This window comes from Rana temporaria, chromosome 12, assembly GCF_905171775.1.
Source record: "Rana temporaria chromosome 12, aRanTem1.1, whole genome shotgun sequence".
Classification (NCBI taxonomy): Eukaryota; Metazoa; Chordata; class Amphibia; order Anura; family Ranidae; genus Rana; species Rana temporaria.
This window is the reverse complement of record NC_053500.1, coordinates 143,276,128-143,348,216: the sequence shown is the minus strand read 5'-3', so window position 1 is coordinate 143,348,216 and position 72,089 is coordinate 143,276,128. Positions and strand designations below refer to the sequence as shown.

The 72,089-nt window shown below is 46.9% G+C and overlaps 1 protein-coding gene across 2 annotated transcripts; it reads left to right on the top strand.

Annotated features, from left to right (window-relative positions):
- The first annotated feature begins 27,923 nt into the window (after positions 1–27,923).
- Positions 27,924–67,609, top strand: LOC120919077. 2 transcript variants are annotated; one of them, XM_040331058.1, is made up of 7 exons: positions 27,924–28,175; positions 53,367–53,463; positions 56,985–57,275; positions 61,036–61,317; positions 62,201–62,335; positions 66,519–66,548; positions 67,175–67,609. In XM_040331058.1, exons 2-7 carry the CDS (start codon positions 53,400–53,402, stop codon positions 67,243–67,245), a joined length of 873 nt encoding a protein of 290 aa, XP_040186992.1. In that variant the 5' UTR covers positions 27,924–28,175; positions 53,367–53,399; the 3' UTR covers positions 67,246–67,609. The 2 variants fall into 2 exon arrangements, with proteins under 2 accessions (XP_040186992.1, XP_040186993.1); XM_040331059.1 differs by lacking the exon at positions 66,519–66,548.
- Positions 67,610–72,089: the final 4,480 nt, after the last annotated feature.

The following is a 72,089-nucleotide window of genomic DNA, read 5'->3' as shown; positions in this document are numbered from 1 at the left end:
GTGCGTGCGTCTGCGTGCGTTGGTGTGCGTGCGTTTGTCTGCGTGCGTGGGTGTGCATGCATTGGTGTGCGTGCGTTGGTGTGCGTGCGTTTGTCTGCGTGCGTTGGTGTGCGTGCGTTTGTCTGCGTGCGTTGGTGTACGTGCTTGGTGTGGTCAGGGATCAGAAATGCAAATTGCAAAGAGTGCAAGGTTCAGGAAATCATAAGACACTTAACGCTTCATAGTGCATATTGTGCGGGAGTGTTTGTCATGCAGGGCGCAGGATTCAGGAGTGGGCAACAGAGGGTGCATGAGTAACACAGGCTAGTGTATAACAAAACAACTAATACAGACCCCCCCTACACAGTACAAAGCATTCCTTCACCCCCCCCCCCCTAGTATAAAGTACAAAGTATTCCTTCACCCCCCCCCCCCCCCCCCCCCAGTAAAAAGCTCTCCCTCCACCCCAATACAAAGCCCTCCCACAGTACAGAGCTCCCCACCACCACCCCCCCCCTACCACCCAGTACAGAGCTCCCCCCTACAGCACCAAACTCCCCCCCCCCACTTCCCACTACAGAGTTTTTCCCACCCCTCTTTCCCCCAGTACAGAGCTTCCCCCACAATACAAAATTTCCCCCTACCACCCAGTACAAAGCTCTCCCTCCACCCTCCCTTCCACCCCAATACAAAGCCTTCCCACAGTAGCGAGCTCACCACCCTCTACCACCCAGTACAGAGCTCTCCCCAAAACCACCCCAGGACAGAACCCCCCGCCTACAGAACCAAACTCTCTCTCCCCCCCCCCCCACTTCCCACTACAGAGTTTTCCCCAGTACAGAGCTCCCCCTACAGTACAGAGCTCCCCTCACAGTACAGAGCTCCCCCCACAGTACAGAGCTCCCCCCACAGTACAGACCTCCCCCCACAGTACAGAGCTCCCCCCACAGTACAGAGGTCCCCCCACAGTACATAGCTCCCCCACAGTACATAGCTCCCCCACAGTACAGCGGTCCCCCCACAGTACAGAGATCCCCACAGTACAGAGGTCCCCCACAATACAGAGCTCCCCCACAATACAGAGGCCCCCCCCCCCAAAGTACAGAGCTCCCCACAGTACAGCAGTCCCTCCACAGTACAGAGGTCCCCCGCAGTACAGAGCTCCCCTCACAGTACAGAGGTCCCCCACAGTACAGAGCTCCCCTCACAGTACAGAGCTCCCCCACAATACAGAGGCCCCCCACAGTACAGAGCTCCCCCACAGTACAGAGCTTCCCCCACAGTACAGAGGCCCCTCACAGTACAGAGGCCCCCCACAGTACAGAGCTCCCCCCACAGTACAGAGCTCCCCCACAGTACAGAGGTCCCCCCACAGTACAGAGCTCCCCCCCACAGTACAGAGGTCCCCCCACAGTACAGAGCTTCCCCCACAGTACAGAGGCCCCCCCACAGTACAGAGGCCCCCCCACAGTACAGAGCCCAATCCCACAGCGCAGAGGTCCCCCCACAGTACAGAGGTCCCACAGTACAGAGCTCCCCCCCCCCACAGTGCAAAGGTCCCCCAGAGTACAGAGCTCCCCCACAGTACAGAGCTCCCCCCACAGTACAGAGCCCAATCCCAAAGTGCAGAGGTCCCCCCACAGTACAGAGGTCCCCCCACAGTACAGAGGTCCCCCCACAGTACAGAGCTCCCCCCACAGTACAGAGCCCCCCCACAGTACAGAGCTCCCCCCACAGTACAGAGCTCCCCCCACAGTACAGAGGTCCCCCACAGTACAGAGGTCCCCCCCCCCCACAGTACAGATCTCCCCCCACAGTACAGAGGTCCCCCCACAGTACAGATCTCCCCCACAGTACAGAGGTCCCCCCACAGTACAGAGCTCCCCCACAGTACAGAGCTCCCCCCACAGTACAGAGGTCCCCCCACAGTACAGAGCTCCCCCCCAGTACAGAGGTCCCCCCCCCCCACAGTACAGATCTCCCCCCACAGTACAGAGCTCCCCCCCCCCCCCCACAGTACAGAGTAACAGTCTCTTTAGTGTCATTTATGAGAACTGGCTAATTGTATTATTATCTCTATTGCTATGTTGACTGCCTGACCTCCTGAACATTGTATATGGAATATGTAACACTGAGCGGGGTTGTGATATTATCGTCTTTTCAGAGACACGTTGAACCCTCACAATCATTGCATGTAGTAAACTCATTGATGATAACTCGAACGTTAAGGAAGTACATAATAATTATAATAATAATAATAATAATAATAATAATACAAAAAGAATAAAAAAAATAAAAAAAGGAAGTACATAATAGCGTTTGTGGGTTGGAATGACACAGCGGACAGCAACCTCCAGTATGTGTGACGGGACGCAGGCGCTTCCTATACACCTGACACACCCATTCATGGCAGATATACTGTACTATCTGCCCTCTCTCGCTTTTTAAAAATTGTACCTCTTGTATTTAGGCGTATATAAACCCAATGACAAAAATGTAATATATTGCAGATTACTGGACCTTAAATGGGATGACTGCCTTAGTTTTCTTTTTTTTCTGGCTTTTTTTCTTTTTGATTTTCACCCGGCGATCATATCAGTGTAGGCAGGAGCTGGATAATATTGCCTGCATTACCAGAAGACACTTTGTAGCAGTTGCTGCAGCGAGATGTTCCCTCCTAGTCAGGGCCACCATTAGGAATTATGGGGCCCCTTACACAGCTTCAGGCGTGGGCCCCCTTCAGCAGAGAAGCGGGGGGGGTGCTGCCGCCTCAAATTGGAGTGACCCCATCTAGGTCCGGCCTAGCAATGATGTCTGTATACAGTGTCCCCGGAATGGATGGCCTTATCCTTTAGCCCTGTGGCACTACAAGTGACAGCAAGATGACTACCAGCAATGGTGTCTGTATACAGTGTCCCCGGAGTGGATGGCTTTATCCTTTAGCCCTGTGGCACTACAAGTGTCAGCAAGATGACTACCAGCAATGGTGTCTGTATACAGTGTCCCCGGAATGGATGGCCTTATGCTTTAGCCCTGTGGCACTACAAGTGTCAGCAAGATGACTACCAGCAATGGTGTCTGTATACAGTGTCCCCCGGAATGGATGGCCTTATGCTTTAGCCCTGTGGCACTACAAGTGACAGCAAGATGACTACCAGCAATGGTGTCTGTATACAGTGTCCCTGGAATGGGTGGCCTTATCCTTTAGCCCTGTGGCACTACAAGTGTCAGCAAGATGACTACCAGCAATGATGTCTGTATACAGTGTCCATTTAACTCTGTCTGTGTGCAGTGTCCCTGTTTCCTGCAAATGGGCAAAAGCCCTCTCACCCAATGAAGTGTAAACAAAAAAAGTTGCGGTAGGTATCAGTAAGTAATTTATTTTTATTTCTTTACACATTATATTATTTTTTATTACGTTTCTTTCTTTTTATTAAGGCAAAGGGTATTATGTCTTATTTTATTGCCATCTTGCTTGATCACGTGATGCTTAGGGGTTGCAAATCTTTAAAATAGTTCTTCAGAATCGTGATCTTTATTCTAAGCAAACAAATCGTGATTCTCATTTCATGCAGAATCGTGCAGCTCTACTTTCTGACAATGTTATTAGCTTGAAAAATAAAAATGAATGTATCCATCAGCACACAGCATGTGATTGACAGCCTCAGCTCTGTTCCTGTGTGCTGTGTGAAAGAGGGGGGGTGTGTCCCTTCCATCCAATCAGCTCTCACAGAGCTTTCCAGAGTGTACCTCCAGCTCCCCCTCCCACTGCTTTCTGAAAGCCGTATACATTCCGCACTTTGAACAGCTGTAGAGGAGAGAGGGATGCAGATAAACAGGTACAAACTTTGTATAGGAGGATTTGTTTCATCTTCGTGTATCACCTGAGGCCAGTCACGTCACTGGGTTTACAACCTCTGTAACTTGGCCCAAAAAACTATTTAAAGTGATAAAAAAAAAAAAACCTGTAGTCACTCCCTCTCTCTCGCGCCCCAAGTGCTAGGTTTGTCACATGACCGCCGGCGGCTCTGATCGTAGTGATGGAATGTAGCATGGTGTAGACAAGTTTCCCTTATTGTTTTGGTAGAGCGTTTCAGGATAACAATCACATCCCACATCAGGACTTAGATAAAAGAGCGTGGAAACAATGTAACCAATGGCGGATCTTCCCTTACTGTCTGAAGTTCACTTGAGGAATAATAGGAGGAATGTGTACATTAAACAAGCGGCGAGTCCAGAGGCGCCGAAAATATCTGTTCCCTGTCAGATGTCTTACGTCTTGTTATCTTACAGAAAGTGACACTCGGTGAAGAAGGCGGGAAAAGTAAACGTTTAGTACATTTGATGGATAATGTCAAAGTACCGTATTTACCGGGGTATAGCGCGCTCCCGCGTATAGCGCGCACCCCTAAACTTGACCCGGATTCCTGTGAAAAAAAGATTTTTTGTACTTACTGTTTTGGTGTCTTCCGCGGCGTCCATCGGCGGCCTCATCGGGTCCGGCATCCATCTGCGGCTTCGGGTGTCCTCTTCGTCGGGTCCGGCGTCCTTCTGCGGCGTCCTCCCCGCTCGTTTCCCGCGCCGAGTTTGAATACTGCGCCGACATATACCGAGCGCAGTACACTCGTGTATCGTCGGGCAGGCTCGGCTACTCTCGTGGTGATGTCCTGTACGTCCAGGACGTCAACGCGAGAGGCGCCGAAACTGCCCGAAGATACACGAGTGTACTGCGCTCGGTATATGCCGGCGCAGTATTCAAATTCAGCGCGGGAAAGCGGGTATCGGCGTATACCGCGCACCCACGATTTTCACCCACGCCGAAACTGCCCGAAGATACACGAGTGTACTGCGCTCGGTATATGCCGGCGCAGTATTCAAATTCAGCGCGGGAAAGCGGGTATCGGCGTATACCGCGCACCCACGATTTTGCCCTGATTTTCAGGGCAAAATAGTGCGCGGTATACGCCGATAAATACGGTATATACCATATTCTCAAAAGTATTGGGACGCCTGCCTTTACACACACACACACACATTAAATTTAATGGCATCCCAGGCCCGGATTCACAAAGGATTTACGACGGCGTATCTCCAGATATACGCCGTTGTAAGTCCGAATGTGAGGCGTCGTATCTACGCGCCTGATTCAAAGAATCAGATACGCCAGAATTTGTCCAAGATACGGCTGACGTAAGTCTCCTACGCCGTCGTATCTTAGGTGTATATTTACGCTGGCCGCTAGGGGCAATTAATGGGCACAGTGACGACAATTGATGGGCAGAGCGGCTGCGTTTGATGGCATGGCACAGTGGCGGCAATTGATGGGCACAGTGGCGACAATTGATGGCACAGTGGCGACAATTGATGGGCACAGTAGCTGCGTTTGATGGGCACAGTGAGGCTGCAATTGATGTTTTTTCATTTGTTTGTGCATGGCACAGTGGCTGCATTTGATGGCATGGCACAGTGGCGACAATTGATGGGCACAGTGGCTGCGTTTGATGGCAAAGTGGCGACAATTGATGGGCACAGTGGCGACAATTGATGGGCACAGTGGCTACGTTTGATGGCATGGCACAGTGACGACAATTGATGGGCACAGTGGTGACAATTGATGGCACAGTGGCGACAATTGATGGGCACACTGGCTGCGTTTGATGGACACAGTGGCGGCAATCGATGTGCACAGTAGCTGCATTTGATGGGCACAGTGAGGCTGCAATTGATGTTTTTTCGTTTGTTTGTGCCCCCCAAAACGTTTGAGCACCAGCCGCCACTGCATTGTGCCAATTGTTGTGTGCTGGTCGGCAAGGGGTCAAATATATCTAGAAGCAGGAACGTGGGGGAACGCAGTTCCGGCACCTCCCAAACTGAATGTATGTAATGGAAAGAGGTGCTGGAGAGTCTATTGATGCTGGCTGCTGGGGGAAATATTGTTGCTGGAGGGGGTCTATTTTTGCGAAGGAAGGGGGTTTATTGTTGCTGGGGAGTTCTTCTGTTGCTCGTGGGGGATCTATCGTTGCTGGGGGGGGTCAGTCGTTGCTAAGAGGTATGTACTGTTGAGGGAGGGATCTTTGTTGCTGGCTGCTGGAGGGTCTATTGATGCTGGCAACTGGGGAATCTATTATTGCTCGGAGGTGGGTAGGGGGCGGAGTCAAGGATGACTTCGAAGGGAGGAGTTCCTGCACCTAGTCTCTGGAAAAAAAGCCCTGTATATTGATATATATATATATATATATATATATATATATATATATAATGTTACAAAAGTGTCAGAAAAGGGCCTGGAGCTGAAGTGGTAGCTATACGTCGGCTCTCGCACAAGCCACTAGGGGCGTGTGCGCGCTTCCCGCTCGCCCCCGACTCTTTTTATTATAGCAAAAAGTAAAAAATATTCATTTTTTTTAAATTGTCGCTCTATTTTTGTTTATAGCGCAAAAACTAAAAACCGCAGAGGTGATCAAATACCACCGAAAGAAAGCTCTATTTGTGGGGAAAAAAAGGACGCCAATTTTGTTTGGGAGCCACGTCGCGCGACCGCGCAATAGTCAGTTAAAGCGACGCAGTGCCGAATCGCAAAAAGTGGTCTGGTCTTTGACCAGCAATATGGTCCGGGGGTTAAGTGGTTAATGAGCGCAGCGTTCTTCTGGTGACAGATTTGGGGAAAGTTTTGGTTATTCTCTTCTGTCTGTTGTGGAATTTGTGGAATGTTCCGGAGCATTGAAAGTTTTTTTTTTCTTGTTTTCATATTTCTGCAGGTCAGAACTCAGAAACGAGTTTTTATTTATCTTCAGCTTTAAATGTTTACTTTTTTTGGAATGCAAAGCTAAGGCATTAGGGGGTTTCCATTGAAACCAAAACTGCATATTTGCTACAACGTGTAGTAACATTGAGGAGCCTTCACTTCACCCACAGTTCTGAATCCACATAAAACTTTTAGATCGGCAGGGATTTCAGTACAACTCTGCAAAGGCAGCCGGAAAAAAAAATAAAGTGTGAATGGTCATTGTAACGGTCAGGGGTTAACGCCGTTACGATATTTCATTCCACCAACCCAAGACAGCTTCCGACACTCCACAATCCAGCAGACAGAACACATTGGCCCAGATTCAGTAAGAATCTGCGCCTTTCTTACGCAGGCACAGGGCAGCGTTTTTGCCCTGCGCCCGCGCAAATTTTCTGCGCTGCCCGCGATTCACGGAGCAGAAGCTCCGTAAATTGTGGGGGCGCTGTGTTAACTTGCCCTGCGTAAGGGGCGCCTAATGTAAATGATAACGCCGGGGGCGGGAATCATTTAAATTAGGCGCGCTCCCGCGCCGAGCGTAGAGCGCATGCTCCGTTGGGAAACTTTCCCGACGTGCATTGCGGCAAATGACGTCGCAAGGACGTCATTTGCTTCAAAGTGAACGTGAATGACGTCCAGCGCCATTCATGAATCACTTACGCAAACGACGTAAAATTTGAACGTCGCGATGCGGGAACGTGGCTATCCTATAGCATTGGCTGCGCGCGCTATTAGGATGTGTAAACTTACGCGAAACCCGACGTACGCAAATTACGTAATTTCAAGTTTGTGAATCGGTGTTCGTATGCAATTTGCATACTATACGCTGATCACAATGGGCGCGCCCCCTAGCGGCCAACGCAAGAATGCAGCCTAAGATATGAAGGCATAAGGAGGCTTATGCCTGTCATATCTTAGGCTGCAGTCGGCGTAGCGATGTTCCTGAATCAGGAGCATTCGCTACGCCGGAGCAAGTAAGCAATTGCGCCGTGTAACCTATGGTTACACGGCGCAATTGCTTCTTGAATCTGGGCCAATGGATTTTCCCCCAGAATAACGAGACACAGCTCTGTGTGTACGAGGCTTTATAGCGTTTGGGCTAAACAATGTGTTGCTCAACTTAAATAAAATGAACGAATCAAAGTCTCCACCCAACAAAAAAAAATAGTGAGTGAATTTGTGTAAATGCGACAATAAAATTCAAATGCTAAACCAATAAATAAATGGGAAAGTCCAAATTCATTCAAATATATATATAAATTCATAAAAAATCATCAATACAAAAAAAGTTCATATAAATGTAAAAGTTCATCATCAATTAAAAAAAAGTTAATGAAAGTGAAAAATCAGTGTAACAAAATATATTAAAACAGCATAAAGTGCAAATGCTAAAACCAATACATATATGTGAAAATCCATATTTATTAATCAATATATTCACAAATTTATAAAAAAAATTCATTAATATAATAAAAAAAGTTCATAAAAGTGTAAGAATTCATCAATTGAAAAAAGTTAATGAAAGTGAAATATCAGTGTAACAAAATATATAAAAAAAGCATAAAGTGCAAATGCTAAAACCAATAAATATATGTGAAAATCCATATTCATCAATCAATATATTTACAAATTTATAAAAAATTCATCAATATAATAAAAAGCTCATAAAATGTGTAACGTCTCATACACACCATCGGATTGTATGCAAGTTCGTGGCCAACGCCCTTCGGACAAAAGTCCTACGCTTTGTCCGCGGAAAATCCGATCGTGTGTAAAAGGCTTAAGAGATCATCATCAATCAAAAAAAGGTTATGAAAGTGAGAAATCAGTAAAACAAATAATATAAAATAAAGACAGAAAGTGCAAATTCTAAACCAATAAATATATGTGAAAATCCATATTCATCAATCAATATATTTAAAAAAATCATCAATGTAATAAAAAAATGTTCATAAAAATGTGTAAAAGTTCATCATCAATTAAAAAAAAGTTCATCAAAAAGGGAAAAATCATTTTAACAAAATATATATATAAAAAAAAGGCATAAAGTGCAAATGCTAAACCAATAATTATGTGTGAAACTCCATATTCATCAATCAAGATATTTATAAAAAAAATGTATCAATATATAATATCCCCAAAGGGTTTCCATCCCAAAAAGGGTTTCCATCCCCAAAGGGTTTCTATCCCCAAAGGGTTTCCATCCCCAAAGGGTTTCTATCCCCAAAGGGTTTCCATCCCCAAAGGGTTTCTATCCCGAAAGGGTTTCCATCCCCAAAGTGTTTCTATCCCGAAAGGGTTTCCATCCCCAAAGGGTTTCTATCCCCAAAGGGTTTCCATCCCCAAAGGGTTTCTATCCCCAAAGGGTTTCCATCCCCAAAGGGTTTCCATCCCCAAAGGGTTTATCCCCATAGGATACCTATGATGGGGTATTATTCCTCCCCTCCCAATGTTACCAATAAAGGGGCACTGTTCCGTCCAATTAAACCAATGATGGGGCACTGCTTCTCCCCCTCAATACCAATTATGGCAATGTTTACTCCCACCGATGCCAAGAAAATTTCCACTACCAATGGCCATAGTCCGGCCCACCTAAAGTCTGAAGGTCATTAAACTGGCCCTTTGTTTAGAAAGTTTGGAGACCCCTGGTGTGGAGAATCGCCGGCTGAAAATGCTGATATCTGAATGAGGCCTGTAGCTGCACCCATCATTCAGGTATAACACCACAAAGCCAAGGACGTCATATGACGGCCTGGGGACAGCAAGTGGTTAAAATGTGGTTTTAGTAAGAAAGAATTCTTCATAATGTATTATGGTAAAATGTGCTTGTTACTCTGTACATCCACAAGTATCTCCTGAGAAGTCCCCCCCTTTTGTTTTCCTTTATCTTCTGGCTCTTCGCTATGAACTTTTCTTCTCTCTTATCTTCCTGGAAAAGTGATTACTGAAGTTAAATAAACAAATCTGTTGACTTGCATTGCGTCATTAATGTCATCCCTCCCTCCCTACACTCTGGTACCTTGACCTTCAATATATACTGATCAAACTATACAACCTGCCAATGGGAAGGCAAAAGAAAAGCAAACCTAAACCCATAAAACTATCGTGGTCACATTATCACTTCACTCAACAAAGAAGTCATTAACATGTGAACATTTACTATAATATATTTTTTGTTTTTTCTACTATTATATATTTTTACAGCATTGGCGCCTGGTTTGGCTTCATGTTTGTGGCTTCTGCCCCTGCTCCCTGAGCCTCTCTCTCCTACCCCCCCTCTCGCCTTGGTGTGTGTGGGGCACCAGTGTGACCTCTCGTAGGCCTGGAGCCTGTCCGTTCACCTGCAGCCCTGCTATTTCCCATTCCGTCTTCCCCCCGGCTTCCACGTGGGCCATTTGTGGTGCCAGCCACAGCCACAGAGTCCGTGGTTGGTTTTAAACTCAACACATGGGGAAGTTTCTACCCCCAGCCGTTTAATTTGGTAATAATAGTCTTCAATATAAAGATTACACTTACTGCAGATGTTCCATTGTTGATGGGGCTTTTGTCTCCTTAACAAGGTTCACCTACACAATGTTTCTATTTCAGAGCATCTCTATCGGGTCACCTGAGGTCAGGTGACAGATGCACACCGTTGGGGTCAGGAGTGCACCGCTAAGGTAGTGGACCCTACGACTGACTGCTGCAGACGGAACACTGGGTGGCTAAGGAAGGCAGGTCCACTGGAGCACTAACAGGGAGCTAGAGCCTAAGATTCCCCAGGGCGCAGAGTCTAAGAACCAGCAGGTGTTCACCAGAGCCTCTAGTGGTGAGGATGGACTGGGCTGCAACTGGATCCAGGTCGCAGCCCCCAGAGTCCCCCAGCTCACGCTCACAGTAGGCTATAGAGGATAGAGGGGAAGCAGCAGCTCAGGATACAAGAGATAGTGAGGGGATAGGCCAAAGGTCGGGGCGACTAGCAGACAAGGATAAACAAAGGACACGCCAAAGGTCAAGGTCACAAGCAGACAGGGATAGTCAAGAACAAGCCAAGATCGGTAAAACAGAGACAGACATAGCACATGGCAAGCAGGAACGTCCGGCCGGCGCATTTTTTTACGTTGTTTCTGTAAGGCTTTTTATGGACGTCGTTCCCGCGTCGAATTTTGAAAATTTTAAGTCGTTTGCGTAAGTAGGGCTTTGCGTAGAATGACGTTCACGTCGTGAGCATTGGCTTGTTGCGGGTTAATTTCGAGCATGCGCACTGGGATACCCCCACGGAAGGCGCATGCGCCGTTCAGAAAAAACGTCATTTACGTCGGGTCAAGACGTATTACCATAAAACACGCCCCCATCTCATCCATTTGAATTGCGCGCCCTTACGGCGCAAATTCTTTGAGAATACGGGAAATACGCTGTAAGTTACGGCGGCGTAGTGTATCAGAGATACACTGCGCCGGCCGTAAAGGGATCTGGCCCGTAATGTGTAAAAAAAATTAAGCGTTGCATATGGAGATTTTTATGTACTGAGGTTTGCCGCCATTCCATGAGTGTGCCCAATTTTAAAGCGTGACATGTTAGGTATCTAGTTACTCGACGTAACATCATCTTTCACATTATACAAAAAAATTGGAGTAACTTTACTGTTCTGTTATTTTTAAATTCATGAAGACATTTGAAAAATGTTTGCGCAAATACCATGCGAGATTAAAAGTTGCAATGACCCCCATTGTATTCCCTAGGGTGTCTGCTAAAAAAAACATATATAGTGTTTGGTGGGGGTTCTGAGTAATTTTCTAGCAAAAAATGTATGATTTTTGCATGTAGGAGAGGAGTGCCAGAATAGGCCCAGTATGGAAGTGGTTAAGATAAGTGAAAATATATATATACAAACACCTCCAATGCAAAACAGTGTACGGCAACCAAAAACCAGTGACCCACAAATAACACACAAGTATATACAAGAGATGGGGAAATACCAAGATCATAAACGTAGCCAGGCCAGGGTCATACACGGGAGATCAATAGATGGGGCCAGGAACAGGACAGGAGAGGGAGAAGGTAGACGGGATCAGGCTGCAGAGCAGGGATGAATGGGAACAGGAACACAGGAGGGACTGGATCAGGCTGCAGAGCAGGGATGCATGGGAACAGGAACACAGGAAGGACAGGATCAGGCTGCAGAGCAGGGATGCATGAGAACAGGAGGGACAGGATCAGGCTGCAGAGCAGGGATGCATGAGAACAGGAACGCAGGAGGGACAGGATCAGGATGAAGGGAGATTTTTCATTGCATTTGATGGCATGGACAATGACAAAACTGCAGATAAAGATCTCATGGAGAGCTGTGGATTTTGTCTGATCCATTGTGTAGGATTGGAATTTATTTGTGCAATAAAGGGGCGTCTCCCAAAATTTTTATATTTGCTTGTTTTGGAAGGAAGGTGTATACATGTATTCGTGTGTGGGCGATTTGTTCTTCATCTGTGACCTAGTTTTATAATTAGCCTAATTATTTAAACAATTTCTGCTACTGTATATATTTCTGAGTATTTTATATGAATACTTATATCCAATAAAAAAAAAAAAAATGACTATAAACTGGATTATGGGCATTTTTTTTTTTTTTTTATAAATCTCTTTATTATTTTTTTTCTCATATACAAACATACAAATATACATTTCATATTTCCATTAAAATCACATCAATACAGACACATTCCATTACATACTTCACATTTATGTCTTCTTCCTTTTACCTCCCCTTTTTTTCCCCCCTTTCTTCCATTGGTGTAGTTTCATCCACTTCCCTATCCCCCTACCCTGAGGCTGTTGTCACCTTTTCTATCCAATTTGCCCATATTTTTTTATATTTCTCCCCATTTCCTCTATTATAGTATGTCTCTTTATACAATGGTAAATTACTACCGTATTTATCGGCGTATACCGCGCACTATTTTGCCCTGGAAATCAGGGCAAAATCGTGGGTGCGCGATATACGCCGATACCCGCTAAATATCCCAAACAATGTAACAGTTCACCCGAATGTCCAAAAATCTCCGGAAAAAGATGGCAACTCACCAAAACTCAATGCTGTCTCAAAAAAGTAGCACATCAATCGTGCTTATCAGTGACTTGTCCAAAGATATCCTCTTCTAGAATGTGTTCTCTTATCCACGACATACTGTATAATAACTAATAATAATAAAAAAACATTATTTTAGAGGTGAAAATTATTTTATAACTCAACACACACAGCCATTAAAGTCTAAAAGTGAGTACACCCCTAAGTGAAAATGCCCAAACTGGGTCCAATTAGCCATTTTTACTCCCCGGTGTCATGTGACTCGTTAGTGTTACAAGGTCTCAGGTGTGAATGGGGAGCAGGTGTGTTAAATTTGGTGTTATCGCTCTCACTCTCTCATACTGGTCACTGGAAGTACAACATGGCACCTCATGGCAAAGAACTCTCTGAGGATCTGAAAAAAAAAATTGCTGCTCTACATAAAGATGGCCTAGGCTATAAGAAGATTGCCAAGACCCTGAAACTGATCTGCAGCGCGGTGGCCAAGACCATATATAACAGGACGGGTTCCCCTCAGAACAGGCCTTGCCATGATCCACCAAAGAAGTTGAGGTCACGTGCTCAGCGTCATATCCAGAGGTTGTCTTTGGAAAATAGACGTATGAGTGCTGCCAGCATTGCTGCAGAGGTTAAATGGGTGGGGGGGGGGGGGGGGGTCAGCCTGTCAGTGCTCAGACCATACACTGCATCAAATTTGTCTGCATGGCTGTCATCCCAGAAGGAAGTCTCTTCTAAATATGATGCACAAGAAACCCGCAAACGGTCTTCTGAAGACAAGCAGACTAAGGACATGGATTACTGGAACCTGTCCTGTGGTCTGATGAGACAAGATAAAGGTATTTGGTGTCAGCTTTTTTTTGGGGGGGGGGGGGCTGGGAGCATATGTGGAATGTGAGAATTTGAGCTAAGCATGCAGATTAGTGCTCGATCTTTTTTTTTGGGGGGGGGGGCTGCACTAACACTGTGTCCCGGTGTCTTGTCGAGCTAGTTCTCCTATCGATATGGTTCCCTGCTTGACAGACGAAGCCCACGGAAATCCAGGCATCCAGGCTCATTCCTTAAAGCGGGGGTTCACCCTTAGAGGGCACTTTTTCCCCTTAGCTTCCTGCTCGTTTTCTCTAGGGGAATCGGCCATTTGTATTAAAATATGTGCAGTACTTACCCGTTTTCGAGCTGCATCTTCTTCCGTCGCTTCCGGGTATGGGCTTCGGGAATGGGCGTTCCTTCTTGATTGACAGTCTTCCGAGAGGCTTCCGACGGTCGCATCCATCGCGTCACGATTTTCCGAAAGAAGCCGAACGTCGGTGCGCAGGCGCAGTATAGAGCCGCACCGACGTTCGGCTTCTTTCGGCTACGAGTGACGCGATGGATGCGACCGTCGGAAGCCTCTCGGAAGACTGTCAATCAAGAAGGAACGCCCGCTCCCGAAGACCCATACCCGGAAGCGACGGAAGAAGATGCAGCTCGAAAACGGGTAAGTACGGCTCATATTTTAATACAAATAGCCGATTCCCCTAGACCGAACGAGCAGGAATCTAGGGGAAGAAAAAATTTTTTTTTAGAAATGGGTGAACTCCCGCTTTAAGATCCCCGTGGATCTGGAGGATGTTAAAAAAAGAGCCAGGAGGCCGAGCGAGCGGAGCGAGCACGTGAGGCCCACTGGCCACTTACATCGAATTCCACGGCGCCCTGGACCTGTTGCTACAGCTGCTCAGGTTCGGTGATTTCCATAGGCTCCGATTGCGCCTGCGCGGTCAAGGTGGGAACCATACCGATAGGTGGAACCATATCGGAAGATCACCGGCACTGGCTGGACCGGACATTCGGAAAGTCTCGCCGGTCCCGTAGGACCGTGTACTGTAGATCGTCCTCACCCTTTTCCTCCCACTTGCTTTGCTTCGTTTTCCCGTAAAGCTGATAATGACACCGGGCACATAATATGGAAAGTGAAAGCGACCCGAACAAAACAAACATCGACTGAAGATTGTAAAATGTATGTTTCCATAATCAGTGAATTGATCTGCAAACATGATGGGTGTCAACCCGCCCTACAATTGTGTCACTTATTAGTTGTGGAAGAATAAGAGATCATTCACCTGTTACAATGTATACAAAGGGAAAATCACCTGTTACAATGTATACAAAGGGAAAATCACCTGTTACAATGTATACAAAGGGAAAATCACCTGTTACAATGTATACAAAGGGAAATTGTAATTGTAAAAGTGCTGATATACGATATACACCCCGACAAGGAACTTCTTATATTTTCTCGCTTTTCCTCCGATAAATACACCATGGAAAGCCTTCAGTTTTATCTGTTTGAAACGTTCAACAACAACAATTTTTTTGTGATTGTAAAGTTGCTCTACCAGAAATAATATGCAAATCAAAGTTGACTTTTCTCGATCACTTTTCTTAAAAGGTTACTAAAGGAATTTTTTTTTAAATAACAAACATGTTATACTTACCTCCACTGTGCAGTTCTTTTTGCACAGAGTGCCCCCGATCCTCCTCTTCTGGGGTCCCTCGGCGGCTGTCTCTGGTCACCACAGTCATGCGAGAGAGCTCGCATTGTGGTCACTAATTGCGGGCGCGCTTCCTGTGCCATAGCCGCTCACTGTATCACTCGGCCTCGCCCCTCGGCGCGCCGCATCACTGGATGTGATTGATAGCAGAGCCAGCCAATGGCTGCGCTGCTCTCAATCCATCCGCTCTAGCCAATCAGCGGCCAGGCTGAGCGGCAAAGAGGATATAGGGACCTAGTGGGACTTCATTCAATTTGTATCCGGAATTCGTTTTATGACTTTTTTCAAATTTTCTTCGAAATTACAGACTTCTCCAATTCAAACTGAATCGATAAGGTTTGAATGCATGAATCTATCCATTATTTACATAGGGGGTGGTGTGGATAGAGGGGGTGGCACCCGGGCGCCCCTAATGGACGGGCCACCACTGGTCCTGGCCTCAAACTGATAGAACACCTTTGGGAGTGAAGACTGGGAGCCAGGCTTTATCGTCCAACAACAGTGCCTGACCTCTGGAAGAATGGTCAAACATTCCCATAGACACCCTCCAAAACCTTGCATACGGCCTTCCCAGAAGGGTTGAAGCTGTTATAGCTGCAAAGTGCGGGGCCAACTCAATATTGAACCCTACAGACTAAGACTGGGATGCCATTAAAGTTCATGTGCGTGTAAAAGGCAGGCGTCCCAATACTTTTGGCTATATAGTGTATGTCATTTCTATTACACCCTTAGCTCTCCTAATTATCATTCCTGCCTGGTGTACAGGACAGTCTGTCGCCTTCTAACTGGCATGGACCCAAGTCATTGTATCCTACATTCCAACAATGAATGAGAGTTCAAGAAAGGGCGACCATGGAGAGGGATCTATCACATAAACTATCACTCGGATATCTGAATCTGTGGAACATTTTGTTAAAGCGGAGTTCCGCCGAAAAAATAAATAAATAAATAGAAGTCAGCAGCTACAATTACTGCAGCTGCTGACTTTTAATATAAGGACACTTACCTGTCCAGGGTGCCCGCGATGTCCTCACCCAAAGCCAATCTCTCCTTCGGCTCTCGGGTGCTGCCGCCGCCATCTTCGGCAGGGCTGGACTGGGACAAAAATTTGGCCCTGGACTTCATCCATACCGGCCCACTTTAATTCAATAAAATCCTGCCCCCCAAAAATCACGCCCACCAAAAGGCCCCTACATCCATTATTGTATATCATGAGAGGGTGAGGGAGAGGGGAATGAAAGAGAGAGGGAGGGTTGAGGGGAGGGGGTGAGAGAGGGGGTAAGTGTATAACAGAGGAGGGGGCTGAGAGACAGTGGGGGCTGAGAGACAGAGGAGGAGGCTGAGAGACAGAGGAGGGGTCTGGAAGACTGAAGAGGGGTCTGAGAGACAGAGGGGGGTCTGAGAGACAGAGGAGGGGACTGAGAGACAGAGGAGGGGACTGAGAGACAGAGGAGGGGACTGAGAGACAGAAGAGGGGACTGAGAGACAGAAGAGGGGACTGAGAGACAGAAGAGGGGACTGAGAGACAGAAGAGGGGACTGAGAGACAGAAGAGGGGACTGAGAGACAGAAGAGGGGACTGAGAGACAGAAGAGGGGGCTGAGAGACAGAAGAGGGGGCTGAGAGACATAGAAGGGGTCTGAGAGACAGAGGAGGGGGCTGAAAGGGGGGGACTGAGAGACAGAGGGGGGACTGAGAGACAGAGGGGGGGTCTGAGAGACAGAGGAGGGGGCTGAGAGACAGAGGAGGGGACTGAGAGACAGAGGAGGGGACTGAGAGACAGAGGAGGGGACTGAGAGACAGAGGAGGGGGCTGAGAGACAGAGGGGGGGTCTGAGAGACAGAGGAGGGGACTGAGAGACAGAGGAGGGGACTGAGAGACAGAGGAGGGGACTGAGAGACAGAGGAGGGGACTGAGAGACAGAGGAGGGGACTGAGAGACATAGGGGGGTCTGAGAGACAGAGGAGGGGGCTGAAAGAGGGGGGAATGAGAGACACGGGGACTGAGAGACAGAGGGGGGTCTGAGAGACAGAGGGGGGTCTGAGAGACAGAGGGGGGTCTGAGAGACAGAGGGGGGTCTCCGTTTTTTTAAACGGCCCACTGTGCAATCGGCCCACCGGGAAACTCCCGGTAGTCCCGATGGCCAGTCCATCCCTGATCTTCGGTAAGGGAATCGGGAAGTGAAGCCTTGTGGCATCACTTCCTGGTTCCCTACTGCGCATGCGCGACTCGCCCTGCGCGTCCTCACTGGTCCCTGCTGTCTTCTGGGACCCGTTGCGCTACCTGAGTGGACAGGCGATCGCCTGGGACCTGTCACGTGTCCCAGGTGATCGCCTACAGGGAGAAAGGCGATATGGCCTGTCGCCTTAGCGGCCCCTGGGCGGAAGTAGGAAGTGGGACAGGAAGTCCCCACTGCCCCCCTCCCCAAAAAAAATTACATGCCAAATGTGGCATGTAAGGGGGCGAGGAGTGGTTTAAGCGGAAGTTTCACTTTTGGGTGGAACTCCGCTTTAAAGACGGCCCTGGCTAGGAGGAGAAGGCAGGTTTACCGAGAGATGAGCTCATCTGTCTGCTGCTTTTACTGTCCAATCACAGGTTGGGGGAGGGAGGGACAGGACTTACAGAGGCGGCTCTAGGCTTTGTGAGGCCTTAGGCAAAACTTAACATGGGGGCCCCATTCACACCCATGATGGGAAAAATAATTCAAGGACAAGAGCCTCTTCCCCACAACCCTGGCCGGTGGTTATGGGGGTCTGCCGGTAGGGGGCTTATCAGAATCTGGAAGCCCCCTTTAACAAGGTGGCCCCAGGATCCTGCTCTTTGATAACTAAAGGGGCGGGGGTCACCCGGTGATGTCACCCGGTGAACCCGTCCCCTTGTGACGTCATTGACTGAGGGCATGCTGGGTCATTGACGCCACAAGGGGTGGTGTCACAGATATTCACTGGTTGTTAGGGGCGCTGGTGGCTCTGCTCCTGAGTCAGGGCTCTTAACGCTGCCTGAGCACAGCAGCATTAAGGTCCCCTGTCCCTCAAAACTGGGGTAATGCATTGGGTAAGGTAGGCGGCCGCGAGGCCCCTGTGAGTGTGAGGCCTTAGGCGACCGCTTAATTTGCCTAATTAAAGAGCCGCCTCTGAGGACTAATAAGCATTACTAAAGTGAGGCAGAAAAAAAATCAGGTCTCGCCCTCTGACAGACCGGCGCTGTTCTATGTAGCAGAGCTGTGTAAAGCCTCGTACACACGCTCAGTTTTTGCCGAGTAAACCGAGCGTGTGTACGAGGCTTTCAGGTTTCTCCTCAAGAAAACTGCCCAGAATCTCGACTAGAATAATAGAGAACCCGCTCTCTATTTTCTTGTCGTGATTCTCGGTAGTGTTTTCCTGCCGAGAAACCGGAGAGCTCTAATAGCCTTCCTGATTAGAGCCGTGGGCTCTAATAGGCTTCCAAAATGGTAATCAGCGGGCGCAATGCTGTACGTTCGCTGATTACTTAGTGTTGTGTTAGGGAAGCGAATACATTGCTTTCCTAACACTGACCTGCCTCTCAGCCAATCAGGTGCTCGGCCGGGTCTGTTACCCGTTACCTGATTGTCTGAAACGACAGGCGCTGTGATTGGACGCTGCCTATCAGGCATTTAATCGTAGGACAGGGCGGGGGCGGGAGAAGACATCAAGGAGGAGACCGGACATCGCCACCCGCTGCACCCGAAACATGGAGGATACCGGACATCGCCGCCTGCCGCCATCACTCGCTGCCCACCCAAGACAGTGTAAGTGCCGGGGCAGACTGCGGACGTGGGCACAGTGGCAGAATTTGATGGCACAGTGGCAGCATTTGGGGCACAGTGGCTGTGATTAATGGGCACAGTGGCAGAATTTGATGGCACAGTGGCAGCATTTGGGGTACAGTGGCTGTGATTAATGGGCACAGTGGCAGAATTTAAATGGCACAGTGGCAGCAATTGGGGTACAGTGGCTGTGATTAATGGGCACAGTGGCAGAATTTAAATGGCACAGTGGCAGCATTTGGGGTACAGTGGCTGTGATTAATGGGCACAGTGGCAGAATTTAAATGGCACAGTGGCAGCATTTGGGGTACAGTGGCTGTGATTAATGGGCACAGTGGCAGAATTTGATGGCACAGTGGCAGCATTTGGGGTACAGTGGCTGTGATTAATGGGCACAGTGGCAGAATTTAAATGGCACAGTGGCAGCATTTGGGGTACAGTGGCTGTGATTAATGGGCACAGTGGCAGAATTTGATGGCACAGTGGCAGCATTTGGGGTACAGTGGCTGTGATTAATGGGCACAGTGGCAGAATTTAAATGGCACAGTGGCAGCATTTGGGGTACAGTGGCTGTGATTAATGGGCACAGTGGCAGAATTTGATGGCACAGTGGCAGCATTTGGGGTACAGTGGCTGTGATTAATGGGCACAGTGGCAGAATTTAAATGGCACAGTGGCAGCATTTGGGGTACAGTGGCTGTGATTAATGGGCACAGTGGCAGAATTTGATGGCACAGTGGCAGCATTTGGGGTACAGTGGCTGTGATTAATGGGCACAGTGGCAGAATTTGATGGCACAGTGGCAGCATTTGGGGTACAGTGGCTGCGTTTGATGGCACAGTGGCTGCGTTTGGTAGGCACAGTGGCTGCGTTTGGTGGGCACAGTGGCTGAGTTTGGTGGGCACAGTGAGGCTGCAATTTATGTTTTTTTTTTTTTTGTTTGCGCACCAGCCGCCAAAATTTTGAGCACCAGCCGCCACTGCCTAACAAACTAACAGGCGGACCTGGTGGAAAATCCCGTGTGAAAGGTGCCCAATAATTTTTGGAATGATCTTTTGTATTTATTTTAATTAAATTAAAATTACTAGGATGTGGGTAGATAAACATGAAATGCTTCCAGGTGCTCTCCAAAAATATTGGTGCGCCCGCGTAGGTGGCACGGGCGCACTGGTTTGAGTTTGAGGGCAACGTCTGATTAGTCTAAAAACAGACGGGAAATGCAATCGACTGACTTGTATGAAAGAAAAACAAAAACGCGTTGGGAACAATAAATGCAATTGTCCTTCCAAAAAGATCCAAAGTTTGAACTTGTTCTCCAGGTCCTTCATAAATGTTTATGTCAGAAGTAAAACACAAATCTCTGCATACACTTGTCCTTATCATGAACCCATCGAACTGGCGAGCTGGGCATGAATTGAAAACCTTGGGCTCAAGCTACAAACAATTGACCATTCTATGTATTAGGGGTGATGAAGTCCCCACCTATAGGGACGCAACGCGTATGGAAGGAAGCGTTGTGACGTCACCCGCGGCCATCACGCATCTTGTTCTTACACACACGCTGTTTATCTGGCACTGGAACGGCGCCACGTTTGTACGTTTTTTACTTATATTTTATTATTGAAATGTTCATTATTGCGGAGAGCACTATGTTTTGTCCTTTATGATTGCATGGCCCATGTGGCCTTGGAGTTATCAACGCATACTAGTCGCTATCCTCCTCTGAATCCAGATTGGTCGGGATTCGTTTTGTACCATCTACTAGTGCCCGTAAGGGAAGGTGTACCTGACCCTCTATAATCAAAGGGTCCCCTTGGTAAGGTGAGCGGCCATCTTTATCATTGGTGGAGGTTTCATACATACCCACGGAGTCACCGGTATGTTTTATTCATGTATCATCACTGAACACCACACGTATGGTGTTTGCTATTTGATAGGTGGACTGGATTTTAGCGCTGCACTGTCTGTTTTATATGTATTAGGGGTATCTGGGGGGTTTTTTTCGGACCCCTTACGCCGTCGGATCTTAACTGCATATTTACGCTGGCCGCTAGGGGCGTGTACGCTGATTTACGCCTAGAAATATGTAAATCAGCTATATACGCAAATTCACGAACGTACGCCCGGCCGACGCAGTACAGATACGCCGTTTACGTTAGGCTTTTCCCGGCGTAAAGTTACCTCTGCTATATGAGGCGTACATGCGGTGTACCAATGTTAAGTATGGACGTCGTTCCCGCGTCGAATTTTGACAATTTTACATCGTTTGCGTAAGTCGTCCGTGAATGGGGCTGGACGTAATTTACGTTCACGTCGAAACCAATACGTCCTTGCGGCGTACTTCGGAGCAATGCACACTGGGATATGTACACGGACGGCGCATGTGCCGTTCGTAAAAAGCGTCATTTACGTGGGGTCACATAACATTTACATAACACACGCCCACATCTTCCAAATTTGAATTAGGCGCGCTTACGCCGGCCGATTTACGCTACGCCGCCGCAACTTACGGAGCAAGTGCTTTGATAATACTGCACTTGCCCGTCTAAGTTGCGGAGGCGTAACGTAAACCGGATACGTTACGCCCGCTCAAAGATACGCCGCTGTACGAGAATCTGGGCCATAGAGAGATAGAGAGATAGAGAGATAGAGAGATAGAGAGATAGAGAGATAGAGAGATAGGATAGATAAAGATAGATATTCTCCCATCTGAAATGCATGTGATGGGACTGCGGTCTATATACATTTATATGTAAATTGCCTGAAAATGTATATTGCAGAAATGGATTTGAAACTCCCCACCAACAGTTACTCAATTGTCTGAAGCAATTAACTGTCATTTAAGAAGGGAATAACTGACATATAAACATAGGAAATGCCCCAAGAAAATTTCAAAAGATTTGGTCACGATGGCCGGACTATAATGTGTTGAACATTCGGATAAGATGACTGAGGACCAGTTTCCGCGGACATGTCCGACCGTGTGTACCGCCTAGCGGACAGGTTTCCAGCGGAGAAAAGTTTCTTAGCAAGCTAAGAAACTTGTCCGCTGGAAACATGTCCGTCGGACATGTCCGATGGTTAGTACACCTAATCGGACATGTCCGCTGGTTATGACGTGTAACCAGCGTCCCGAAATCCCGCGCATGCGTCGAATTGATTTGACGCATGCGTGGAAGGAACGTCGGTGTCTTCTACGTCACCGCGTTCTCTGTCCGCGGGGATTTTGGTCTGATGGTGTGTACACACATCAGACCAAAAGCTCCCAGGAGACATGTCCGATGAAAACGGTCCGCGGATCGCAGACATGTCTCCTCGTGTGTACAAGGCCTTAGAGTTAGCAGAGGGACGGATCTTAGTTATGCAATGGAAATCTTAAAGTGAGTATAATGATGTATCCTCTATTATGTAGAAGAACCTTCTGTGTGCATTAATCTGTTGCCCGATGTTGGAATGTTGGGTATAGAATCAAACAAAAGGCATATTCTTGTTTTTTTTTTTTGTATTACCTGAAGCATCATTAATTCCGCATGCTGCAGCACGCCATATTGGTTTTAGACATGTACAGATCCAGAATGTGTGACAATTAGAGTTCCTTGTTCTGAGCCTCCTCTAGGGGGAAGCTGTAGAGTAGGATTGATGTATCTTTTTAGGGGCCAAATACCACAAATACCATCTAGTCAATCGTCTCAATCAGTGGCGGCTGGTGGGGGCGCAAAAAAACAAAACAAACAATTGCAGCCTCAGGCCCCGTACACACGACCGGTTTTCTCGGCAGAATCCAGCAAGAAACTCGATGGGAGACGTATTCTGCCGAGAAAACCGGTCGTGTGTACACTTTTCGCTGAGAAACCCGTCGGGAAACTCATCGAGCCAAATAGAGAGCATGTTCTCTATTTCCTCGGCGGGCAATGGGAAAATTTGGCTCGACAAGTTTTTTGACAGTCGAACAAGGAACTCGACGGGGAAAACTATGCGTTTCGCCCGTCGAGTTTCTCGGTCGTGTGTACGCGGCCTGACTGTGCCCATCAAACGCAGCCACTGTACAAGGTGATTATATTACTTACGTTGTATATTGAATGCAACGACCTCAATTGTTGTCTATTGAAAAACCCAAATAAAAAATGTATTGATAAAAAAAGAAATAAAAATAATAAAAGAAAGAAAATAAATTAATGATAAAAAATAATAAAGAACAACAATATTTGAGTGGTTAGAAGAGAGAGATCACATAGACATAATAGTCATTTTATCAACTCCATCACAAATGGCCCGGTCATCGGGCAGCCAATTCTTCCGGGGCTGAAGTGGTTAAGCAATCCAAATCTGCTTCCCAATGTAACATAGGTGCAGATTTCTCTGGTAATGAAAGCCCGTGAATATAACGATACAATTGAGAAATGAATCTTCTATCCCTCGGGGAGGTATTACATAAAAGTGGGTTTGGAGATTGTACTGATAATGCATAATGGTTCCCAAAACATTTTTAATTTGAATATAGCGGGAGTGTTCCGAGCAAAGGAAACCATATTTCGATTGGAGAAATTTTATCTCACAAACTATGGGCCAGATTCACGTAGCCCGGGCGCAGCGTAACGTAACCGATTTAGGTTACACCGCCGCAAATTTTCTGTCTAAGTGCCCGATCCGCAAAGCACTTACCTGGAAATTTGCGGCGGTGTATCCTAAATCCGTCCGGCGCAAGGCGGGCCAATTCAAATGGGGCGGGTACCATTTAAATGAGGCGCGCTCCCGCGCCGGACGTACTGCGCATGCTCCCGACGCAAATTTCCCGACGTACTTTGCGCGAAATTACGACGCGCCGACGTTTTGTGAATCGCGACGTGAAAAAAAATTCAAAAAAAATTCAAAAGCGACGCGGGAAAGACGGGTATACTTTTACACAGTGTAGTAATTTTACACTTTGTAAAAGGTGCCCTATCTTTGCAAAGACAAACTAACACTTGCGGTGACGTAACGACGGGAAAAAGTTTCGTGGATCGCCGTAACTGCTAATTTGCATACCCGACGCTGGTTTACGACACGAACTCCCCCCAGCGGCGGCCGCGGTACTGCATCCTAAGATCCGACAGTGTAAAACTATTACACCTGTCGGATCTTAGGGATATCTATGCGTAACTGATTCTATGAATCAGTCGCATAGATAGAAACAGGGATACGACGGCGTATCCCTTTTGTGAATCTGGCCCTATAGATCTAAGAGCAGTTAGGGTTGTTGTTCTAGAATAGAACAAGATCTTGAACTAAATGTAAGATGAAGAAAAGAAGCGGAACAACAGAGGACAACCCAACTGACATCAATAACAGACATGGAAACAATGTTTTTGCGGCCCTGGAAAACTCTTTAAAATCAGAAATGGCAATAATTCATAAAGTGGAAAAATGGAAACAAACTGCGCTAAAATAACAAATAAAGGATAAAAAGAAGGAGAGAAAAAGACCTGCAACGTAGTCACAGTCTATTCACTCCCGGAGCTGCCATTACCATGTAAACAATAAATACAAGAAAAGAGACGTGAGAAAAACATTAGCGCGATTTATATTTTTCTCACAATAATTCATAAAGACATGGGCCACCTGCTCACAAGAGTTCCCACACAAACAGTATAAAATAATTAAAAGGTGAAATAAAAACTGTAAAAATAGAACAGGAACAGGCGTACAGATTAGAAAACCAAGAAAATTGAGACAGAATGAAAAATCGAAGAATACGAGGTCTTCCCGTATCCACCCAGACAGAAATAATAAGGAAGGTTCTTAATCCAACACTTGGCAAAGAAGAACAAAATCTAATAATAATTGAAAGAGTGCAAAGAATAAGAAGACCGAAAGGAAAGCCCAAGAGACCTACCGTATATACTCGAGTAATAGCCGAGTTTTTCAGCCATTTTTTTAGGCCCCGCGGCTTATACTTGTACCTGTCGGGTCGCGGGCGTCCATTTTTCAAAAGTCGTGGCTTCCTCTGTGATAGGCGTTTGACACTGTGTTCCGCTACCGCCTATCATGGAGGTCCTCTCATTCTCTGATTTTCCCAGCAGACACTGGGCATAAATTCAGGTAGGGGCGCGCACTGTTACGGCAGCGCAGCGTATCGTATTTAGGCTACGCCGCCGTAAGTTACAGAGGCAAGTGCTGTATTCACAAAGCACTTGCCTCCTAAGTTACGGCGGCGTAGCGTAAATGGGGCCGGCGTAAGCGCGCGTAATTCAAATGAGGATGAAGGGCGTGGTTTATGTTAATTCTGTTCATTCTTGGTGACCCGACGTGATTAATGTTTTTCCCGAATGGCGCATGCGCCGTCCTTGGAATTTCCCAGTGTGCATTGCTCCAAAGTACGCCGCAAGGACATCATTGGTTTCAACGTGAATGTAAATTACGTCCAGCCCCATTCACGGACTAGTTACGCAAACAACGTAAAAAAATAGCGCCGGGTTGTACGTACATTTTTGAATCGGCGTATCTAGGTCATTTGCATATTCTACGCCGAAAACGGAAGCGCCACCTAGCGGCCAGCTTAAATATGCACCCTAAGATACGACGGTGTAAGAGACTTACGCCAGTCGGATCTTAGGCTAATGTCGGCGTATCTTGCTTTCTGAATACAGATAAAAGATACGCCGGCGCAGCTTTGAATTTACGCGGTGTATCTAGGGTGAGAGGACCTCCGTGATAGGCGGTAGCGGAACACAATGTCAAACGCCTATCACAGACCAGGAGGAAGCCAACAGTTACACTGACTATCACGGAACGAATGGGACCAGGAGGAAGCCACGACTTTTGAAAAAAGGATGCCAGCAGCCTGTCACGAATACAGGTACACACTGAGACTGCAATGCCTAGTGGTCCTAAAAGTCACCGATAAAGCAATTGTGGTCAAACTCAATATTCAAACCTCGAGGAGCAAATGTATCTAAAATGGAAATCCACTTTGATTCCAACTGGCTGGGTGTTCTTACTTTATGGCTACCCTGCCAGTGTCTAACATAGGATTCTAGCCCCCTCAATTTCTTCTCGTTTGGGTGATTTGTTGCTTCCAGATTCCGATAAGCCCCCCCGCCCGCAGACCCTGACAACCAACGACCAGGGTTGTCGGGAAGAGGCTCTTTTCCTCATCAACATGGGAATAAGGTGCTTTGGGCTAAGGGGGGCGCAGGGCCCCCCCTGCCTCAAAGCACCCACCCCCCCTGTTGAGGGCATGCGGTCTGGTACGTTTCAGGAGGGAGGGCACTCGCTCGTCCCCACCCCCTTTCCTGACCGGCCAGGCTGCGAGCTCGCATAAGGGTCTGGTATGGATTTTGAGGGGATACCCATGCCGTTTTTCGGCATAGGGGTTCCCCTACCAGACTGAAGGTCCTAGTATGCTCTTGGAGGGGGAACCCATGCTGGTTTTTTTTTGGCGTGGAGTTCCTCTTCATGATCATCAGAGCACAAGTCGCATGCCAAAGTCGGATCAGGCAAGAAGGCGATCCAGACTTTGATCCGACTTCAATGATATTCAATGGGCTGAAGTAGGATCAAAGTCGGACCAAAGTAGTACAGGGAGCATTTTCAAAGTCGGACCAATTAAGACGACTCCCGTAGGGAAACATTGATTTTCACACGTCATGCGACATGAGCTCCCGATGTCTGAGCCTTTGTCGTACCCGTGTGAACCCGGCCTTAACCTTAAACTACGTAGAGCAGGGGTGTCAAACTCAATTTCACCTTGGGCCGCATCAGCATTATATAGAAAAATTGATTGTGGGGGAGTCCTTTTGATCTCTTCATATGTACTCACTGTTTAAGTCTTATTGATTTTGTTGAGTTTATTATTGCCTTACAGGGCATTTGTGTTTTTAGTGGCGCCGCATTTTTTTCTATATTTTGTTTTACAGTTTTTCCATGTTATGCTGGCAGCCTTACACATACTTTTTCACCAACACATTGTAACATAGCGCACTATTATATATATATTTTTTACCGCATCAGCATTATGATTGCCCTCAAAAGGGCCGGCAGCGCATCCCCTCCCCTTACAGTTAGATGTCAAAAGCCCCCCCACCATCAGAAGTTGAGTCCCCCCCACTCTCCCTTACATCACAATGCACCCCCTTTCCTTATGCTGCTGCTGGGAAGAAGCTGGATGCATTGATTGAAAGCAGAAAGCAAGGGTCTGGAGGAAGACCATAGGAGGGCTGGAGCTCTCCGGTAGCTGCAGAAGAGGTGCGAGGGCCGCATGAAATGGCCTGGAGGGCCGGATTTGGCCCGTGGGCCTTGTGTTTGACACCTGTGACGTAGAGGGTTCTTTACTGTAAGAGCGGCAAGGATGTGGAATTCCCTTCCACAGGCGGTGGTCTCAGCGGGGGAGGAGCATCAATAGTTTAAACAAACAAACGATTAGATAAGCATCTGAACGACAAAAACATACAGGGATATACAATGTAATACTGACATATAATCACACACATAGGTTGGACTTGTATCTTTTTTCAACCTCACCTACTATGTAACTATGTAACTATGTCTAATGTATATTTCCTAATAAATATTGGGGGATAATGCACTAGGCTGGTGCTCCTTCAGTAAACTGGCCCTTTGTTTAGAATATTTGAAGACCCCCCCCAAACCCCGGGGCTAGAAAAAAAAACACCATGAGAAACTTAATTTAAAAAACTTAATTGGAATTGGCACCGGGGAATTTTTTTTTTTTTTTTCAGATCATTTTTGTGAATGGCTCCGCCCCATGTGCATTTTGTTTCTTTTTCCCCTTGATTATAAATGGAGAAGTAGACCTTGTCCCTTAGCTTAGGACTGTGGCAGCTCCCAGGGCTGGAGGAGAAGGCAGAGCACTAAAAATAGAAAGTGAAAGCAACTTTCTGCAGACAGTTAGGTGTTGTTGCTCTGATCTGGCAGTTGCTGTCGCAAACTTTCAAGGGTTAGGAAGGAGCGAGGAGCAAGAAAGAGAAAAACTGGAGAAGAACGTTCGCCGGGGGTCTTCAGCTGCAGCTGACTCATCGGGAACACGCGAGAGAAGGTGAGATAAATGCAACAATCGCCCTGCAGTGCGACCGCGGGGGGACAGCCAATAATAGCAGCAGATTCTTTATTCTTCCAGCTTTTCTCTTTTGTACTTTACACTTCCAGCCGAAATAACAAAGCTCCGCTAATCCAAACTTACACGCTGGCAGGGTTACCTGCAGCTTAGCGAAGTTGGAGAAAGTCCGAGCAAAACAGACTTCTGAAGTCAGATCCCAAACAACGCACTCGGCTTTTAGTTATAGGGAGTTATTGCGCTTTTTTTTATTATTTTACTTATTTTTTTTACTGCACTCGGCTTTTAGTTATAGGGAGTTATTGTGCTTTTTTATTACTATTATTTTTTATTTTTTTTTACTGCACTCAGCTTTTAGTTATAGGAAGTTATTGCGCTTTTTTATTATTATTTTTATTTTATTTTTTTACTACACGCAGCTTTTAGTTATAGGGAGTTATTGCGCTTTTTTTTATTATTATTTTTTTATTTTATTTTTTACTGCACTCGGCTTTTAGTTATAGGGAGTTATTTCGCTTTTTTAATTATTTTTCCTTTTTCTTTTTTTTTACTGCACTCATCTTTTAGTTATAGGGAGTTATTGCGCTTTTTTATTATTATTTTTCTTATTTTGTTTTTTACTGCACTCGGCTTTTAGTTATAGGAAGTTATTGCGCTTTTTTATTACTATTATTTTTTTATTTTTTTTTACTGCACTCAGCTTTTAGTTATAGGAAGTTATTGCGCTTTTTTATTATTATTATTATTATTATTATTATTATTATTTTTATTTTTTTTACTTCACTCAGCTTTTAGTTATAGGGAGTTATTGTGCTTTTTTTTTATTATTTTTCTTACTGCACTTGGCTTTTAGTTATTATTACCGTATATACTCGAGTATAAGCCGAGTTTTTCAGCACATTTTTTCCTGCTGAAAATGCCCCCCTCGGCTTATACTTGAGTCACCTTTGTGCGCCTGATCTCCTGGAATTTGGGGACGTGGAACTGGCCAGCCGTAGGTCCCCAGGACTCCAAACTTGGCACACATGTAGCCCCACTCTTCCTCCACAAGTGTGCAAAGTTTGTTGTCCGGGGAACCTACGGCCGGGGAGCACCGATTTTTCAAATTCGGGCGCCCCTTCCATAGACTCCCATGTTAAATGATAATTTCTCTGGAAATTTGGGGGCCCGGTAACGGCCGGCCATAGGTCCCCTGGACCCGAAACTTGGCACATTTGTAGCCCAAGTTCTCCTCTACAAGTGTGCAAAGTTTGCTGTCTGGGGGACCTACGGCCGGGGAGCACCTTTTTTGCAAAGCAGGGCACCCCTTCTATATACTCCCATGTTAAACATAAGTCTAGTAATAGGCACAATGAGGCATGGGCGCAGTGAGGCATGGGCACAGTGAGGCATGGGCACCCTAGGCTTATACTCGAGTCACCCTAGGCTTATACTCGAGTCGATACGTTTTCCCATTTTTTTTGGTGGTAAAATTAGGTGCCTCGGCTTATACTCGAGTATATACAGTATTTATTTATTATTATTTAGGTACTTGTATAACGCTGTCAATTTACGCAGAGCTTTACATATACAATGTACATTCACATCGGTCCCTACCCTCAAGTAGCTTACAATCTAAGGTCCCTAACTCACATTCATATAATAGGGCCAAGTTTAAACAGAAGCCAATTAACCTACCAGCATGTCTATGGGGTGTGGGAGGAAACTGGAGTATCCGGAGGAAACCCACGCAGGCACAGGGAGTACATGCAAAGTCCAAGCAGGTAGTGTTGTGGTTGGGATTGGAACCAGCGACCCTTTTTACTGCTAGGCGAGAGTGCTACTCACTACACCACTACTGCCACCCGTTATAGGGAGTTATTGTACTTTTTTTAAATTATTTTTATTTATTTATTTTACTGCACTCAGCTTTTAGTTATAGGGAGTTATTGTGCTTTTTTATATAATTTTTCTTTTTTTTTACTGCACTCGGCTTTTAGTTATAGGAAGTTATTGCGCTTTTTAATTTATTTATTTTTTTACTTTTTTTTGTGCAAGTTCTCCTCCACACAAAAAAAACCCGCTGCTTTTTGGGATTACCCCCCCCCCCCCCCCACAAATAGAGCTTTCTTTGGGTGGTATTTGATCACCTCTGCGGTTTTTATTTTTTTCGCTATAAACAAAAAAAGAGCGTAAATTTTGAGAAAAAAAAACAATATTTTTTACTTTCTTCTATAAAACATAAAAAAAAATATAAAAAAATCTACTTTCTTCATCAATTTAGGCCAATATGTATTCTGCTATAGCAAAATAAACGCGGAAAAAAACGTGCGACTTTGAAACGCTCATGTGTGAATGCAGCCTAAAACTTTACATATTGGGCCAGATTCACAGCGGAGATACTCCGGAGTATCTCTCAGAGTATCTATGCGGCTGATTCATAGAACCAGTTACGCATAGATATCCAGAAGATCCGACAGGTGTAATTGTTTTACACTGTCGGATCTTAGGATGCAATACCGCGGCCGCCGCTGGGGGGAGTTTGCGTCGTAAACCAGCGTCGGGTATGCAAATTAGGAGTTACGGCGATCCATGATGGTTTTTCGCGTTCGCTACGTCGCCGCTAGTCTAGTTTCCCGTCGCAAAGTTAGTCGTCGTTTTTGGTGCCCTAACTTTACACAGCAATCGTATTGCTGTATAAAGTATGGCCGTCGTTCCCACGTCGAAATTTGAAAATGTTTCCTTCTTGCGTAAGACGTCCGGGAATACGGAAGTACGCTACGCATGTCGCCGTTCGAAAAAATGACGTCACTTCGCGCAAAGCACGGCGGGAATTTCAAAACAGAGCATGCGCAGTAGGTCCGGCGTGGGAGCGCGCCTAATTTAAATGGCACACGCCACTTTGAATTACGCAGGCTTACGCCGGAGGCCGCCAGCGTAAGTTTTCATTGCAAGTGCTTTGTGAATCAGGCACTTGCGATGAAAACTTGCGGCGGTGTAACGTATCTACGATATGTTACGCCGCCGCACTTCTACGTGAATCTGGCCCTGTATCACTACAACTACTTTGTGCATGCAAGTGGATTATACTGCATTTTTTTGGGCTTTCATTTGGTGGTAAATAGTCATTTTTTTATTATTATTATCAGAGGAACACTTGCCCAAAATAGTAAAAATATATATATATATATATATATATATATATATATATATATATATATATATATATATATATATATATATATAATTTAGCTCTATATTTTTTTTTTGCTACTTCCTTAACCTACCACCAAAGAACAGCCCAAAAAAAATTCTCCCGCTCCTCCCGATCGCAGCGATACCGCATATGTTAGTTGTTCTTTGTACCCGTAGTACGGGCCAGAAACAATAGTGCGCATTTTTCTTTTTCTTTTTTTTTTATCCTACCTAAAACACACTAATACTAATTTAACCACTTCAGCCCCGAAAGGATTTACTCCACGTCATGACCAGGGCAATATTTTTTATTTATTTTTGCGATGCGGCACTGCGTCTCTTTAACTGACAATTGCGCGGTCGTGCGACGCTGTACCCAAATAATATTTATGTCCTCCCCCCCCCCCCCACAAATAGAGATTTATTTTGGTGGTATTTGGCCACCTCTGTGGTTTTTATTTTTTACGCTTTTAACAAAAAAAGAGCGACAATTTTGAGAAATATTTTTTTTTTAACTTTCTGGCGCAATCCTTGCCGACGGAAATCACCGAACCTCCAGCGCAAAATGGAATTTGAGGTAAGTGGCCAGTCGGCCTCACGTCCTCGCTTCGCTCGCTCGGCCTCTTGGCTCTTTTTTTAACATCCTCCAATCCACGGGGATGTTAAGGAATGAGCCTGGATGCCGGGCGAGGTTCGGGGATTTCCGTCGGGAAGTTTGCGCCTGCGCAGTCCTTACAGGAACCATATCGATAGAGGAACCATACCGACAAGTCACCGGCAACTACATATGAGCATTAAAAAGCAAAGTGCTGCTGCGTTTCGGCGCGAGTCTTGGTCTTAGTTATGACTAAGGCTGAAGTCGAAACACGTCAGGAGTTTGCATTTTAATGCTCATATGTAGCCAATATATGACTAAGGCTCACGTCGAAACACGTCAACTGTTTGCTTTTTAATGCTCATATGTAGCCAATAAATTTTTGCAGCAAGGACTTTGGAGTCGCCGGCTCTTCTTTCTTATATATTGCATTTATTGTGAGAAGACCCTGAACCTTGGCACCTCTGCTGCAATCTGCACACTAGGATTGGATTATTGCTGCTGTTGAGAGCGCTGCAGCTTTTATAACTATGTAACTATATATATATATATATATAGCACTGAATGTATGCAATGGCAAGGGGTGTGGGGTGTGCTGGAGGGTCTATTTCTGTGGGGGGATCTATTGTCACTGGTGGGTATCTGTTTTTGTGTGTGTGTGTGTGTGTGTGTGTGTGAGGGTCTATTGTTGCTGGTGGGGGGTCCTTATGTTGCTGGTTGGGATCTACTTTTGAGGCTGATGTTGCTGGGGTGGATCTTTTGTTCCTGGGTGTGTCTTATGTTGCTGGTAGGGATCTACTGTAGAAGGAGAGGTCTATTGGTTCTTGCTGCTGGAGGGTCTATTGATGCTGGCTGCTGGGAGATCTTTTGTTGCTGCAGGAGGGGGAGAAATCTAATGTTGCTGGGGTGGATCTTTTGTTGCTGGGTGTGGTATTTTTGTTGTGGGTGGTCCATTATTGCAGTGTGTGTGGGGGGGAGGGGACTATTTTTGTGAAGGGCATCTATTGTTGCTGGGATGGGGTCTATTGTTGTGTGGGGTTTATTTGTGCTGGGTTGTGAAATATTGTTGCTGCATGGGGATCGACAAACTGACAAATTGAAGCCAAACTCACGCTTTATAAACATCCCAGCTAGCGAGCAATTGCGCTGCAGGTTTGAAAATGACGCGCTAAGCTATCGCTAGACTTGCCGGGCTTCGCAAGTTTGTTGCACAATCGCAACCAACTTGACTCCAGATCAACTTTCTTCGCAAACATTCTGCAAGTTCTGGTTCAGTTACGTTGTGCGATAGTCATCCCACCACCGGGGGTCACTGTGGCTGAATTTTCCCGGCTGGAGACTTGCAGAGCTCTTGCTGTAGACTCACCGCTGCAACTTTGCTCCTGCTAGAGATTTACCGCTCCACAAAAGTGTCAACTCAATCTTGGGCCAGATTCAGGTAGATCCGCGCAATATTTGCGTGGGCAAAGGGCAACGATTTTTGCTCTGCGCCCACGCAAATATTTTGATTTGCCCGCAATTCACGGAGCAGTAGCTCCGTAAATTGCGCGGGCGCTATGCTAAATAGCCCGGCGTAAGGGCGCCTAATGTAAATGATCCCGCCAGGGGCGGGAATCATTTAAATTAGGCGCGCTCCCGCGCCGAGCGAACAGCGCATGCTCCGTCGGGAAACTTTCCCGACGTGCATTGCGGCAAATGACGTCGCAAGGACGTCATTTGCTTCTAAGTGAACGTGAATGGCGTCCAGCGCCATTCACGAATCACTTACGTAAACGACGTGAAATTTAAATTTCACGAGCGGGAAGGGCGGCTATACTTTAGCATTGGCTGCCCCTGCTATTAGCAGGAGCAACCTTGCGCTAAAGTCGCCGTACGGAAACTCCGTACCTTGCGTGCGCAGGGCCCGCGCAACTTTTGTGAATCGGTGGTAGTATGCAATTTGCATACTACACGCCGATCACAATGGCCGCGCCCCCTAGCGGACAACGCAAGAATGCAGCCTGGGATGTGAAGGCATAAGGAGGCTTATGTCTGTCACATCCTAGGCTGCAGTCGGTGTAACGAGGTTCCTGAATCAGGGGCACTCGCTACGCGGGAGCAAAACAGCTATTGCGCCGCGCAACCTATGGTTGCGCGGGCGCAATAGCCTCTTGAATCTGGGCCCTTGTTTTTTTTTCTCTGTGTTTACCAATCAGACAGGAGATTTATGAACACATCGCATGCAAAGATTTTCCTCCTGGTGTTCAGTTCCCAGCATAGAAACGGTTTGTGTCGGGGGGGGGGGTTTCCCCTCTAAGTTCTAAATACCGGTTATTCAGCTTTTCACCAAATATGCTCAGATACAGATTTGCTTTCATTCTAAAAGATCCTTTCTAGGAATCAGCTAAAAAAACGATCAGGTAAAATATGTAACATGTTCCCGAAGTTGAAGTTATCTATTAACCCTTTTCGCTGCCAGAGACGCTTTTGTGTTTTTATTTTTTTTTTGCACACATTTAACCCCTTCCATACCGGGCACTTATACACCTTCCCGCCCAGACCAATTTTTAGCTTTCAGTGCTGATGCACTTTAAATGACAATTGCGCGGTCGTGCTACGCTGCACCCAAACTAAATTTTTATCAATTTGTACCCACAAATAGAGCTTTCTTTTGGTGGAATTTGATCACCTCTGCGATTTTTATTTTCTGCAAAAAAAAAAAATGACCGAAAATTTAGGAAAAATTTTTTTTTTTTGGTTTCCGTTATAAAACATTGGGCTGGATTCAGGTAGATTTGCGCTTTTTTTACGGAGGCGCAGGGCAACGTTTTTGCCCTGCGCCCCCGCAAATTTACTGCGCTGCCCTTGATTCACGGAGCAGTAGCTCCGTAAATTGCGTGGGCGCGCCGGCAAAATGCCCGGCGTAAGCGCGCGCAATTTAAATGATCCCGTAGGGGGCGGGAATCATTTAAATTAGGCGCGTTCCTGCGCCGATCGTAGAGCGCATGCTCCGTCGGGAAACTTTACCGACGTGCATTGCGGCAAATGACGTCGCAAGGCTGTCATTTGCTTCAAAGTGAACGTGAATGGCGTCCAGCGCCATTCACGAATCACTTACGCAAACTACGTAAATTTGAAATTTCACGACGCGGGAACGACGGGTATACGTAACATTGGCTGCCCCTGCTAATAGCAGGAGCAGCCTTACGCGAAACCCGACGTACGGAAACGACGTAAACTGCGTACGCAGGGCTCGCGTAACATTGTGAATCGGCGTTAGTATGCAATTTGCATACTATACGCTGAGCACAACGGGAACGCCACCTAGCGGCAATCGCAAGAATGCAGCCTAAGATATGCGGGCATAAGAGCCTTATGCCGCGCATATGTTAGGCTGCAGTCGGCGTAACGAGGTTCCTGAATCAGGAGCATTCGTTACGCCGGCGCAAGTAAGCAATTGCGCTGTGTAACTATGGTTACACAGGTGCAATTTGCTTCTTGAATCCAGCCCATTGTAAATAAGTACGTTTTCTCCTTCACTAATGGGCACTGATGGTACTGCACTGACTGGCACTGATAAGGTGGTACTGATGGGCACCGATGAGGTGGCACTGATGTGGTGGCATTGATGATGGGCACCAATATGCGGCACTGATGGGCGGCACGGATGGGCACTGATGGGCAGCACGGATAGGTGGCACAGATAGGCCGCACGGATGGGCAGGGATAGGCGGCACGGATGGGCAGGGATAGGCGGCACGGATGGGCAGGGATAGGTGGCATGGATGGGCACTGATAGGCGGCATGTATGGGCACTGATAGGTGGCATGGATGGGCACTGATAGGCGGCATGAATGGGCATAGATGGGCACTAACTAATGTGTTGTACTAATGGATGCCAATCAGTGCCAAACAATGCCTGCCAATCAGTGATGCCCATTGGGATGAATTAGAGGCGGAGACTGCGAGCCAGGCCTTCTCGTCCAACATCAGTGCCTGACCTCACAAATGCTCTTCTGGAAGAACGGTCAAACATTCCCATAGACACCCTCCTAAACCTTGTGGACGGCCTTCCCAGAAGAGGTGAAGCTGTTATAGCGGCAAAGGGCGGGGCCAACTCAATATTGAACCCTACGGGACTAAGACTGGGGAGGCCATTAAAGCTCATGTGCGTGTAAAGGCAGGCCTCCCAATACTTTTGGTAATCTAGTGTATGGCAGCCCTCAAAATTTCCAGTTGTGGGGTCGCCAGAGGGGGGAGGGCGTCCCAATACTTTTGACAATATAGTGTATATGTAAATAAACAAATAATAAATGTAAAGTATAGCTTGGAGGGGGGGAGGGGCAGTTATTCATATTGAGGAGGAATGTGCGGAACAAGTGCCGCGAAGTGCGATTTCCTAATCGCAGCTCCTCCATGACCTGACGAGGTGAGAACTCGAGCAGGGAAATTCGCTGACTCGGCAGTATTGACCTGATTTATCCTCCTGTTGTGTGCGAGTCACAGACAGGTTTTTTGTTTTTCATTAGTTAGCGAAAACGAAACTCACGAGTTGCGGTCGCTGTGAAAACTGCAAACCAAGGATTATTTTTCAGTTCATCACTTCCCCGTCCGGCAGCCCGGCCTGATATTTCATCACATTAGGTGTAAAGTTTTCTTTTCCTAGAACAGCTCAACGCAGTTCAAGTGGCTCCGACCTCAGGAAGTGATTCGCTGATTTGTCCTAACCAACGTTTGGAAACGTTAAAGTGATATTAACCACTTCAGCCCCCCGGGAACCATTCGGCTGGCCAAAGACCGGGACACTTTTTTGCGATTCGGCGCTGCGTCGCTTAAACTGACAATTGCGCGGTCGTGCAACGTGACTCCCAAACAAAATTGACGTCCTTTTTTTCCCCACAAATAGAGCTTTCTTTTGGTGGTATTTGATCACCTCCGCGTTTTTTGTTTTTTGCGCTATAAACAATAATAGAGCGACAATTTTGAAAAAAAAAAAACAATATTTTGTATTTTTGGCTAAAATAAATATCCCCCAAAAAATTTATAAAAAACACATTTTTTACCCTCAGTTTAGGCACAAAATTCAAAGTGACGTAAATGTACATTACTTTGTGCAGCCGCGCCATTCTGCCCACGTAAATGTACATGGCGCGGTCAGCAAGCGGGTAAAGCAAAAGTTTTGCACAGAGCAACCCCAGATCCTCCTGCCTGCTTCTTCTCAGTCCCCCCCCCTCCCCGCCGCAGCTCCTGGCCCCTCCCTCCTGCCAAGTGCCCCCAGCAGTGCCATCTTAATAGCATCATGGGCCCCTGGGCAAAGGAATGCTCTGGGGCCCCTACAATGGAGACAGTGCAGGTAAACAGAAATCGGGTAGGTAGGAGGCAGGGGATATATGGGGTATAGAGGGGTCAGAGTGCTGGGGGATATCTGGGGTGTAGAGGGGTCAGAGTGCTGGGGGGATATCTGGGGTGTAGAGGGGTCAGAGTGCTGGGGGGATATCTGGGGTGTAGAGGGGTCAGAGTGCTGGGGGGATATCTGGGGTGTAGAGAGGTCAGAGTGCTGGGGGGATATCTGGGGTGTAGAGGGGTCAGAGTGCTGGGGGGGTATCTGGGGTGTAGAGGGGTCAGAGTGCTGGGGGGATATCTGGGGTGTAGAGGGGTCAGAGTGCTGGGGGGGTATCTGGGGTGTAGAGGGGTCAGAGTGCTGGGGGGATATCTGGGGTGTAGAGGGGTCAGAGTGCTGGGGGGGTATCTGGGGTGTAGAGGGGTCAGAGGGCTGGGGGGATATATGGGATGTAGAGAGGTCAGAGTGCTGGGGGGATATCTGGGGTGTAGAGGGGTCAGAGTGCTGGGGGGATATCTGGGGTGTAGAGGGGTCAGAGTGCTGGGGGGATATATGGGATGTAGAGGGGTCAGAGTGCTGGGGGGATATCTGGGGTGTAGAGGGGCCAGAGTGCTGGGGGGATATCTGGAATGTAGAGGGGTCAGAGTGCTGGGGGGATATCTGGGGTGTAGAGGGGTCAGAGTGCTGGGGGGATATCTGGGGTGTAGAGGGGTCAGAGTGCTGGGGGGATATCTGGACTGTAGAGGGGTAACCCGGGCTCAAGGACCAGCTGCTTTGGGGAAAGGGCAGGGACCCCCCATGCAGCTGGGGCCCCTGGGCAGTGCCCAGGTGTGCCCTCTTATTAAGACAGCCCTGGCCCCCAGATCAAGCAGCTTGCATTGGGGGGAGAGGCACCCGAAACAGGCTCCTTCCTGAGCCACGCCTCTGCATGACCCTTCACATCTCAGCCCAGTCCCCTCTCTCTCTTGCTCCTCATTGGCTCACTGGCTGTGATTGACAGCAGCGGGAGCCAATGGCTCTCTAAGGCAATGAGGAGTGAGAGTATCTGGAGAGCCAAGGCTCTCGTGCATGTCGCTGGAGGAAGATTGGGATCAGGTAAGTATTAGGGGGGGGGGGGGGAGTGTTACACAGAGAAGGTTTTTCTACCTTCATGCAGAGGATGTATGAAGGTAAAAAAAACTTCTGCTCACCAATGTAAGGAACATTCTTCTCACTGATCACCAATGTAAGGAACATTCTTCTCACTGATCACCAATGTAAGGGACATTCTTCTCACTGATCACCAATGTAAGGGACATTCTTCCCACTGATCACCAATGTAAGGGACATTCTTCCCACTGATCACCAATGTAAGGGACATTCTTCTCACTGATCACCAATGTAAGGGACATTCTTCCCACTGATCACCAATGTAAGGAACATTCTTCTCACTGATCACCAATGTAAGGGACATTCTTCCCACTGATCACCAATGTAAGGAACATTCTTCTCACTGATCACCAATGTAAGGGACATTCTTCTCACTGATCACCAATGTAAGGAACATTCTTCTCCCTGATCACCAATGTAAGGGACATTCTTCTCACTGATCACCAATGTAAGGAACATTCTTCTCACTGATCACCAATGTAAGGAACATTCTTCTCACTGATCACCAATGTAAGGGACATTCTTCCCACTGATCACCAATGTAAGGGACATTCTTCTCACTGATCACCAATGTAAGGGACATTCTTCTCACTGATCACCAATGTAAGGAACATTCTTCCCACTGATCACCAATGTAAGGGACATTCTTCTCACTGATCACCAATGTAAGGGACATTCTTCTCACTGATCACCAATGTAAGGGACATTCTTCCCGCTGAATGAGAAGCACGCCCTTAGATGCACTCTGAAGCCTCGGGCTCCTCTTTGTAATCAGCCTCTGATAATTGGTCTCCTGTAGAAGCACAGGACTGCTATTAGTGTAAATGATGAAAGATAAAGGAGTGGGAGATGAGAAGATAATGTCGGCATTGGTTGTGTGCCAGACAGACATGGCGGAGAATGTAGATCAGGGATCCTCAAACTACGGCCCTCCAGCTGTTGCGGAACTACACATCCCATGAGGCATTGTAACTCTGACGTTCACAGACATGACTAGGCATGATGGGAATTGTAGTTTCTGAACAACTGGAGGGCCGTAGTTTGAAGACCCCTGATGTAGAGTATGACATCATTCCTGGCTGTGTAGGTTAGAGTGTGAGTTATGATGTGGGAAATGATGGCCATGCAAATGATCAATTACTGACTATAGTCGGCATCTATGAAAATGACACTAATCGTGTCCAAGCTTCACTCACTCTAAAGGAGGCCTCAACCCAAGAATATCTTATACTGTAGCTTTCTAGAGGGAGTGGCTTAGAGGCGGTGTCCGTGTGGCCATTTTTAGTGATACGGCACTGCGTTAATTTAACTGACAACTGCGCGGTCGTGCGATGCTTTACCCAAATAAAATTGGCGTCCGTTTTTTCCCCACAAATAGAGCTTTCTTTTGGTGGTATTTGGTCACCTCTGAATTATTTTTTTGCACTATAAACAAAAAAAAGACAATATTTTCTAGTTTCTGCTATAAAAAATATCCAATAAAAAAAATCGAATTTCTTCATCGGTTTAGGCCAATATGTATTCTGGTAGATATTTTTGGTAAATAGGTGATGAATATATCCCATAGTTTGTAGACTCCTGCATTCCAGTCTCGGGAAAAATTGACGGCTGGATAATGCCGGCTCATTCACTGCGATCTTTGGGATAATACTCAGCCTCTGGGATTGTACTGCCATTTGCAGATCCGTGGACCACTACAATGGCCGACACGGGCAGCAAAATCAATTGTGCAAAATCCTTAGAACGTCCTTCAGCCCAACTTCTACCCTAAACAAAAATGCTCCGACCTCACGACTATTTATGTATGGGGGTAAGTGAGTACAGACCGTCTTGTTGTTGTCTCAACCAACCATGCTAATCCATTGGCGCCAATCATGGGCTGCCGCATTGTAGGGTTATGAACTGACAATTAAAAAACGATAATTCATCTACTTGGTCCCGCACCCTCAAGGGAAACCTTGACACGCTTTTGGCTTCACGAACAAGAAGAATAAAAAATGTTGTCCAGCCAACTTTAACCACTTCAGCCCCGGACCAGGCCACTTTTTGCGATTCGGCACTGCGTCGCTTTAACTGACAATTGCGCGGTCGTGCGACGTGGCTCCCAAACAAAATTGTCCTTTCCCCCCCCCCCCACAAACAGAGCTTTCTTTTGTTGGTATTTGATCACCTCTGCGTTTTTTTTTTTTTGCTATAAACAAAAATAGAGCGACAATTTTGAAAAAAAAAAAATCTATATTTTTTACTTTTTGCTACAATAAATATCCCCCAAAAAATATATTGAAATTTTTTTCCCCCTCAGTTTAGGCCGATACGTATTCTTCTACATATTTTTGGTTAAAAAAAAAACGCAATAAGCGTTTATCGATTGGTTGGCGCAAAAGTTATAGCGTTTACAAAATAGGGGATAGTTTTATGGCATTTTTATTAATAATTTTTGTTTTTACTAGTAATGGCGGTGATTAGCGATTTTTTTTGTTTATCATGACTGCGACATTATGTCGGACACCATTTTGGGACCATTGTAATTTTTACAGTGATCAGTGCTATAAAAATGCACTGTTTACTGTAAAAATTACACTGGCAGTGAAGGGGTTTACCTGTAGGGGGCGCTAAAGGTTAAGTGTGTCCTAGGGAGTGATTCTAACTGTAAGGGGGTGTGGCTACGAGTGTCACGTCACTGATCGCTGCTCCCGATGAGAGGGAACAGACAATCAGTGACATGTCACTAGGAAGGACGGGGAAATGTGTTTACACTGACACCTCCCCGTTCTTCAGCTCAGTGACTCGATCGCGGGACACCGGTGGACACCGGGTCCCGGGGGGCACGGTCACGGAGCTTGCGGCATGGCCGCGAGCGTGCGGCCGGTGGCGCGTGCGTGACCACACAGCAGCAAATTAAAGGGGAAGTACAGTTGAACCTCGGATTACGAGTATAATCCATTCCAGGAGAACGCACGTAATCCAAAGTACTCACAATCAAAGCGAGTGTTCCCATTGAAGTCAATGGAAACAAAAATAATTTGTTCCGCATTGACTTCAATGGGATGCAATACCGAATGCGGCCAGAGGTGGGCGGGGGGGGCACCAGAGATCACTGAAAACGTTCGAAAAGGCCCAAGGACACTTCAGCTCGTTTCCTGCGCTCCCCCGTACCTCAGGCCAAATGAGGTACTGCAGGCCGAAGTTTCGGCTTTTCTCGGCTCCTGTGCCCCCGTACCTCAGGTCAAATGAGGTACTGCAGGTCAAAGTTTCAGCTTTTCTCGGATCCTGTGCCCCCGTACCTCAGGCCAAATTTTCGGCTTTTCTCGGCTCCTGCGCCCCCGTACCTCAGGCCAAATTAGGTACTGCAGGCCAAATTTTCGGCTTTTCTCGGCTCCTGCGCCCCCGTACCTCAGGCCAAATGAGGTACTGCAGGCCTACTAAGCTTGAACTCTGCTCGTCTTGCAAGTCAACACTCGCAAACCAAGTCAGAATAAAAAAAAGTTGCTCCCAAATCAAAACGCTCTCAAACCAAGTTACTCTTAAACCAAGGTTCCACTGTACCTGTACTCCCATTTGCCTGTCCCTGCCATTCTGTTGACATCTGCGTGCGGCTGTCCTTAAAGGGGTTGTAAAGGTAAAAAAAAAAAAAATCCTAAATATCTTCCTTTCCCTTAGTGCAGTCCTCCTTCACTTACCTCATCCTTCCATTTTGCTTTTAAATGTCCTTATTTCCTCTGAGAAATCCTCACTTCCTGTTCTTCTGTCTGTAACTCCACACAGTAATGCGAGGCTTTCTCCCTGGTGTGGAGTGTCGTGCTCGCCCCCCCCCTCCCTTGGACTACAGGAGAGTCAGGACGCTCTCTACGTTGCAGATAGAGAAAGGAGTTGTGTGTTAGTGGGCGTCCTGACTCTCCTGTGGTCCAAGGGAGGGGGCGAGCACCACACTCCACACCAGGGAGAAAGCCTTGCATTATTGTATATATATATTTGTTTTGTTGATCACCTCTCCTCTTGTTTACAATGAGAGGCGCTCAACGGCATTAAGACTGCCTCCCCTGTGTATCTATCACTCTCAGTGCCATCATGGGGCCCCCAATTTCAGGGCAGCGTGGGCTCAAGGACCAGCTTGCTTTGGGGAAAGTGCAGGGGCCCCCCATGCAGCTGGGGCCCCCTGGGCAGTGCCCAGGTGTGCCCTCTCATGAAGACAGCCCTGGTGTAACCTCGGAAAGTCTCGTTCTCAGTGGCTGATCTTTTGTTTTTCTGCTTTTATCAAGGTGGACTTTCATCTCATAAACAGCTGTTGTAGTTTATTAGGTCATAAAATGTCACTTGTGTGATAGAAGGAAGGAAATTACGACCATCTAGTGATATCCTCTTGTTAATTCCACTGGATAAAGAAAACGGGTAAAGTGTAAGAAAAGAGGGGGAGACGGGTCACCGTGTAACGCGGATAGCGTAATGCCCAGATGGTCTGGATCGGGGGTCTCCACACTTTGCAGTAAGAGGGCCACATCGCATATTTTACAAATAATTGTGGGCCGGAAAGAAAAAAAATAAAACAGTTTGTGCCAGATCCACATAGATCTGCACCTGCGCAGCGTATATCAGAGATACGCTACGCCGCCGTACCTTACCTGGCGTTCTTTCAAATCCTCAAAGATTTTGCGCCGTAAGTTACCGCGGCGGAATTCAAATCGGCGATTAGGGGGGCGTGTTTCATTTAAATGAAGCGCGTCCCCGCGCCGAATGAACTGCGCATGCTCCGTTTCGAAATTTCCCGCCGTGCATTGCGCGAAATGACGTCAGCAACGACGTCATTTTTTTAACTTAGACGTGAATTACGTCCATCCCTATTCACGGACGACTTACGCAAAAAAAAAATATTCAAATTTCGACGCGGGAACGACGGCCATACTTAACATGGCAAGTCTATCTATACGCCGCAAAATACCAGCTTTAACTATACGCCGGAAAAAGCCGACTAGAGACGACGTAAGAGAATGCGACGGCCTCGCGTACCTTTGTGGATCGTCGGAAAAAGCGAATTTGCATACCCGACGCGGAAAACAACGCAAACTCCACCCAGCGGACGCCGAAGTATTGCACCTACGATCCGAAGCCGTACGCCTGTCGGATCTTACCCAGATGCCGTCGTATCTTGGTTTGAGGATTCAAACTAAAGATACGACGCGGGAAATTTGAAAGTACGCCGGCGTATCAGTAGATACGCCGGCGTACTCTCACTGTGGATCTGGCCCTTTGTTTATAAATAAATAACATTTATATAAATAAATAAACACCCTCCAAGAAATAACTCTGTATCATAATCCCCCTCCCCCATCAGGGTCATCTTTAAGGCTGCATTCACACTATAGCGTACTGAATCGCTGCGTTTTGTCCCGCGAATTGCGGCGGCAAATAGCGGCGTTTTGTACCACGATTCGCGGCGACAAAACGCCGCGATTGTGAATGCAGCCTGTGACCCCCTCTATGGAGATGGTTCACATCTCCTAGCCGAACGCCGAAAGACGCCTGAAAAAAAGGTCCGGGACCTTTTTTCAGGCGGCAGGCGTACGGCGTTCGGCGTGGAGTTGTGAACCATCTCCATAGAGGGCAATGCTAAAGCATCCCTCTGGCGTGTCGGGGCGGCAGCGGCGTTCACACTACAGGCGTATATACGCCTAGGTGTGAACGGGGCTTAAGGCATGGCAAAAGGGGAAGCTGCCCTGGGCCCTGACATTGTTGTGGGGCCCAAAGCAGCTGCCTCATACTTGCCGACTACAGTATAACCTTGGCTTGCGCACATAATTGGTTCCAGAAACATGCTTGTAATCCAAAGCGCTTGTATATCAAAGCATTTTTTTAACAGCGCCGGCGCACCAACTCCTTGAAACTCCAGCGATGACCCCAACCAAGCGGACCTGCATTGTGTGTAATGGCTAGGTCCGGTCTGGTCTGGTCTGGTCTGGATCTCACACATCTGGGGAGGCTTTGCTTTCTCTTTCGGAGTTCATAGAGTCTGTTCTCACTCAGCAGAGCGTCCGGGAAAAAGGAATTTTTCGCCTGATGTAACCCATCGGAAATACCCACCGAAAATGTGAGACGAGGCGAGGAATGGGGGAGGGGGGCGGAGTCAATATGTTTTCAATTTCAATATCACAAAGTCCAAAAAAATAAAGTTATAAAGTATTTCCAAGACTGTTGTGGATTTGGGAATAAAAGAAGTCGCAAGAGAGCATTTCCCCGAATAAGGAGCGCCGTCCATTCTTCAGCGCGGAGCCCAAATTCCATCCGGTGACCCGATTTATGTGCCAAACACGGCGTCCGCCGTCCCTCATCTTTTACTGATTGCTTATTACTTACAATGGCCTGGATTCAAAGAGATTTGCGCTTTTTTTGCGGAGGCGCAGGGCAACGATTTTGCCCTGCGCCCCCGCAAATTTGCTCCGCTGCCCTCGATTCACGGAGCGGTAGCTCCGTAAATTGCGAGGGCGCGCCGGCAAAATTGCCCGGCGCTAGAGCATGCAATTTAAATGATCCCGTAGGGGGGCGGGAATCATTTAAATTAGGCGCGCTCCCGCGCCGAGCGTAGAGCGCATGCTCCGTCGGGAAACTTTCCCGACGTGCATTGCGGCAAATGACGTCGCAAGGACGTCATTTGCTTCAAAGTGAACGTGAATGGCGTCCAGCACCATTCACGAATCACTTACGCAAACTACGTAAAGTTCAAATTTCGCGACGCGGGAACGACGGGTATACGTAACATTGGCTGCCCCTGCTAATAGCAGGGGCAGCCTTACGCGAAAACCGCCGTCAGCAAACGACGTAAACTGCGTACGCAGGGCTCGCGTAACATTGTGAATCAGCGTTAGTATGCAATTTGCATACTATACGCTGAGCACAACGGGAACGCCACCTAGCGGCCATCGCAAGAATGCAGCCTAAAATATGCGGGCATAAGAGCCTTATGCCACGCAGATTTTAGGCTGCAGTCTGCGTTACGATGTTCCTGAATCGGGAGCAATCGTAACGCCGGAGCAAGTAAGAAATTGCGCTGTGTAACTATGGTTACACAGGCGCAATTGCTTCTTGAATCTGGGCCATTGAAATAAACCGAAAGCTGAGCTTCAGGAAGATACAAAAGACACAGGAATATATTACCAAAAGTATTGGGACGCCGGCCTTTACACGCACAGGAACTTTAATGGCATCCCAGTCTGATAGCTGGATTCAGGTAGAGGGGCGCATCCTTGCGGCGGCGTAGCATATCGTATTTACACTACGCCGCCGTAAGTTAGCTAGGCAAGTACTGTATTCACAAAGTACTTGCCTGCTACGTTACGGCGGCGTAGCGTAAATGGGGCCGGCGTAAGCGCGCCCAATTCAAATGAGGATGTGGGGGGCGTGTTGTATGTAAATTAACTGTGACCTGACGTGATTGACGTTTTTTACGAGCGACGCATGCGCCGTCCGTCCGTGGATGAGAAGGCCTGGCTCGCAGTCTCCGCCTCTAATCCATCCCAAAGGCGTTCTGTCGGGTTGAGGTCAGGACTCGTGGTTTGGTGCAGCACCATTCTAAAAATGATGTTTGATATACTCTTTGTGCATTGCAGAATGTTTTGCAGCCCATGGAAATGAATGAGCTGCCAGAAACGCGTTGCCCCGGAACATGCAAAAAAAAAAGGCAAGCGCAGATGCACTTACATTGCCTTAAAAAAGTATTCATACCCCTTGCGATTCTCCACATGTTGTCATGTTACAGCCAAAAACGTGAATGGATTTTATTGGGATTTTATGTGATAGACCAACACAAAGTGGCACATAATTGTGAACATTGATATAGGCATGGGAATGGACACAGGCAGGGGAATGGACACAGGCAGGGGAATGGACACAGGCAGGGGAATGGACACAGGCAGGGGAATGGACACAGGCAGGGGAATGGACACAGGCAGGGGAATGGACACAGGCAGGGGAATGGACACAGGCAGGGGAATGGACACAGGCAGGGGAATGGACACAGGCAGGGGGAATGGGCACAGGCAGGGGAATGGACACAGGCAGGGGAATGGACACAGGCAGGGGAATGGACACAGGCAGGGGAATGGACACAGGCAGGGGAATGGACACAGGCAGGGGAATGGACACAGGCAGGGGAATGGACACAGGCAGGGGAATAGACACAGGCAGGGGAATGGACACAGGCAGGGGAATGGACACAGGAAGGGGAATGGACACAGGCAGGGGAATGGACACAGGCAGGGGAATGGACACAGGCAGAGGGAATGGACACAGGCAGGGGAATGGACACAGGCAGGGGAATGGACAGAGGCAGGGGAATGGACACAGGCAGGGGAATGGACACAGGCAGGGGAATGGACACAGGCAGGGGAATAGACACAGGCAGGGGAATGGACACAGGCAGGGGAATGGACACAGGAAGGGGAATGGACACAGGCAGGGGAATGGACACAGGCAGGGGAATGGACACAGGCAGGGGAATGGACACAGGCAGGGGAATGGACACAGGCAGAAGAATGGACACAGGCAGAAGAATGGACACAGGCAGGGGAATGGACACAGGCAGGGGAATGGACACAGGCAGGGGGAATGGACACAGGCAGGGGGAATGGACACAGGCAGGGGGAATGGACACAGGCAGGGGGGAATGGACACAGGCAGGGGGAATGGACACAGGCAGGGGGGAATGGACACAGGCAGGGGAATGGACACAGGCAGGGGAATGGACACAAGCAGGGGAATGAATCTGCGGTGCGCTGTGGTTCAGGTGCTACTCCAGTATAAAGTTGGAACGTGAAGAATGAGTGTCATCGGTTACCTCTTCCCATGACTGTTGTCATCCAAAGTTCATTTCTTTTGGTCCGCTAGTAAAAGTTTAATCCTAAATAAGAAAAGACAATGCGTTCCTTTGTATTTGTCTTTTCCTGCCAATACCTCAGGCGGCGCCGTGCTATCGCCGCTCTTAGGAAGAGGAAGGATCCGAATCCGGCTCTAACAATCCTCTTGTAAAAAAATTAATTGTTGGAAAACTTCCTGGACCCCCTGATGAAAGTCCATTCCAAATCCAGCGACCACATGAGGAAGTCCACGGAAAAAGGGAAAATAAATAACAGCGCAATGCCATTTACAATAAAACGAAACGCAGAACTGACCCCTCCCCCGCCGCTTCCAGCAATGTGACATCCTCAGACCAGTGCCAACCTCTTATCGCAATAAGCCTATAGTGATTGGTTTGTGCAAAAGTTATAGGGCCAGATTCACATAGATCGGCACCGGCGCAGCGTATCTAAGATGCGCTACGCCGCCGTAACTTACTTGGCTTTGTTTCAAATCCACAACGAATTTGCGCCGTAAGTTACGGCGGCGTAGTGTATCTTTGGCGGCGGATTTCAAATTGGCGATTAGGGGGCGTGATTCATTTAAATGAAGCGCGTCCCTGCGCCGAATGAACTGCGCATGCTCCGTTTCAAAATTTCCCGCCGTGCTTTGCGCGAAATGATGTCGAAACGACATCATTTTTTTTACTTAGACGTGACTTACGTCCATCCCGATTCACGGACGACTTACGCAAAAAAAAATAAAAAATTCAAATTTCGACGCGGGAACGACGGCCATACTTAACATGGCAAATCTAACTATACGCCGGAAAAAGCCGACTAGAGACGACGTAAGAGAATGCGACGGCCGCGCGTAGGTTCGTGGATCGTCGGAAATAGCTAATTTGCATACCCGACACGGAAAACGACGTGAACGCCACCCAGCGGACGCCGAAGTATTGCATCTTAGATCCGAAAGGCGTACGAGGACGTATACCTGCCGGATCTAACCCAGATGCCGTCGTATCTTGGTTTAAGGATTCAAACCAAAGATACGACGCAGGAAATTTGAAAGTACGCCGGCGTATCAGTAGATACGCCGGCGTACTCTCACTGTGGATCTGGCCCATAGCGCCTACAAAATAGGGGACAGAATTATGGGGGAAAAAAATGTATTATTCTTTTTTTTTTACTAGTAATGGCGGCGATCTGCGATTTTTATTGGGACTGCGACATTATGGCGGACACATATCGGACACTTTTGACACATTTTTGGGACCATTCACATTTATACAGCGATCAGTGCTACAAACATGCCACGGATTACTGTATAAATGTGACTGGCAGGGAAGGGGTTAACACTAGGGGGCGAGGAAGGGGTTAAATGTGTACCCTACTAGTGATTCTTACTGTAGGGGGAAGGGGACTGACTGGGGGAGGTGACCGATCTGTGTCCCTATGTACAAGGGGACACACCATCGGTCTCCTCTCTCCCTGACAGGACACACAGATCCACGTCCTTGTCTGTGTAACGGCCGATCGCGGGTACCTGGCGGGCATCGCTCGTGCGTTGTATGTGCACAATTGTATTTAAAAATAAATTATCATTTTTAGCTTGGCATTGACAGTATAACCACATAGTTTGCAACATTGCAAAATAAAATATAGAATTCGGGACACTTTTTTGCATGTAGGCGGAGCCTTGCTATGAATAGGGGCGGGTGCATTAGTTTGTAGGTGTGGCATAGTCTAACAGAAAAATGGGGGGAAACTCCACAAGCGGCGCTGTGTGTTCAGCGGAGAGGGGCGGGGCCTCCGATTCGTGAAGCCAATCAGTTTAGGTGTACACTGAAAAGTGAAGCCAATTGGCTGCCCCTCCCCACCGAACACACAAGCAAAGGCACCTTGCGGCAGGTGACGGCCAAAACATTCTCAATTTTCCCGGGAGAAAGGCAAAATCCCGGGAAATTAATCGGGACGAGTCTCTCTCTCTGAGTCTCTCTCTCTGAGTCTCTCCCTCTCCATAAATAATAATTGTAAACCATTAATAATATTTTTTTTTTTTATAATAATAAAAACTAATAATGAAAACAAACAAAAATTTTAAAAATAATATTATTATTATTTGTTTTTTAATATTATTATTCATTTTATTATTATAAATGTTTTAATACGTTTTTACTTATGTAATAATGATGTAATATTTATTTATTATATACATACAGTACTGTATGTCCAAACTATCTATCTAAAGTGTCTTAAAAAGGTATTCATACCCCTTGAAATTTTCCACATTTTGTCATGCTACAACCAAAATTGTAAATGTATTTTATTGGGATTTTATGTGATAGACCAACACAAAGTGGCACATAGTTGTGTACATATAGAAATAAAAAATATTAGTGGGGAAAAAAGGATTTCAAAAATAATAATAATAATAATAATAATAATAATAATAATAATAATAATAATAAAGTACATTTTTAAAATCTAACACTGGTCAAAATAATAAATATTTTTTTTGTTTATAGATTCCATTCAAAAGTCAAATCTCTCTCTCTCATAATAAAAAAAATACATATTACATAATAATTACATAAATAATAATTGCAAACCATTAATAATATTAATACACATTATAATAAAAACAAAAGAAATTTTTAAAAATAATAATATTATTAGTTTTTATTATTATTATTAATTTTATTAATAAAAATGTTTTAATAAGTTTTTACTTATGTAATAATTATGTAATATTTATTTATTTGTTATATACATACAGTACTGTATGTCCAAACTATCTATCTATCTAGAGTGTCTTAAAAAAGTATTCATACCCCTTGACATTTTCCACATTTTGTCATGCTACAACCAAAATTGAAAATGTATTTTATTGGGATTTTATGTGATAGACCAGCACAAAGTGGCTCATAATTGTGTACATATAGAAATAAAAAATATATGTGGGGAAAAAAAGGATTTAAAAAAAAAAAAAATTGAAAATTGAGTACTGTCCGTGATACTTTTTTTATTTGCACTAACATACAATTTTTCAGGGGTATTGTCCCCTTCTTCAAGGTCCAAGCAGTACAGATTCACAATTTATTTTAGCAGAAAGTTAAAACAAAACAAGGAAAAAATAAAAAATCTCAGGAGGGAAAGAAAAAAAAAAAATAAGAACAAACGCATACAAATCAATGGTAAAAAAGATAGCAGCAGAGTTAGTGAGATAAGACAGAGGCGGAGCTATAGACTAGGGGGGGGGGGGGAAGCTAGTCACAGAGGGGGGGGGGGTCATAAAACTGTAGTATAATGAGTAAGGAAACCAATATCTAAATTTAGGCCATTTGTTTTTGTGTCAAAAAGAATTAATAAAAATAAATAAATAATTATGGGTGGAAAAATATATAGCTAAGGGGAGAGGGGAAGGAAGGAGTTAATTATGGTTAGGAATATGTTTCCTTTAATTTTTCTTTCTGGGTGCCAACATGGCAGCATACTACCACCACATGTACGCTGCCATGGATAGGTACCAGGTAAGGAAAATTGCAGTAAGTATTCAATACAATGTCCCATTTTTTTTTTTACCTGGAAGTTTTTTTTTTGTTAATTAATACATAAAACTCTTGTTATGTATAAACCTCCCACTTCCTCTCTCTCTCGTGTTCTTAGTAAGATTTCTAGGAAAGTGTGGATAGGATATTAGTGAAATACAGAAGAGGAAAGCGATGACTCGGCGCACATCGCTCTGCTGACTCGCTGTATAAAAACGCTGCGTCTTTCCTTACAAATTGTTTTTTTTTTTCTTTTTTTGCCTCAATTTTTTGCAACACAGAACAACGTTTTTGTTTTGCTTTATACATAGAACACGGAATTGTATGATATGTGAACGTGTCTTCTTATTACACCGCCTGTGACACGTCTTTAACCGCTTCAGCCCCCCAGACCATTTGGCTGCCCAAAGACCAGAGCACTTTTTGCGATTCAGCCCTGCGTCGCTTTAACTGACAATTGCGCGGTCGTGCGACAAGGGCTCCCAAACAAAATTGGCGTCCTTTTTTTACCCACAAATAGAGATTTATTTTGGTGGTATTTCATCACGTCTGCGGGTTTTATTTTTTGCGCTATAAACAAAAATAGAGCGAACATTTTGAAAAAAAATGAATATTTTTTACTTTTTGCTATAATATATATATATATATATATATATATATATATATATATATAAAAAAATCCTCAGTTTATGTCCTTTTTTTACCCACAAATAGAGATTTCTTTTGGCGGTATTTCATCACCAAAGCGATGCATACTAGCTCATTATGGCTTTTGCTTTTCAGAAAAAAAAAAAAAAAAGCAGCAGCGGGTTTACTACCGCTTTCAGAACCTTCATTCAGGATGTACAGAGGAAGTGAGGAGCTCTCTGGATTTCTGGCAGATCGTATTGTGCTGCGGCTCGCAGAGTTTTTTAAAAAGGATAAAACATGGAAAATGTGCGGAACTTAATGTAACAAATATAGATCTTCCATTACAATTTATTCTAACAGATGAGGAAAATCCAGAGCTTCTCATTGGACGATCCCCGTCCTCTGATGACTTTGATATTTTTTTTTATTCACTTAAAAAGAGAGAGCGATGGGCAAAGCCTGCATCACTCTGCGCTAATGTCATTCTATGTGTCAGGAGTACAACAGCGACATCTAGAGTGATTGTGGAGGCACTGCATTCCATCATATAAAATAAATAATTATAATAATAATATTATTTACAGTTTAACCATTTGCTTACTGGGCACAGATACCCCCTTCCTGCCCAGGCGCAATTTCAGCTTTCCGCACTGCGTCGCTTTAACTGACAATTCCGCGGTCTCCCAAACAAAGTTGACGAGTCCCTGCCCTCAAGGAGCTTACAATCCAAGGTCCCTAACTCACATGTATACATATACTAGGGGGCCAATGTAGACAAGAGCCAATTGAACTCCCAGCATGTCTTTGGGGTGTTGGAGGAAACCGGATCACCCGGAGGAAACCCACGCAGGCACCGGGAGAACATGCAAACCCCAGGCAGGTAGTGCCATGATGATGAACTCTGCAGTTTACAGGTCACACCTTTGATCTACAGATGAATGAAATAGTAGATACAATGTAACAACGCATTGTTACACTGTAATACTCCAGGGCATGTGCAAACTATTGCGCTGCCATACATTGCAGCAAATAAAGTGTCATGTTTTTGTTCATGCTTAAAGTGGATGTAAAGCCCCCTCTCATCCTTTCTAAACTACTGTAAGGATATAGATGCCTCCTTCATGTGAGGAATACACAGGAGAAAATGCATGTTGACAAGGGGAGTGTAGAGGTGGGCGGGGAGTCTTCTGACATCACGACTCCACCCACCGAGCTCCAGACATCAGACCCGCCCACAGAGTCTGCAGTTTTTCGGGTCTTATAACAGACAGAGGGGAGACCTGTCAAATGTCTCCCCTCTGTCTGTTATAAGACCCGAAAAACTGCAGACTCTGTGGGCGGGTCTGTTGTCTGGAGCTCGGTGGGTGGAGTCGTGATGTCAGAAGACTCCCCGCCCACCTCTACACTCCCCTTGTCAACATGCATTTTCTCCTGTGTATTCCTTACACTGAATTCTGCTATGATCACTAACATCCAGTCAAAATCCAGGAAAGCAGTGGGGGGGGGGGGAATTAAAAAAATAAGGCTAGTGCATGAGATATGTAAATAACCTGTCACTCACAGCAAGGGGGAAGAACGGACAAAAGTTTTCACCTGTTTGTCCGTTTATCTCAATGAAAAAAGAAAAGAGGATTGCTCAGAGCTAGATAATTTTTTTTGTGGCAAGACTGGGCACAGATGAGAGGGAATCTTGTACTCTACATTGTGACAGAAAAAAAAAATCGGGTTTACATCAACATCGATTTGTAAAAATAAGGGAGCGGCGTGATTCGCTTAATTCGTGCACCACACTGCCCCCTACAGCAGCCAGGAACAGCTGTTGGAGTGGTAAAGAGCTCCGGCAAGTTCTCCTTTTGTGTGAAACTCGGCCTACAGTTCTGCGTTTTCCTCAATCCATGTCACTGACGTCTGCCTTTGTTTTCCCTCCAGGATCGTCAGATATCTGTATGAAAAGCCGGCAGGATGATTTCTGGATCCTCTTTGGTTTTATTTCTTTTCCTCGTGCCAATGGGTGTTCTCAGCGATGGTAAGCTTTCTATGACTTTCAGTGCATTTTTATAGCACTGATCGCTGTATTAATGTGAATGGTCCCAAAATAGCGTCAAAATAATGTCGCAGTCACGATAAAAATCGCTGATCGCTGCCATTACTGGGAGGAATTCTGCCCCATCATTGGGAGGAATTCTGCCCCATCATTGGGAGGAATTCTGCCCCATCATTGGGAGGACTTTTGCCCCATCATTGGGAGGACTTTTGCCCCATCACTGGGAGGAATTCTGCCCCATCATTGGGAGGACTTTTGCCCCATCATTGGGAGGAATTCTGCCCCATCATTGGGAGGACTTTTGCCCCATCATTGGGAGGACTTTTGCCCCATCACTGGGAGGACTTTTGCCCCATCACTGGGAGGAATTCTGCCCCATCATTGGCAGGAATTCTGCCCCATTACTGGGAGGAATTCTGCCCCATCATTGGGAGGAATTTTACCCCATCATTGGGAGGAATTCTGCCCCATCATTGGAAGGACTTTTGCCCCATCACTGGGAGGAATTCTGCCCCATCACTGGGAGGAATTCTGCCCCATCACTGGGAGGAATTCTGCCCCATCATTGGTGTCATTGGGAGGAATTCTGCCCTATCATTGGGAGGAATTCTGACCCATGATTGGGAGGAATTCTGCCCCATCATTAGGAGGAGTTCTGGCCCATCATTGGGAGGACTTTTGCCCCATCATTGGGAGGAATTCTGCCCCATCACTGGGATGAATTCTGCCCCATCATTGGGAGAAATTCTGCCCCATCACTGGGAGGAATTCTGCCCCATTGTTGGGAGGAATTCTGCCCCATCATTGGTGTTATTGGGAGGAATTCTGCCCCATCATTGGGAGGACTTTTGCCCCATCATTGGGAGGACTTATACCCCATCATTGGGAGGACTTTTGCCCCATCACTGGGAGGAATTCTGCCCCATCACTGGGATGAATTCTGCCCCATCACTGGGAGGAATTCTGCCCCATCACTGGGAGGAATTCTGCCCCATCATTGCTGTCATTGGGAGGAATTCTGCCCTATCATTGGGAGGAATTCTGCCCCATCATTGGGAGGAATTCTGCCCCATCATTGGGAGGAATTCTGCTCCATCATTAGGAGGAATTCTGCCCCATCATTGGGAGGACTTTTGCCCCATCATTGGGAGGAATTCTGCCCCATCATTGGGAGGAATTCTGCCCCATCACTGGGAGGAATTCTGCCCCATCATTGGTGTCATTGGGAGGAATTCTGCCCTATCATTGGGAGGAATACTGCCCCATCATTGGGAGGAATTCTGCCCCATCATTAGGAGGAATTCTGCCCCATCATTGGGAGGACTTTTACCCCATCATTGGGAGGACTTTTGCCCCATCACTGGGAGGAATTCTGCCCCATCACTGGGATGAATTCTGCCCCATCATTGGTAGAAATTCTGCCCCATCATTGGGAGGAATTCTTCCCTATCATTGGTGTCATTGGGAGGAATTCTGCCCTATCATTGGTGTCATTGGGAGGAATTCTGACCCATTGTTGGGAGGAATTCTGCCCCATCATTGGTGTTATTGGAAGGAATTCTGCCCCATCATTGGGAGGACTTTTGCCCCATCATTGGGAGGACTTTTACCCCATCATTGGGAGGACTTTTGCCCCATCACTGGGAGGAATTTTGCCCCATCACTGGGATGAATTCTGCCCCATCACTGGGAGGAATTCTGCCCCATCATTGGTGTCATTGGGAGGAATTCTGCCCTATCATTGGGAGGAATTCTGCCCCATCATTGGGAGGACTTTTGCCCCATCATTGGGAGGACTTTTGCCCCATCACTGGGAGGAATTCTGCCCCATCACTGGGAGGAATTCTGCCCCATCATTGGGAGGACTTCTGCCCCATCACTGGGAGGAATTCTGCCCCATCATTGGTGTCATTGGGAGGAATTCTGCCCTATCATTGGGAGGAATTCTGCCCCATCATTGGGAGGAATTCTGCCCCATCATTAGGAGGAATTCTGCCCCATCATTGGGAGGACTTTTGCCCCATCATTGGGAGGAATTCTGCCCCATCATTGGGAGGAATTCTGCCCCATCATTGGGAGGAATTCTTCCCTATCATTGGTGTCATTGGGAGGAATTCTGCCCTATCATTGGGAGGAATACTGCCCCATCATTGGGAGGAATTCTGCCCCATCATTAGGAGGAATTCTGCCCCATCATTGGGAGGACTTTTGCCCCATCATTGGGAGGACTTTTGCCCCATCACTGGGAGGAATTCTGCCCCATCACTGGGATGAATTCTGCCCCATCATTGGTAGAAATTCTGCCCCATCATTGGGAGGAATTCTTCCCTATCATTGGTGTCATTGGGAGGAATTCTGCCCTATCATTGGTGTCATTGGGAGGAATTCTGCCCCATTGTTGGGAGGAATTCTGCCCCATCATTGGTGTTATTGGAAGGAATTCTGCCCCATCATTGGGAGGACTTTTGCCCCATCATTGGGAGGACTTTTACCCCATCATTGGGAGGACTTTTGCCCCATCACTGGGAGGAATTCTGCCCCATCACTGGGATGAATTCTGCCCCATCACTGGGATGAATTCTGCCCCATCACTGGGAGGAATTCTGCCCCATCATTGGTGTCATTGGGAGGAATTCTGCCCTATCATTGGGAGGAATTCTGCCCCATCATTAGGAGGACTTTTGCCCCATCATTGGGAGGACTTTTGCCCCATCACTGGGAGGAATTCTGCCCCATCACTGGGATGAATTCTGCCCCATCACTGGGATGAATTCTGCCCCATCACTGGGAGGAATTCTGCCCCATCATTGGTGTCATTGGGAGGAATTCTGCCCTATCATTGGGAGGAATTCTGCCCCATCATTAGGAGGACTTTTGCCCCATCATTGGGAGGACTTTTGCCCCATCACTGGGAGGAATTCTGCCCCATCACTGGGAGGAATTCTGCCCCATCATTGGGAGGACTTCTGCCCCATCACTGGGAGGAATTCTGCCCCATCATTGGTGTCATTGGGAGGAATTCTGCCCTATCATTGGGAGGAATTCTGCCCCATCATTGGGAGGAATTCTGCCCCATCATTAGGAGGAATTCTGCCCCATCATTGGGAGGAATTCTTCCCTATCATTGGTGTTATTGGAAGGACTTTTGCCCCATCACTGGGAGGAATTCTGCCCCATCACTGGGAGGAATTCTGCCCCATCATTGCTGTCATTGGGAGAAATTCTGCCCCATCATTGGTGTTATTGGGAGGAATTCTGCCCCATCATTGGGAGGACCTTTTCCCCATCATTGGTGCCAATGAATAAAAAAGCACCCCAAGGGCCGGATAAAATCAAGCAAATGGCCACATGTGGCCCCCGGGCCGCAGTTTGGAGACCACTGATCTATATCTTCTATCATGCTTGTAATAAGCGCTAACTTTTTTAATTGTCAGCCTTTTGCTTAAAATGAAATAAAAAAAGAGCTAAAACTTCAGTTAAAACGACTTCTTTTCCCTCTCTAGAAATAACGAAGGAATGTGGAGAAAATCTAGAAATCCCCGCAGGCGGGATAACTTCGAGGACTGCAGGGCTGAAAGCATACGATGGGACGGTATGGAGCGTATTACTGTCCATCAATGAGACTCACGGGTCGCCCTGCACAGAGAATGAAAAGTATTGCATTCAGTTTGCAGAAGGCGGAACACAGATGACCCTGACTGTGCGCAGCGTCACCTTCGAGGATCAGGGGAAATACACCCTTTACCATACATCTACCTTTCTTATCTCTCAAATTTTTTATATAAGAGTGACAGGTAAGGAAAGGCAAAATAAAGTGAGCTGAATGAGATCTTGGTGGCTGAACATCGAGCAATGGGGGCAATAATGTATACTTGAAGCAAAACTTCCAACAAAGCAGGTTTTGGTTGCACTACAGACCAGTGGCGGTGCGTCCATAGAGGGCGCCGCCCCCTCTCGCTCCGCCACCGCCACTGAATACAATACATAGATTCATGCACTGCATGAATCTATGTATTGACACCCGCTGACGCCCACTATTCAGATGGCCGCCCCCCTGGCGAGCGCCGGCCATCTGAATAACGGCAGCTGGTTGGCTTTGGAAGTGCCTATCAGAGCCGGCGGCATCGTGGCGCTCTCATCCGTTTTATCTAGACCTGCCAGTTGCTTTGTGAACCTCCTTGGAACAACGTTTTCAGTAGACATGTGCAATTTTTTATTTCTTTTTTTAGTTTATTTCTTTGGAGATGTGGATGTTTCCCAATGAAAGGGTAACTAATTTTGTTGACATGCGTTTTCGTATGTTCGTTTTCTAACTAATTCCAATTTTTTCAGAGTGATTCAGAACAGTCAAAAAATGATCGGCCAATTCGAATTCCGTGTAAAGAATAGATGGTTGTTGAGGAGCGACTCGGGAAGCCGAGTCCTTAAAGTGGAAGTAAACCTGCCTATCATTTTCAGCCAAGGAAGCTGCCATCTTGGCCTCCGTTTAATCTTCAACTGCAATGATGCTACACATGTGATCGGTTATGACACCAGCCATTGGATGGTGTGACAGTTTGGTTAAGAGCACAACCAATGTGCAGTTACATTCCCTGGCATGCCGGAAATGCTAACTGTTTTTTGAAACTATTAAATTGTTGGGTTTACTTCCACTTTAATAACTGATGACTCATCAGCTGTCAGCGGGCTTCCCCACTGACAGCTGAAATGCAAACAAAAGAAGACCGGCAATAGAAAAGTCTTAAAAAAAAAAACAACAAGCAGGTCAGGAAAGGGACAAGCGAGCGCCTCCCCTCCACATGCACTCAACATGGGGGGGGCTTTTGGGCAGGGGGTCTCTGTTCAGATAAGGGTGTGGTATGGTGATTTCGGTGGGCATTTTATTTTTATTTTGTGGGGGTTCCCCCTAAAAATCCATACCAGACCCTAAGGCAGTGGCGTAGCGTGGGTTGTCAGCGCCTGGGGCGAGGCAAGTAATTTGTGCCCCCCTGACCCATGGACTTACCTATTTTCAGCTAGCTTCAGTTTTGGCTTCAGCGGTGGCTGTAGGGAAGAGGAGAGAGTGCTTGATAATGACTGGTAAAGCCTGGAGTGGTGGCATCATGCATAAGTTCCTATGTCCCATCTGTTGTTGGCGCTCCCTCCTCTCCACACTCGTGACAGTGCCCCTCTAAATTTTGCGCCCGGGGTGGAGGCCCCCCTCACCCCCCCCACGCTACGCCACTGCCCTAAGGGCCTAGTATGGCTTGGGTGGGGGGGGGACATGCTGTATTTTTCTTATTTCTGATAATTATTATGAATTATTTTTTTTGTTTTGTTTTATATTGCCGACACTCTTTTGTTTAAATTTCAGCTGTCAGTGGGGGAGCCCGCTGATGAGCCGTCGGTCGTCGTAGACACGGCGACCAGCTTCCCGCCCCAATCCTTTACAACCAGCTATTCTCACTGAATTCTAATTGATTGATCATTTTCCGACCGGACCGGATTCGAAACGTTCCGTAAAATTGGAATTCGTTAGAAAACGAATACATTTGACGAAACAAAATTTGTAACATAATGAATCTATACAAAATGATTTTTTTTTTCTTGTTTTCAGTGAATATTTTTTGGGAGCTTTACAAATCCTTCCTAATCAGGTCCTGACAAAGGGGGATTCATGAGCCCCTGAAACGCGTTGGGTATATAGTTAAAGTGAATAATAAACATTCACTAGACTAAATCTTGAGTTGTGCCACTTTCATCCACTACATAGACCTCCAAATGCCTTGTGAATCTCTAGGAACAGTTAATATTTCGAGGGGGCTCACAAATCCTCCTTCATTGGGTCCAGTCCTGATGAAGGGATTTGCGAGCCCCCAAAATGTGTTGGATACACTTTATAACCTTTTTGAAGTGAATAATAAACATTCACTGTACTACATTTTGAGTTGTGGCACTCAGTGTTCATTTTGGCAGCAAATGTAGTTTTAGTCTTATGCCCTGTACACACGATCGGAATTTCCGATGGGATAAAATCCGAATTTTCCCTGTCGGAATTCCGATCAAGCTTGTCTTGCATACAGACCGTCAGGCCAAATTCCGACCGTCCAAAACGCGGTGGCGTGAAACACTACGACGAGCCGGGAAAAATGAGGTTCAATGCTTCCGAGCATGCGTCGACTTGATTCTGAGCATGCGTGGGTTTTTCTCCGTCCTCACGATCGGAATTTCCGATAGGATTTTTTTCCATCGTAAAAAAATAAAACATGATCTATTTCTCAACTCCGACTGAAAAAAAAGTCGGATGGGGCCCACACACGGTCCCGAATATCCGATGAAAAAATTCTGTCTGACTTTTTTTATCGGAAATTCCGATCGTGTGTCCAGGGCATTAGTCTTAGGACTAAAATGGCATTTTAGTTTTAGTCCCATTTTAGTCTTCAATTGTTTTAATCGTATTTTAGTCGACTAAAATGTTTTAGTCGACAAAATTAACACTGGTGGCACTCCCATCCTTTTTATATAGACATTCGAAAGACTTTGTGAACCTCTGGGAACAGTTAATATTTTTGGGGGGCTCACAAATCCTCCTTCATTGGGTCCAGTCCTGATGAAGGGATCGGTGAGCCCCTGAAACACGTTGGAGATACTCAGAAGTGGCTCTAGGCTTTGTGAGGCCTGAGGCAAAACTTGACATGGGGCCCCACTCACACCCATGATGGGAAAAATAATTAAAGGACAAGAGCCTCTTCCCCACAACCCTGGCCGGTAGTTGTGGGGGTCTGCGGGCAGGGGGGGGCTTATTGGAATCTGGAAGCCCACTTTAACAAGGCGGCCCCCAGATCCTGCTCTTTAATAACTAAGGGGCGGGGGCCACCTGGTGTTGTCACCTGGTGAACCCGCCCCCTTGTGACGTCATTGACCAAGGGCATGCTGGGTCATTAACTTCACAAGGGGTGGAGTCACCGATATTCACTGGTTGTTAGGGATGCTGGTGGCCCCGCTCCTCAGTCAGGGCTCATAACGCTGCCTGAGCACAGCAACGTTAAGGTACCCTGTCCCTCAAAACTGGAGTGATGCATTGGGTAAGTTAGGCAGCCGCAAGGCCCCTGTGAGTGCGAGGCCTTAGGCGACCGCCTAATCTGCCTAATTAAAGAGCCACCTCTGGAGATACTTTTATGACCTTTTGAAGTGAATAATAAACTTTCACTGGACTAAAAAAAAAAATTGTGGCCCTTTCATCCTTGTTTATAAACATTCAAAAGACTTTGTGAACCTCTGGGAACAGTTAATATTTTTGGGGGGCTCACAAATCCTCCTTCATTGGGTCCACTGACTTTCACTGGACTAAATCTTTTGTTAGGGTGCTGTCATCCTTTTTTATAGAGACTGCTCTGGGGATTTCCAGAAGCACCCCATCTGACGGAGAGCGCCCCCCAAGGGTTAGATGCTCTTGCACATCTGGGTGCAGCACACTACCGACACATTTTGTATCAATGAATGCAAATTTCAGAAGAATGTTAACATATGAACTGTAAACTTTGATGGATTCATTGACTGATTGGTTCTACCTAGGGGCGTGTGAGCCGAATCTCTCAGCAAGTACAGATAACCTGACCTGTGAAGTGGATGTGGAAAGCGCTCACAAGGCAGAAATTGTCTGGATGGACAAGCACAGAAAAATCTATCAAAAAGAAACATTTACAGAAAAAGTGGCAGAAAAATTTACAAAGTTGCAAGACACCTTTAAGCTGACGGATGAGAGCAAGAAAGTGGAAATGTGTTGCACCGTATTTTATAAAAAAGGGGGCAAAAAGGAGGAGAAACAGAATTGCCAAATCCGGCCCAGTCATGTTGGTGAGTTCCGCTGTCCTCTACTGATCATTTGAAGGTGCAACCTAAAAATGGAGGCTCCTCTATTGTTTCCTATGCCAAGCTAGTGGACCAAGGGCGGTGGGTGTGGGCGGTGGGTTGTGGACCAAGGGCGGTGGGCTGTGGGTTGTGGACCAAGGGCTGTGGGCCAAGAGCTGTGGGAGATGGGTTGTAGGTTGTGGACCAAGTGTGGTGGGTTGTGGACCTAGGGCGGTGGGTTGTGGACCGGGGGCGGTGGGCTGTTGACCAAGGGCTGTGGGCCAAGGGCATTGGGCCAAGGGCGGTGGGCTGTGTGCGATGGGTTGTGGACCAAGGGCGGTGGGTGGTGGGTTGTGGACCAAGGGCTGTGTGGGCGATGGGTTGTGGGCCCTGGGCGGTGGGCTGTGGACCAAGGGCTGTGGGCCAAAGGCGGTAGGCTGTGGGCGATGGACCATGGGCTGTGGACCAAGGGCTGTGGGCCAAGGGCGGTGGGCTGTGGACCAAGGGTGGTGGGCGGTGGGCTGTGGACCAAGAGCGGTGGGCTGTGGACCAAGGGCGGTGGGCTGTGGGCGGCGGGCTGTGGACCAAGGACTGTGGGCAGTGCACATGACTACAACTAACATGCACTTCTCGTTCCAAAGGGAAGTGAGGGGGGAAAGGAGAGGTATAGTTGTTCAGAGGAGATCACAAAAAAGCAGAAAAACACAGTAAAACTATTTAATGAAAACTAAATTAGAGAATCATTTAAGAGGTGTATGGATTATTTTTGGAGGATAAGGGTGTGGCTTAGTGTCACTTTAATACAAGAACTTTGCATTCTAATCAGTTTGGTAAAATCACGAGTCGCATGTTCCCTGATAAGAACCATTTATCTTTCTTGTTCTGACAGGAGCTGGCGAGGTGATGGATACAAATAACAAAAGAATCATCATCATTCCAATTCTCTGTGTGCTGGTCCTTGCAATTGTTGTTGCTCTGTTTATATTACTGAGTCGCCGAATGTCCTTCACTCAGAAAAACAGAGGTAGATATTCCTTTTTTTATTTTCACAATGAGGATAAAGAGCATGTCTGAGCAAAATCAAATCAATCAATAAATCTGAATCTATAAAACAAATTTTTCAGACAAAAACTTCCAATCAAAAATACCCAAATAAATGTTCATGTAGTAGAGGTAGGTAAAAGGTATGTTCACTTTACAAAGGGAAGTTGCACTTTGCATAAGGAAGTATTTTCCTAGAGCTTAGAGAATGCAGTGGAGTTTCACTTGGCAAAGAATACCCAATCATGTGCAAGGCAGTGGCGGCTGGTGGTAAAAAAAAATTTTTTTGGGGGGGGGGGGGGGGGGTTGGGTGGCGCCAAACAGTAATGCTACCCTATTTTGAAGCCTATTAGAGGTTCTAATCGGGTGCTTAAAAAAAAAGACTGTGAATAGGGAGCATGAATAGGGGGTGGCGGTCGTGGATAAAGAGCATGAATAGGGGGTGGCAGCCGTGGATAAAGAGCATGAATAGGGGGTGGCGGCCGTGGATAAAGAGCATGAATAGGAGTGGCGGTTGTGGGTATAGAGAATGAATAGGGGGTGGCGGCCTTGGATAAAGAGCATAAATAGGAGGTGGCGGTCGTGGATAAAGAGCATGAATAGGGGGTGGCGGCCGTGGATAAAGAGCATGAATAGGAGGTGGCGGCCTTGGATAAAGAGCATGAATAGGAGGTGGCGGCCTTGGATAAAGAGCATGAATAGGAGGTGGCGGCCTTGGATAAAGAGCATGAATAGGGGGTGGCGGCCGTGGATAAAGAGCATGAATAGGGGGTGGCGGCCGTGGATATAGAGCATGAATAGGGGGTGGCAGCCGTGGATAAAAAGCATGAATAGGGGGTGGCAGCCGTGGATAAAGAGCATGAATAGGGGTGGCAGCCGTGGATAAAGAGCATGAATAGGGAGTGGCGGCCGTGGATATAGAGCATGAATAGGGGGTGGCAGCCGTGGATAAAAAGCATGAATAGGGGGTGGCAGCCGTGGATAAAAAGCATGAATAGGGGGTGGCAGCCGTGGATAAAGAGCATGAATAGGGGTGGCAGCCGTGGATAAAGAGCATGAATAAGGGGTGGCGGTCGTGGATATAGAGCATGAATAGGGGGTGGCGGCCGTGGATAAAGAGCATGAATAGGGTGTGGCGGTCGTGGATAAAGAGCATGAATAGGAGGTGGCGGCCTTGGATAAAGAGCATGAATAGGAGGTGGCGGCCGTGGATAAAGAGCATGAATAGGGGCGGCAGCCGTGGATAAAGAGCATGAATAGGGGGTGGCGGCCGTGGATATAGAGCATGAATAGGGGGTGGCAGCCGTGGATAAAAAGCATGAATAGGGGGTGGCAGCCGTGGATAAAGAGCATGAATAGGGGGTGGCAGCCGTGGAAAAAGAGCATGAATAGGGGGTGGCAGCCGTGGATAAAGAGCATGAATAGGGGGTGGCGGTCGTGGATAAAGAGCATGAATAGGGGGGTGGCGGCCGTGGATAAAGAGCATGAATAGGGGGTGGCGGCCGTGGATATAGAGCATGAATAGGGGGTGGCAGCCGTGGATAAAAAGCATGAATAGGGTGTGGCGGTCGTGGATAAAGAGCATGAATAGGAGGTGGCGGCCTTGGATAAAGAGCATGAATAGGAGGTGGCGGCCGTGGATAAAGAGCATGAATAGGGGCGGCAGCCGTGGATAAAGAGCATGAATAGGGGGTGGCAGCCGTGGATAAAGAGCATGAATAGGGGGTGGCAGCCGTGGAAAAAGAGCATGAATAGGGGGTGGCAGCCGTGGATAAAGAGCATGAATAGGGGGTGGCGGTCGTGGATAAAGAGCATGAATAGGGGGTGGCGGCCGTGGATAAAGAGCATGAATAGGGGGTGGCGGCCGTGGATATAGAGCATGAATAGGGGGTGGCAGCCGTGGATAAAAAGCATGAATAGGGGGTGGCAGCCGTGGAAAAAGAGCATGAATAGGGGGTGGCAGCCATGGATAAAGAGCATGAATAGGGGGTGGCGGTCGTGGATATAGAGCATGAATAGGAGGTGGCGGCCTTGGATAAAGAGCATGAATAGGGGGTGGCGGCCGTGGATAAAGAGCATGAATAGGGGGTGGCGGCCTTGGATAAAGAGCATGAATAGGGGGTGGCAGCCGTGGATAAAGAGCATGAATAGGAGGTGGCGGCCTTGGATAAAGAGCATGAATAGGAGGTGGCGGCCGTGGATAAAGAGCATGAATAGGGGCGGCAGCCGTGGATAAAGAGCATGAATAGGGGGTGGCAGCCGTGGAAAAAGAGCATGAATAGGGGGTGGCAGCCGTGGATAAAGAGCATGAATAGGGGGTGGCGGTCGTGGATAAAGAGCATGAATAGGGGGTGGCAGCCGTGGATAAAGAGCATGAATAGGGGGTGGCAGCCGTGGAAAAAGAGCATGAATAGGGGGTGGCAGCCGTGGATAAAGAGCATGAATAGGGGGTGGCGGTCGTGGATAAAGAGCATGAATAGGGGGTGGCAGCCGTGGATAAAGAGCATGAATAGGGGGTGGCGGTCGTGGATAAAGAGCATGAATAGGGGGTGGCGGCCGTGGATAAAGAGCATGAATAGGGGGTGGCAGCCGTGGATAAAGAGCATGAATAGGGGGTGGCAGCCGTGGATAAAGAGCATGAATAAGGGGTGGTGGCCGTGGATAAAGAGCGTGAATAGGGGGTGGCGGCCATGGATAATGAGCATGAATAGGGGGTGGAGGCCGTGGATAAAGAGCATGAATAAGGGGTGGTGGCCGTGGATAAAGAGCATGAATAGGGGGTGGCAGCCGTGGATAAAGAGCATGAATAGGGGTGGCGGTCGTGGGTATAGAGAATGAATAGGGGGAGGCGGCCGTGGATAAAGAGCATGAATAGGGGGTGGCAGCCGTGGATAAAGAGCATGAATAGGGGGTGGCGGCCGTGGATAAAGAGCATGAATAGGGGGTGGCAGCCGTGGATAAAGAGCATGAATAGGGGTGGCGGTCGTGGGTATAGAGAATGAATAGGGGGTGGCGGCCGTGGATAAAGAGCATAAATAGGAGGTGGCGGTCGTGGATAAAGAGCATGAATAGGAGGTGGCGGCCTTGGATAAAGAGCATGAATAGGGGGTGGCAGCCGTGGATAAAAAGCATGAATAGGGGGTGGCAGCCGTGGAAAAAGAGCATGAATAGGGGGTGGCAGCCGTGGATAAAGAGCATGAATAGGGGTGGCAGCCGTGGATAAAGAGCATGAATAGGGGGTGGCGGCCGTGGATATAGAGCATGAATAGGGGGTGGCAGCCGTGGATAAAAAGCATGAATAGGGGGTGGCAGCCGTGGAAAAAGAGCATGAATAGGGGGTGGCAGCCGTGGATAAAGAGCATGAATAGGGGTGGCGGTCGTGGGTATAGAGAATGAATAGGGGGAGGCGGTCGTGGATATAGAGCATGAATAGGGGGTGGGGGCCGTGGATAAAGAGCATGAATAGGAGGTGGTGGCCGTGGATATAGAACATGAATAGGGGGTGGCCGCCGTAGATAGAGGGGGTGGCGCTCGGGCGTCACATGATTTGGATGATGTAAGTCAGCAGAGCTTCTCTGGGGGGAAAACTTCCTTGAAAAGTGAACAACCTATTTGCCTTTAGTAAATCAACCCTAATGGGCTGCACTATGCTGATTTTCTCTGTGCAATAAATTTACAATAAAATCATTCACAATATTATAAGTGATGAATGACCATAAATAATATCAGTTTCTTTTAATAACTGATTTCCAGTTTTAGTGATTTTTCTTCATTTTTCTCTACCAGAGACAATAATCATTAGTATAGAGAGGGCAGTTCTTCCTAGTGAGGCTGCAGACAACAAACATGACAGGGGGTAATAACACCCCCCCCCCCACCCCTCCATTACTTCATCCAAAACTTAAAAATAATTTTTTTTTTTATACACAATTAAAATTAACAATAAAACATATTGTCAATTAGAAATAATGATATATATATATTTTTTTTTTAATAATAATAAAAAATCAATATAAATTTCAATACTGAAATGATTTCTTTTCATATCACCTATTAATTGGCAGGTGACTAAATTTAAATGCAATTTAAAATTTAAATTCAATTTCAAAATTATTAATTTTCTTTAGTTCTTTACGATACATTTTTAATTTCTTTTTTTTTTATAGAGCGCACCTTGTCTGAAACAGGTCTTATGGGTGAGTAAGACTTAATGAAAGCATCCAAAGCCAATTTTTTTTGGGGGGAGACAAAGTAAGGGTTAAAACTGTGAGCAGGCAAGTCAGGACACTCTCTAATTTGCAGATAGAGAAAGGAGCTGTGTGTTACTGGGCGTCCTGACACTCCTGCTCGCCCCCTCCCCCCTCAAGAGGCATTCTCCACACCTGGGAGAAAGCCTCACATTACTGTGTGGAGTTACAGACAGAAAAACAGGAAGTGAGGATTTCTCAGAAGAAATAAGGACATTTAAAAGCAAAATGGAAGGATGAGGTAAGTAAAGGAAGACTGCACTAAGGTAAAGGAAGTTATTTAGGGAAAACAATGTTTTCTTTACAACCCCTTTAAAGCAAAACAGTGCCAAGTCGCAATAAGGGGCCAGGTTCTTTACCTGCATAATGGTCCATGGCTTAAGCGGTTAAAAAGCGACAGTGCTGAAAATTGGCTTAGGCAGGAAGGGGGGGTAAGTGCCTGGTATTAAAGTTCATGGAATGTACTTTTGGTAACATAGTGCATATATTGGTGCCGTGACTGGGATGTACACAATACACTGCACCATTATCCAACAAGTCAGTTGAGTTTGTTTGTTCTATTTTTGTCTTGACAGAAGACCATCGAGTAGAGAACATGGAGGGTTCGCCATCAGAACCACTTCAAAGGCCCCAAGACCAAGTCTGAAGAGCGACAGCCTGATTTTTCTGCAGGAAAGGACACTTGTCCAGTCTGAATGCCTGGTCTAGGGTGTTGGCACAACCCAATGGGACCTGTATAAAATGGCAAATGGCCGGTTGCAAAGTGTAGCGACCAATCAGGTGTATTTCACTGCAGTCATGTTGGGGTTAATTGATTTGGTTATTTGTATACTTTGTTGATATTCACTGCACTTTTTTGAGTGTACTTTTTTTTCACGAGCCAACACATGTACAGCACTAGCCATTCAAAGCGTCCATGTAAGGGAAGACTGCTATTGCCGAGCTCTCCATCATAAATTGGTAAATGCCCGGCTGACCGTCATGCTGTGGCTTTAAAAATGCTTCTTCTGCATTCTTGTTTGGGCTGTGTGAATTGAATCCAGTAAGAAGCCGTCAGGCACCCTGTGCACCCTACCTAGGATCGGCCCTGGAAGCCGGACCGGTACAATAGGAGTCCGGCAATGGCAATCTCTATATTTCTCTGCTAACAGTTGTATTTTAAAGCTATGAAAGATTATCATTTAATCCTGTTATTTGCACCTTTTTAAAGATGTTCTTCAGTCTCTAGAGAAAAAAAAATGAAGTCAGAAGCTACAAATACTTGACACTTACCTGTCCAGGGATGCAACGTCTGCCCTCACCTGAGCCAGTTCTTCGGGGTCCCCGGGGCGGGCATGCCCAGGGTGGGAATCATGGCTGTGACTCGTTGTGGTTTCCCACTGTGCGCGCTTTGTGAATGGTCCCGCAGCCTCTTGGGACCTGGTACGTGTCCCAAGAGGTTTCGGGCAAGGAGGGGATGGGGGACAACTTCCAGTGGAATCTCCAAACTTGAAACCTTATCAGGAATAGTCCCATACACACTGGGTGTTTTCAATCCTCAAAACAAGATATGACGGCATCTGGGTTAGATCCGACAGGCGTACGTCTTCGGATCTAAGATGCAATTCTTTGGCGTCCGCTGGGTGGCGTTCCTGTCGTTTTCCGCGTCGAGTATGCAAATTAGCTATTTCCGACGATCCACGAACGTACGAGCGGCCGTCGCATTCTTTTACGTCGTCTCTAGTCGGCTTTTTCCGGCGTTTAGTTAAAGCTTCTGTTTCGTGGCGTATAGTTAGACTTGCTATGTTAAGTATGGCCGTCGTTCCCGCGTTTAATTAGAATTTTTTTTTTCGTTTGCGTAAGTCGTCCGTGAATCGCGGGATGGACGGAATTTACGTCCAAGTCAAAACAATGACGTCCTTGCGACGTCATTTCGCGCAATGCACGGCGGGAAATTTATGGACGGCGTGCACCGATATAGTCCCATCTCTTCTTCCTTGTTTCTCTATTTAAATTCCGGGAAGAGGTGCGTCTTTTTTGGTGTCTACCCTTAGCCAGACAAAAAAAAAAAAAAAGATCCAACCAACGTGTTTTGGGGAAATTGTCTCCCCCCTTCTTCCTCAGGACTGCAGGTACGTGATTATGGATGGGCGTGGGCTCCAAAGCAGGTCCTATATTTCAGGCTGTAGTTCGGCAGAGTTCCAATTTATTCTGATGCAGAGGCAGCAAGCTTTAGTGGCAACCCCCATCCATAAGAATGTACCTGCAGCCCTGAAGAAGAGGGGGGCATTTCCCCCGAAACTATTGTCTTCTTCCATCAAGAGTCACATATTTTGGATACCGGATGCTCCTCCTTCCTCACCCTGGTTTTGTCTATGTTGAAACAATGGCTCCATTGTACCAGTAACGTAACAGCTAGAGCTGGACCGGGACAGAAATTTTGGCCCTGGACTTCATCCAGACTGGCCCACTTTGACAGGTCTCTCCCATGGCAGCTGGGCAACTCCCACACCCCCCCCCAGCCACCCAAGCCCCCTCTCCCCCTTCACTAGCCATTAGCCGTTCTACTTTTATTAGAGTAGAACGGCTGGTACTGGTACTCTTATAGGCAGTACCAGTGGGGAAGCTAGACATTATTTCACCCGGGGAAAAGAATCAGTTCTGTGCCCCCCTTATGGGACAAGATTAGGCAGAAGTGAGAAACCCCCAGGCCATAGCTGTTGAGTCAGCTGTCTGTCCCCTCCCCCATGCCCCTCTGTCGTCCCCCCTGCTCCTCTGGTCCCCCCCTGCTTCTCTGTTCCCCCCAGGTGAACGCTGCGGGGAGGGAGAGGAGGTGAGTGCTGTGGGAAGGGAGAGACAGAGGAGCAGAGGGGGGCGGCAGTCCGCTATCACTAAAGCCGGCCCACTGAGCCATCGGCCCACCGGGAAACTCCCTGTAGTCCCAATGGCCAGTCCATCCCTGGTAACAGCCTAAACCTCCAAAAAAAAGGGGGTTAGCACTACCATTCACCCACGGAACCACCTGATAACTACCAGTGACCATTTTAAATCAGTACAGCATGGTTTCCAGCTCAGATTAGTGTTTGTTCCTGGAAACGGTCCGCTAAACCAGAGTACGGTATTATCATTGGATGAGGTCAGATGCTCCTCCATATGTGGAAGCACCGGGCATTTCAACAGGGCACCAAAAGTGCAACAGATTGGTGGGGTGGTGCAGGAGAAGTTTGTGTAAATAGATCGGGGGGTGAGCTGGCAAGAATGGGCAAAGCCATAGTCTCCTTCAAGGTTTGGCTACTGGGGCATTATTACGGTCTTATTTAGTATAAGGAGAATTTTTTTGAGTTGTAGCCCCATAGGAACCACCCAAACGGCAGCTTAGGGTATCTTTGGGTTGGTTCCAAACCTAACTTCAGCCTTTTCAATGGAGTGGGGATAGGGCAAAGTCTCCATTGTATTTTTTTATTGTGGTGAGATTTGACCCCTTACTCTCAGGAACAACCGGAAAATTTCTCCATCAGGGAAAGACCAAAAAAATTTTTTTAGGACGATTTGTAAAAATTCAAATGTCTGATAATGTTTTAATGTAAATATCTTCCTGTCCTGGTGACACCCAATCTTACCATTTCTTGTTCTGGTGTCATAGAGACAGGAAGTGAGGAAAAATCACCCCCAGTGGGGGTCACAGTCATAAAAACAGATGTACATTTTAATTCCTTTACTGTATTCAAAAAACAAAAAAGGCATTCATAGATTTGAATATAAGGGATTACAGTAGAAATGTCTAGTGTCTACGGCCCGGATTCACGTCGCACTTACGCAACGTATCTCTAAGCGCACAGATGCGCCGTTGTAGCTATGCACCGGATTCTTAATGCAAGATACGCCTAAGAAATTGGGCTTCCTCCGACCGACGTAAGTGTCCTACGCCGTCGTATCCTGGGCGCATATTTACGCTGGCCGCAAGGGGCGCTCCCATTGATTTACGCGTTGAATATGCAAATGACTGAGATACGCCGATTCACGAACGTACTTGCGTAATATACGCCGTTTACGTAAGGCGTACGTCCGGTGTAAAGTTATTACACCTATACGAGGCGCATCCCATGCAAAGGTATGGACCACGGAACAGCCGTCGTATTTTACGCCGTTTACGTAGTACTACGTGAATAGGGCTGGGTGTAGGCTACGTTCAGTGATTCGACGTATCTTAGGCGTTCGTTCCGACATGATTCTGAGCATGCGCACTGGGAGCGTCCACGGGATGGCGCATGCGCCGTTCGTTCGGCCATTCATTTGCATGGGGTCACGCTTCATTTACATGTATCACGCCCACCTTCCACCTACTTTGAATCAGGCGGGCTTACGCCAACGAAGTTAAGTTACGCCGGCGCAACGTAGGGAGCGAGTGCTTTGTGAATACTGTTCTTGCCTCTCTGTGTTACGTTGGCGTAGCGCATATGAGATGCGCTACGCCCGCACAGAGATACACCGTTCTACCTGAATCCGGGCCAAGATATTTAGGATCAGAGGCGGCTCTTTAATTAGGCAAATTAGGCATTCGCCCAAGGCCTCGCACTCACGTGGGGCCTCACGGCCACCTAATTTGCCTCTTCTAAATCACTGTGTGCTAGATCCGTGCATATTTCTGCAGCCATTTTTATTTGCTTGAATTTTTTTACCCATTATGGGCACGAGTGGGGCCCCTGTGTCTAAGTTTTGCTTATGGCCTCACAAAGACTAGAGCCGCCTAGACCAAAGAAAAGGACCCGACTTACAAATGTCATAGAAAGCACCCATGCTGGAACATTGGAGACCCCATTTACAAATGTCATATGAAGAACCAATACTTGACAATTGCAGGGTCCAGAAGGACTAACGGGCTTTGTATGAAGCGTTCTTCTACTGATGGAAGCCCAATGTATGGACAATGCTTGGTCAATAGGACCCTACCTAGTGTGGAAGCCAAGTTGCTTGAGGATGCAAACCAAAGAAGCTGGTTAACTACAACTAAAGCCTCGTACACGCGATCGGACTTCCGTCAGACTTTCCCGTGGACTTTTGTTTGAAGGGGCATTGGCCGTGAACTTGTTCTGCACACACACGGCAGGACTTTTTCAGCCAAACTTTCACCAAATCGCGTGGTTTTTCAGCTCTTTACCGCCACCCTGTGGGCAACTTCTGCTATTGTTGTCTGATCTTTAGCATTGGTTCTGAGCATGCTTGTTTCATGGAATTTGTCTGTTTTTAGTCTTGTGCATGTAGAGTCAATGAAAATAACATAATAACGTTCTTACAACAAAAAAATTTGCCCAAAATTCTACTAGTGTATGGCCAGATTTATTCCTATTTTCTTGTTCTAATGTAGAGATCTCCTGTCTATGAGCCATTGGGGGGATGTTTTTGGGGTATTTTTGGTGCACTAATCTGCGGGGACGCCCCGCGGTGATCATCCTGTTATTAAGGTAAACAGAGGTCACCATATAGAGACACTGTATAGGTATATAACTGTAG

What these genes read in the sequence shown, in the direction of transcription:
- LOC120919077 (XM_040331058.1), top strand. Translation starts at nt 53,400, where the DNA reads ATGATTTCTGGATCCTCTTTGGTTTTATTTCTTTTCCTCGTGCCAATG. An exon ending in AATGGGTGTTCTCAGCGATG is followed by an intron (nt 53,464 to 56,984) that starts GTAAGCTTTCTA and finishes TTCCCTCTCTAG; the next exon opens with AAATAACGAAGGAATGTGGA. An exon ending in GTCTGAAACAGGTCTTATGG is followed by an intron (nt 66,549 to 67,174) that starts GTGAGTAAGACT and finishes TTGTCTTGACAG; the next exon opens with AAGACCATCGAGTAGAGAAC.